The sequence below is a fragment of the Gordionus sp. m RMFG-2023 genome, chromosome 1 (assembly GCF_954871325.1).
Source record: "Gordionus sp. m RMFG-2023 chromosome 1, tfGorSpeb1-WG-v2, whole genome shotgun sequence".
NCBI classification, from domain to species: domain Eukaryota; kingdom Metazoa; phylum Nematomorpha; class Gordioida; order Chordodea; family Parachordodidae; genus Gordionus; species Gordionus sp. m RMFG-2023.
This window is the reverse complement of record NC_088775.1, coordinates 75,144,251-75,216,339: the sequence shown is the minus strand read 5'-3', so window position 1 is coordinate 75,216,339 and position 72,089 is coordinate 75,144,251. Positions and strand designations below refer to the sequence as shown.

The window sequence follows — 72,089 nt, the reverse complement described above, 5'->3', positions numbered from 1 at the left end:
TAAAACTATGAATGAATAAATTAATTTGATAGAAAATTTTAGTTAATCGAAATATATTTTATTTATCATAAGAATCCAAAGATTTTAAGCAAGATTAGGTCTCAAAATTAAAGTTACCATTTAAATCGAAAATAAAAATACAATATATAAAAATTAAATCACAAAATCATCTTATAACCTTCAAATCTGTATGTCAAAATAAAAAATAATATACAAATAAATTTTTATTTAAATATAGAAAACGAGCTTATATTTAAATGTGGCCTTCTCGCTCTTATAAAAATTCATGTTAGATAATAAAAAAAAATTGGGGAAAAAATATTTGATGTAGAGATCTGTAAAGTTAGGCCCAGCCCGTACCCGGTCTGAGTCTCGGGCCTAATATTATTTAAAATAATTGGGTTGGGGTCGGGCCGGGTCTAATATTTTTAAAAAAATTGGGCCGGATCGGGTCGAACCTTAGAAATTTTTTAAATATATCTAAATTTATCAATTTTATATTGAATTTTTTATGTAAAATGAAATTTTTGATTTAATTTAACTAAACGCTATATAACATATGTCTTTTATTTTAAGTAATTATAAAAATTATTTATTAAATTCGGGCCTGGCTGGGCCGGTAAATTTTTTAAAAATAAATTTCGGGTTCGGGCCGGACCAGCAAAACTTTTTTAAAAAATATTTCGGGCAGGGCTTGAAAAATTAGGCCCGATGCAGATTACTAATTTTATGTTTTCTGTAAAGTTATGCAAAATAGAGAGAAATAACCCAATTTTTTGATCATGAGGATAGGAACTCATTTTTAAAATTTAATATATTTCAAAAGTATTAGTTATTATCAGGGTTTCGAACCGTTTAGTATAACGGTTCGGTTCGTTCCGGTTTTTAGTTTAAAATTTTATAAAGGTTTTGTTCCATTTCGGTTTTTTAAAAAAATAATCATATCGGTTCGGTTCGGTTTATAATTTATAACGGTTCTTTTCGGTTTGTTCCGGTTTTTATAAATTTAATTTAAAAAAAAATTAATCATTAACCATGTATATATTAATTTTAGAGAAAAATCTTTTTATAATTTCTTATTTAATTTAACCATGAATGATAATCTAATAGATATTTTTATTAAACTTAGTAAATATAAATTAGACAAATCAATTCTTTTTATTTCATAAATAAGATAAACACAAACATGCGCAAATACAATGAGGAATAAAATAACACATAAATATAATAAATTTATATTATTTATTTTTAAAAAGAGAATTGGAACGGATAACTAAAATATTTTCTAATATTTCAGGATTTAATTTAGTTCTTTGCGCAGAGAGTATAAACTTAAGGCTAGAAAATGCTCTTTCTACGGATACCTGCGTAGCTGGAACTGCTAGCACAACCATAGCTAACTTATAAAGTTCTGGCATACTATTCTTTACATTTTCCCAATAATTCAAAAGATTTGCATCTTTTTCTAATCTCTCTATATTATCAAATGACCGAATTATATACTCTATTTCTACACATTTATTATAATTTTCTATGCCCTGAGAACTATTCTTATTAAGGCTTTCATGCGACATTAATAAATCTTCAAAATCATCATCTAAGTTATCTTTCGAATGTGAACACGTAGGAATAGTATCTAGATTTTCAATATTCTGATTATTTAAATTTTGGATTAAGTTCCAAGTTTTATAAAGATGTTTTTTGGCGATATCTTTTTCTTCAAATGATCAAAATACATTATATCTTGGGTCGAGATATATAGCTGAGCAAAAAACTTCATTTTTCAAATTAATCTCTCGTGGTTTGATTGTACAAACTAAAAGTTTGGCAAATGAAGTGTCTATTTTACTAGTTTGCATGATACATTTGATCCATGCTGCATAAAAATCGCCCATGGTCATTTGTTCACTTTGTATATATTTTGTCAAAATATAAGATGGATATAAAGCTTTTAATATATCACTAATTATTTTCCATTCATTCTCTGACAAACATTTTTCACGATCATTACTTTGGGCCGATATTTCTTGGCAAAAGTTTTTTAACTCTAATAATCTTTCCAACATTAAATAGATTGAATTCCATCTTGTGCAACAATCTATTAGTGGCTTTTTTAAATTTAATTTGGACAAAATAGACATTGTAGTCTGATTTCTTATTTTTTTGCAAATGTTTCTTGCTTTATTAATAATAACAATTTCATTTGAATTTTTTATGCAATCATTAATTGCTAATTGAAATGTGTGGGAGGCACATCTAATGCCCATTAACATGGATCTCGTATGAGGTACAAGATTAATACTTTCAATATTAAAAAAAGGTTCTTCATTTTCATTAACAATTATATCATCATTGTTATTTAAATTATCATTATCTAAATAATCATTAAGGATATCATCTTCATCATCTTCTTCATCATGATGTATTAACAGCTTGATTAATTTAATCATGTTAGCTGCATTGTCTGTGGTTATCGTATAAATTTGATCAATTCTTATTTCATGTTCGTTTAGAACATCTAGAATAATTTTTTTTAGATATTCTGATGTATGTCTTTCTTTTATCTCTTTCATGCATAACGTTCTTAATTTTATTTCTCCATTATCTATAAATTGAATATTGATCCCCAGTATGGACCTATCATATCGAGTTGCAATATCTAATTTTAACGATATAAGTTTTTGGTATATTTCTTTTTTTAAATTTTGCGAAAAATCAAATGCCATTTTTTTAATATTATTGCGTATATTTTCAGAATTGATGGTTAAATTACCACCCAATCCTACAATTATCGGATCTATAATATTTCTAAATGCTTTGTCATCAATTGATTTTATTGGTCTCCCATGAACTGTGATTAACTCAGTGCAGGAGCGGATTAAAGTGTCTTTATTAATATTAATTTGTATTGTATTAGTTTTGGTAAAAGCATTTTGAATTGTATTATGATTATTTGCATTTTTTGTTATTGTTTTTTTAATAGTCAAATTATCTTCTTTTTTTTTAATAATTTGAATTCCTTATCGTGGAATCTTTCTATATGTCGTTCAAGATTTGCTGCATGGTCCCCGGTTAAAACTTTACCACAGTTTTCTAGTTTACAAGTAGATTGATTTTTTACAATATCTAATTTAAAATATGATCGCACAGGATTTGACTTTTCCCGAACCATTTAATAGATACTAATATGCTATATGATGATGAATAGATTAGAATCTTTTATTATAAAAATAGAATAAATAAATTTCTTAATAGAATCAGTATAATTTTTTATTTATCTTATCTGACAAGATCTCCCCCAAAAACGTGAATTATATGCAGGCCTACCCTTCATATAATTATGCCGATTTTTTCCTCAAAGATACTAACAACAAACCTTGTACACAGATGAAACTAAATAAGTGAATGGAGCTTACTAATACCATTTTAATAAATAATTTGATTTAATAGAGAAAAGAAAGAAGCAAAAAGATAAGATATAAAATAAGAAGAAAAGAAATAGAAAAGCTGTTTAAAATTCCAAAAACAACTGTAATTAAATTAAAACTTTAATGGATACTTTATCATTTTATAATTATCCAATTGAATTTCATCTGTTTAAATTTTATTTGGTACTATAAGATTTAGAAGATTAATCAGTAAGTAGTTATTATTTCAAGAAATTATCCACTAAAGTGTAAATGTAAATAAATAAATAAATAAATAAATAATTCTCTCTCTCTCAATTTAAAGAATAGTCTTGTTTGATTTTAAGATTCTTATCTAATTAACTGGTAATTCGCCTAATCTCTATTAAATTGAGTATTGAGTATTTATTAAAGTGAAAAGAAAAAACAATAAACCTGGTGGTATTAATTGACATGTAAAAAAAATTCAATTTGAAAAGAAATAAAGAGTTTAAAAATTTCCCCAAGGAAAATTCAAATTTCAAATTTAGGTTAATAATGTTTAAATTTAATTATTTTTTAAAACCGTTTTGAACCGGTTTAAACCGGTTTAAAATATTTATAACGGTTCGGTTCGCTCTTTTTATAGTTTCTTTATAACGGTTCGGTTACGGTTACGGTTCAGAAAATTATAACGGTTCATTCCGGTTTGGCGGTTCGGTTCGGTTCGGTTCGAAACCCTGGTTATTATTAAATGAAATTTATGGTGCGGATATTCTGTGCATGATCAATTCAAAAATCAAAACAAATGTAATTTAAAACTAAAAAAAATACACATCGATTTTATTTTTATTTTATAAATTTTAGATGATTTATTCATACCCTATCCCCAAACCCTTTCCCTCCCAACGTTCTTTCTAAGGCAATAATGTTTCTTAGTCTTAACCACTTAATTTGATAAATTAAGAAAAAATTATCCCTCACTATATTTTATTAAACTGATTTCTTTGTAAACCCATGGACTTATTCAATTCTTCTTTTCCCTGTTAATTTATTAGGTTATTTTTTCCCTTCCTCCCACATCCATCTCCTAAAACCTACTTTGCCCAATCTTCTTAGCCTATAGTATACCACTTCTTATCATTATTCTAATATAGTTGAAAAATATTGCAAATTGAAAAAATTGCGAATGGTAACTATGACCCAGCATAAATATATAATCGATATTTTTGCAAAAAATAACTATGACCTGGTATGATATTTAAAAATATAATTTTTGACAATTTGATCTATATTATAACTGTATCTTAATAAATAGCGAAAAATTTGAGAATAAAATAATGTATGAAAAAATTTTCTAATTCATATAAATGTTAAAACAAAATTGTATTAAACAACCTTATAATAACAAATAATTTAAAGAAGGAATATGAAAGGTAAAACTATTATAATATAAAGTTTATTAAACAGCCTGTCACAATGAGGTGGTTGTGGTTGTGAATCAGAACCTAAAAATAAAAATAGAAAACATATATATATATAAAAAGAAATTAATAATAATTAGGAATCACGAAATCATGAAATCAATTTATCAATTTATCTCTTTATTCAAAATTATAACATTATCAAATTAACAAATTTATAAAAGTAAAAATAATAAAAAAAAATAATAAAAAATAAAAATAAAAAATAAAATACAAAAAGTTAATAATTATCAAAGATCTTTTTGTATGGTAAAAATTGGCCTTTTTATACTCTTTTCAATCTTCTTAAAACTAATATTCATAACTATTCAAATATATTATTTTTATCACGCGTTATAATAATAAATCCAAAAGAATTCTTTATGCAAATCTAACATTTACAACACCTCCCTACTTAAATTAGACCCAACATTCTGCGAATGATCTATCTTCTTTCGATCTCGACTTATTCTTCTTAATCTTTGCTGTCTTCTAAGTTCTAACGAAGGCTGACTCTTGTCTAGTATTCTTAGTTTCGAACGACCGTTTGTATCCGATTGTCGCTTGAAATTTTTGGATTCTATCTTCTGTTGCTTGTCACCCTGTGAAACGATCAGCTTTTTATCTCTGTAGGCTACTGACGAACTTGATACACGCCTGTTTTCCACTATCCACGATTGATGAACGATTATCGATGACATCCAGTTTCTTTTCCTCTCTTGTTTTTTGCTAGTCTGTCTTAATCTTTTTTACAATTTATCGTAGCTTGTTTCCTATCATTCTCTTGTAAGTTTCATATCATTCTCTTGTAATTGATTGGTTGTTGACTCTAATTCATGTAATCGTATCTATCTTTTAGACTTCCGGGTCTTCTACGACAGTTTTCCCTTGCTGAAATATCGGGCAATCACATCTAATCTTCTAAAATAATCTATTTAAATAACTTCTGAAATATTTTATCACTTTTTATATTTGTTCTCAAATATAAACTACCTAATACAATTATACTAATAAAATATATAAATATACCAACTTCATCCTAATGTCTACATTTATCTCCTCTAAACTAATTCTGCCTTTAAAAAATGGCGTAAATTATACTAAATCTTACATTTATAATACGTAACAAAAATATATATAATAAATTATAAAAATATATCAAATTCTATCACCCCTCTCCCCTTAATTAAGCCTAGACCCATATTTTCATTGAAAAATTTACTTGTACTCATCCTTTAGCTATTGATCCTATCTTCTTTTCAGCTATGTCTATACTAAATTTATATCTAAAAATCCTATTCTAAAATATATATCAAAATCTATCTTTTAAAAAAATTATTTCCTCATGTACTCTTTGACACTCAAGTCTTAAAAAAAAACTGCTGAAATATATAAATCTCTTTTCATACATACGTTGTTGAGAAATCAATGACATCTAATCATAAAAGTTTTCATACTAACGTTTATGAACAACCCTTTAACTCTAATCACTATGGTTTTCACTTCACGTCTTTGAAGAACTTATGAACTCTAATCATTATAATTTTTCGCACAACCGTTGTTGAAAACTGATATGTATATTTCTAAAGCATGTTTTTCTTTCTGTTATTATTAAAATAATGTTGCATAATTGATCTCAAATCTTATTTATGATTCAAAAAAATAAAAATCCGATCTCTAATTGAGCTCGATTGCGGCATAAATTTTCTAATGACGAAAGCCGTTTCTCTTTATGAAGATTTTTGGTTAATCTAAAACCTAATATACTACATTCACATTAATCCTTAAGGCTGTTTTATCTCTCGCAGCCCTTAAAATAAAAGTTAAACGTAAATCTTCAATAAGAATTTAATCAACTATTTCCTAACAATAAAGTTATATTCTAATCTTATTCACCGAATTTTTTAATTATTATATCTTAGCAAAAATTTATGTTTCTTTTTCTTTGTCATAATTATTTCTAGTGATCAATTAATAATAATTCTAAAATCTAAAATATCATAGTCTTTATTAGTTTCAAATTCCAATGGTTTTTAGTTTACCAATAACTTCTAAATATAAAATTCCTAATTATCACCTTTAAATAACTTTGTCTTTAATTTTAGATTTTATATTCCTACATAAACCTATTCTTATCAAAATAATTTATCTTTTTCAACCTACATTTTAAATATCATCTTGTCAAATTCATATTTTTCTTACCCCTTTTCCGTTTTGAATTTCTTTCTTTTGTATGGAGTTTGGTTGGCATTAGACTGAAAGTTGTAATGGTACTGTCGCCTCCTCTCTCCAAAATCATTGTCACAATGAGGCGATTTATCATTGTGAATCAAACCTAAATATAAAAGAAATATATATAAAAAAAAGATTAATAAAAAATAAAATAAAAAAATAAAATACAAAAAGTTAATAATTATCAAAGATCTTTTTGTATGGTAAAAATTGGCCTTTTTATACTCTTTTCAATCTTCTTAAAACTAATATTCATAACTATTCAAATATAATATTTTTATCACGCGCTATAATAATAAATCCAAAAGAATTCTTTATGCAAATTAAATATAAAGTACAACAAAATCCAAAAGAATTCTTTATGCAAATTAAATCTAACATTTACAACACAGTCTTATAATAACAAATAATTTAAAGATGGAATATGAAAGGGCAAACTACAATATAATTTTTTCATTTTGATAGCAGTCAATTTTTAACAGCGATGAGAACCCTAACTCGAAACCCGAACCCGTAACTCGAACCCTTTTAAATTTAAGTCAGATTGTTTTTTATTTATTCTCTCAATGATGATGATGATTTAATCTTATCCAAATTATGTACATTATATTTATCTATGTCAATTACATAGTTAAGGTAGGTCTTTAAAAAAAGGATCTTAAAACATATATTTTTATTAAATATATATCTTAGATACAGATACACAACTTAACAATATAAAAAATTACAAAATATAAAAAAAAATCACTAAATTCATATTCATATGCTCATTTAAAATCCCATTTAGAAATCGATGCAGCTCGTTTTTATGATTTTTTAAGGTTTAAGTAAATTGAGGCATCATTGCTCAGAGCAGCCAAAAGTCTCTGCACAACCCTGATCATACCCTCCAAAAAGGATAGAAAATAAATGACCATAATTTAAATATTTTATCTTGGTTAAATTTTAAATTAGCAGGCAGAAAAATAAGGAAGAAATCAAATTTAAAACCTAAGGTAACTGAATTACCTATTTTATTCATATTCATATGCTTAGTTACTAATCCCATTTTGAAATTGGCGAAGTTCATTTTTTAATAGATAAATTGTGGTATCATCGCCCTGAGCCACCAAAAGCTGCACGTCCCTTTTATTTTATGAATTATGAATAATAAATGAATCTATGGTGATTTATATTTTCTTCTTTTATTTATATAAGATATGCTGGCAAAGTATATATTTATACATTTTATTTTAGGTAAGACTGTAGATTAATGCTTATTCACGTGTTTTTATATCTATACTAGCAGCTAGTAGAATTTGGGGTAAATCAGAGATTTCCTCTTCATTTGGGTTATTAAAAATTTGCATAGAGGTGATTTATAATTTCTCTTATTTATATAAGATATGCTGGTACCTACACTTTCTGAGAATGGAACAGAATACCCACCTGAAAAGTACAGATCCCCTCACCACCTCCAAAAAAGTTTTTTGACACCATTTCGGCAGTACATGAGGTAGTAGAAATTATTATAATTGAGAGTAAAAGGAAGTTAACTTGTAAAAGTGGTGCCGTGACCAGGATAGTTTCGATTCCAGGGTTATTCGGTATTTTAAAGTAAAACAAAATTTTTGTTATATACATATTATATGATAAATTTTGACAATGCAATGTAATAAAAACTATACAGATAGGTGAGATTAAGGGGTGAGTTTAAGGATTTCTATACTTTTATATTTAACTTAAAAAGGTCACGATAGAAAGTATGTAATGGGTATTAGGCAAGAATATGGAAATAAGATCAGGAATTTAAGACAGTAATATTTGGTATATTATCTTATGTCTAGATGTATATGGTACATCCAATTTTGATCATTATTTGGTATGCCTTAAAACTCATTGAATGGTGTTATAGGTATTCCGTCATAGGAAGCTAGACCTCATGATCAGCAGGACAGAAAGGATCTAATATTTAAATATTTGAAATTTAGGAAAATATATATGGAAATAGATTTTTGTAATAAAGTATATATTACAATTATGCATTTTGGGTTTTTAAAGGGATGGACATGTGTGGGATCATTTATTATTAATTAATGTAAATATATTGTATTTGAATTTAGTTTCAATTAAGGTTGATATGTTATTAAGAGATCCATTGAGGGTGAGTTAATGTTGTTTATTTTGAAGTAATTAACCATTTTTATGAAATAGGGTGTAATGTGAATTACACATATGATATATTTAATTATGAATGATATATTTGAAGGAATTGAAGTATGATGAAGTCAGAATAATATCTATAATGTTAGATGTGGATAGTTATTTTGATTTAGTGACTGCATTTGATATATATATAAATTGGGTAGGAATTTATATGATATATTAGATGAGGGGAAATATTTTTTTTAAGTTATGAAGTCTTTATATTTAATATATATATTTTTTTTAAATTATAAATTTTTATAAAAAGTTATATTTTTATGGTATGCAATGATGTGAAGGGAAATTATTTTTACAGATAAGGTCAGCCCATGTTGAGGGGTATGCCTTGAGGTGAAAATATTGTTTAGTTTGCATACTGGGGAAAGTTTTTTTTTTGTGGTGTAAATTTTTTTTTGTAAATTTATGCTGCATAATACATTTTTTTAAAATCTTTTTAATAATTTTATAACACATCACATTTTACTATTTATTTATGAACATTTTTTTTTAAAGAAAGACTCAAATTATTTTATATTGTGAAGGTATATTGAAAATTGTTTACATATATACCATATAGCCCATTATATTCTCAATTTTTGTTACTTTGCATTCTACAATTTTGTGAATTTGTGTTAATTGTGATGGCAGAGTTAGGTAGGAATGGGATATTTTTCTTAGGATACTGAGTAATTCCTAGATGGAAAATATTTTATTTTCTACATATTATATATTTTTCCTCCCTATAAAATATTGAATTTATTTCTATACATATGTTTTGTAATTTTATTTACAATCTTTGTTCGGCAAAGTTTCGCAATTATTTTTAATACCTAAAGATAAATTTTTATATTCATTTTAGGAGATATTTATAAAGATGTAGCTTTGTTTTTTTTTCACATGACCGAAGGAAAATTACATGTGTTGAAATTGCATTTCACACATAGACCATGTTTTCACATTACATTATTATATGTAAAATCATTATTTCTTAATTACCAGGAATCATACCCAAGTAATGTGTATTATAGCTCATAGTTCCCAAATGTCTTAAAATGAATAAATTATTGTGTTTTGCGGATATTACATTGTCCATATTAATGTTCCATAGATTATAATACCCCAATGTACATGTCATTATTGATAATATGTGTTTCGAGATTATATATTGAAATGTATCGGAGATATTATATTATAAATCATCATAAGGGAAGACGATTCGACAAATTCCCTGAACGTCTTCAAGGCGTCTCGATACAATTTAAAAAGGTGATTCGATACAATTCAAAGGGGTGATTCGATACAAATCAAAGAGGTGATTCGATACAACACCACCACAGAGAGAGGGACGCTGGGCTTGTGAAGGGTGGGCGTGTTGTAATTGTTGAAAAAAGAAGAAATAAATTTAATATAATACATAAAATGTCAGTTATTTTTTGACAGGGGAATTAAGTTTTCCTTGGGGGAAGAAGAAGAGATGATGATCACATGTTGTTTCATTGTTAGGAAAAACCCCTAGTTGGAGATATTGGATTAATGGTAGAAGATGTCAGCGGTGGACCTTTGAGAGATGAAGAATTGGATAATTATGATTTATTATATTTTATTTTTCTTAATAGATTAGATTGTTGTTTTATTATGGATAAATATAATTTTGAATAAATGGGTTATGTTAAATATGGATCGTCGTTAATGGTCAATGGTATTTATTTAATATTATTAGAAAGAATTATTTTGGATTGCTAAGTTATATAATTTATCTAAGTTAACTTGTAAAACTTTAACCTCCAGGTCATGTGTAATAATTACACCCCTCGTTTTAGTCATAATATAAACATTTCGAAACTTGGACATCTTTTAAAAAACTTGACTTAAATTTAAATGGTAAAATTCACAGATATCCTCAATATAATCCTTAATGAATGTAATTTCATTTTCGTTGGCATAAAAAATAATGTTTGATTTAAATATTTCATCGATACTTCATTGAATCTTTCATTAAACTGCATAATGATCAAATCAAGAGCAGCATAAGCTGATTTTATAGTTAAAAATAATATTATATTTAATAATGAAATGAAAGTATATATATGCCACTCCTTTTTGGATTGCAATGTTTGAAGTCTAGAACTTTCAAATTCAAAAGGTAGATTTTCCACCATAAAATGCCTTTGAAAATACACACAAGTTCAGTGTTGTTATCTATTAGGATTAAATAATAATACAAGATAATAATTTAAATTTACTTTTCAAATGAATCAAACAATCTTTTGCCAATTGAATTTGATTTATTGCAAATCCTGTATTTGAAATGGTTTTCAATTTTGTATAAGCCAAGCATGTTATCAAAAATATTTTTACAAAACACAAAGTGATAAGACATAATCAAAATTTTCTATTCTAACAATAGCACTAGCCATGGTAGAAGTGGCAGAATCCTTAGAATCCTTTAAACTTGTCCAAACTGCCCTGAAGGTATTATAAAATAGAAAATTTTTACAATAGTTTTATACTGATATCCAGCCTCTATCAAATCTAAACATGAGATAATATTATCAAGTGGTATTCTTGATACTTAAAAATCGTTGCGATTTTGTCAGTACATCACTCCGACATGCTTTGAGCACTTCATATCTTTTAACACCATATACGTGAATCTCGTATAAGATCTCTAAAACATTTATTAGTTCATTTATCGATTGGCAAAATTGAACAATGATTAGATTTAATCGATGATAGCATTAAATAAAAGCTGTCTTTGAGATCTCAGCCCTAATCAAAGCCTGTACTTCTATGTCCACTCATGTTTGAAGCACCATCATAGCTTTGCCGAATTAAGAATTCGAGAGGTAGATTCGTGGAACTAAGTTTGAATATTATATTTATTTTAATAACAAGACCAGTCATGTTACTCTTACTAACAAAGCTATATAACCTCCTATTTCGAAACATCATATGTACCATCAACTATAATTGAAAAACAGCTGTTAAATTCATTCTTTTTTGAATTTTTTTTATAACCATATTTTTCAATGTTTTACTTATAATCCTATTATTTTTTCTTATCTTCCTTTTTTTGAATATAAAATTTGAGGACAGGTTCCGAATCTTCAAATAGTTTAAGAATGTCTTTAAAAGCTACTATTTCAAGGCTATTGTTTATATCGTTAAAATTTAGCTCGTCTTTACTAATATGATCTGTCCATTTATCATCATTTATATTATGCCGTGTGTAATTCTTATTTCAGCATTTGTATTTTTTTTGGTTAATAATTTTGGGCATATTTAGAAATTAGAAATAATTTTATAAGACAAGAAATCTTTTGATTTATAAATGGAAGTGGCAAAACAAAAATGAAATAAAAAACAACCCACATTCAAATTTTAAGAAGTAGTTGCTTCGGACCCAAAGAACATAAATATAAGAATTAGAGAAGAATATTCTTAACATTAAATATAAATACTAATAACCTCATTTTATTCATAATTAGAGTGTAGTAAACCATAACATTTTATTATAATATAATTTACGAAGATAGATATAATAAATAATTTTATTTTATATTAGCCATTCTTCACAATAGTCTAGAAAATCGATTGTCATGATAAATTCATAAACATGTGCAGTGGCTTATCTACGAGAGGCAGGAGGGGGGGGGGGTTTAAATTTATCTAAAAAAGGTGTTTAATTACCTACTAATATAATCAATATGTATTAATTATTTTTAAACAGCATTATAATTAAAATATTTTATTACTCTTTACTTAGTTGGACAATGGCTAAATGTCGGTTAATTCGGCTCAATCTTCAGGCACCTATCAAAGAAAATTTGTTAACATTAAGGCGTTTTAATTTATATTAGTTTCTTCCAATTTTGAGCTGCTATCTTTTTAAGAAAAACCCCGAGGCCAAAGTCTTTTAAAAACTTGTTAAAAATAGGCGTAAAGGGCTAAGAATATAATTAACTAGACCTAAACGAATCGATCATTCGATTCATTTTGAATAATTTGAATCAAATTGAATAGTAACAAATACGTATGGTAAAATATTCGTTTTATCCAAGTTCGTATATTTTGATTCGTTTTAATTAATCAAAATAATTATCAGTATATGCCTAAATACCAATGTTGTTAAACGGCTCGTTTAGAGCCGATTTTTAAAAACGGCTAACTCAATATGCCAGAAAAATATTGCCTAAGCCTCAAGATTTTGATAATATATATATAGACCTTTGTTCTTTCTATAAGCGGAATCTTCAGACATACGTAATATTTTTCTGGATGAAGTAGTGAGTTAGCCGTTTTTAAAATCGGCTCAAAACGAGCCCTTTAACAAGACTAATAAATACGCCACTTAGCAGCTCACAAAAAATCGATACACAATTGCAATAAGAATTATGTGACCCAAATAATAAGAATAAAGTGGGGTAATAAATCAACCAGCAGATATACATCTAGAAATATTATATATCATACTGATAGTCTCACGATCTTAAAAAAAAATTCCAAATAATATTCTTTATTCTATCTATTCTATTTATCATTAGCTCTGCCCAATCATATAAATTATATCTAAAAAAAATATCTAAACGACGCATATAGTATTTTTCTACTTAATATTAACTATTAATTTATATGTTGGCGTCAATGTAAAAATTTTCTAAAATTTACAAAATAGGTTTGCTACACTAGAATACATTTTCGGTAAAATAAGATTTTTAATTAAAAAAATGGGCTCAAAAAATGACTTAAATTTGAAAAACAACACATTCATAAAAACGCATATATAATCAAAAATGAAAATAGACATCAGCATCATTATAAATAGATTTTTTATGCATATTTTTTATTTTTTAAACATACAAGAAACAAATCGAAATTACCTAAATATTATCATTTTTATATTCAGTATTCTGTATCTGAGTCCAAAGTGGAATCCAAAATGTTGGGCTGTAAAATATAAATAAATAATGTTTTATATTAAATAAGATAATGATTTTTATATACAAAGATTAGAGATATGGAGATAAATAAGCAATCATAAATTTTACTTTGCATACAAAAATAAAGTTCGGTTGGTATTTCTAAATAAAATAATAATAAATTTTAATTTTGAAATATAAAGAAAATAATGTTACAAGTGTTGTATTCTTTTAAATAAAAATTTAAAGAAGCATCTGAATCTTTTGTTAAGAAAACGATTTTAGTTTAAAAGATACAAAAGAATCTTGTATCTTAGTTACAATTATTGGCGTGGTAAAATTTTTTAGTCTTGGCCCAGCTTTTCATAAATGGAATTTTGAAATATATCTTAAACTCAAAATATTTATTTTGTTCCTTATTTTAAATGGTATGCAATAAAATACTTAACCATAACTGATGATTAAGTTTATCTATTTAATAGATTTATTGCAATATATGATATGAAATATTTCCCTCCCTTTTTACTTGTAATATATTATTTAAAGTCTTTTTGATTCCAAAACATGGACTAAAAGTATAAGGGAACAGACTGGAGGTGACAGAAATGAATAAGTTAATGGTGCCAAATGTTAATACTGGCAAAATTAAAAAACATAAGAGTATTCATGGAGTAAAGGTGCTTCTAATCTAATCAGCATAAAACTGGTTGTAAATAGTTAGCAAGGTGGTATTGCATCATTGAAATTTTAAAGTGATGGTAGTTCAGGGTACATACATTGTTTATTTTATAATCGAATCCTTTAATATTTTAGTCATGAGGAGGGGGATCCAACTTTTAGGGAAGAGATCTAAAGGTATGAACGAGGATGGTTGTCCATTTGGAGAGATTATATTGGTAAACTAATGAATGTATTAAAAATAAGAAAGAATATATTAGTACAACTGATATAGAGTGAAATAAAATTAGTGCTGTAAACGTTATTTAAAAAAGAAACTCGTTATGTCAAAAAAAAGAAACGCGTTACCGTTAGTCGTACCTTATGAAAAAGGAACGCGCGTTACTGGCTGTTCAGAAAGTAACGTATTACTACTTGGAAAATTAAATATTATATACAAAAATTTGTATATAATAAAAATAAAATTATAAAAAATAATATTATGAGATGAGATCTTTTTATAATAATTATTTTTTTCTTATATGATATAAATAAAATTATACAAAAATAATATATTGTAGATAAAAAAATTTTTTTTTGTTTTCAACAATTGATTTTCAAAATTTTGATCTGATAAAAATTGCTCATCACATTTTAGCCGTCTAAACACACGTTCCACTGGTGCAGAGGTTGGGAGAGTTGTATTATATTTAATAAATAAAACTTTTAATTGGGGGAATTTATTAAGAATAAATGATACTCCTTATTTTGAAGAAAGAATATTCATTCAGATTTTCATAAATTTTTTTTATCTTTATCAGAAAATGATCTGGTATGTGTTTTGTTCTGCTTTTTCTTTGTCAAAATATTTTCTCAAACTGGAAATAAGTTTAAACTTTTTACTTTCATTGACCTATTATTATCCAGGGTTAATTTAATTTTAGTAGCGGGTGAATTATTGCCGATAGTGTATATTCATCTTTATAGATGTGTTCGAATCTATTTAAAATAAATATAATCAAATATAAATAATTGTAGGGGAGGCCAGGGATAGTCGGGGCAAGGGGCTTGTCGGTTCAAATAATTTTATTTTAAAACTAGTAACGATTAAAAATTGAAATTTTGTTCTAAAATAGAATTCTATAATATCCAAATTTGGGGATAAAAATAATTTATAATATTTAGCTATTTAAATTTTTATCTGTTATGACATGTTTATGACGTGAAAATTACAAAATCTCTTAATTTTATTAGGTTGTATTAAAAAATTAAAAGTTTAAACATGACAAAATGGACAATATATGAAAGTTAAATTTCTATTTTAATATTTGGGAAAGTTTAAGATATATATATAATGCTAAATATATGTTAGGATTATATTAGTAATATTACCACCATTGAGTTTAGTAGAATCGGGGCTAATGATAAATGTATGTTAGGATCATATTAGTAATATTACCACCATTGTAGTTGAATCGGGGCTTGTCGGCGCAATCAATCAATTAATTTTTATATTATAATGATACCCAAATATATAAATAAAATTCAAAATAGGAAATTTTTTACTAAAAACTACTGAAGAAGCTATAAAACTGTATTAAATTGATATCTCATTAAGAAAAGTATCATATATTAAGTTAAAATCAATATTTTATAAATGTAATATATAAAATAATAATTATATAAATTTATTAATATAATTTTTCATAATACATTTAATTTTTAATATAATATTAAATAAATATCTTTAAATTCAAAGATTTTATTTCATACTCATTAAAACATATTTTAATAAACTATAATACATTGATAAAATATAATAATTTCATATTAACAACTATATCTATAATCAATATAAAAATGTATAATTAAAGGAAGGGGAATTTAAAAAAAAAATTATATTTAGATATGGTGGCGGGGCTTTATGGATATGCAGTTGGAACGACAGATTTCGATAGACACTCTTTGTAGAAGGTAGAAGCCTTCTTCTGGATTACTTGTGGATAAACGTAACCTTTGTCCTATTGTTTTGAATAATTTTAGGGCTTGGGGTCCAAATGATCCACATGTGTATGAGATTACCGGAACGAACGAAGCATTATTAAAGTGACAATATTTATTGGTTTTTGTATTCTGCGCTGTCGTGATGGAATTGGCAGAAAAAGATTTGGCAAAACGATCCACGCATGTATAATTCCAAGCGAGAGGTAAACCTTGGTTCCAAGGGGCTAACGACATTCCATCCGGTCTGGTTTGATTATCGGAGCTAAGGCCAGTGGGTTCCAGTTAAGAGGGAATATTTATGGATTTCAGGATTCTATTGATAATTGAATTGATAGCAGAGTGTCTAGGAAGTCTGCTTTTTGAGAAACGACAGTGTAGGGGGTAGTGTCCAAGACTATCAATGTGAGTTTCACATAGGGCACATGATGTAGGATTTAGCAGCCTAAGCGAAGACCAATCTGAGTTCTTCATTGGTAAGTAGCAAGCCTAGATTAGATATAGTTTCAAACCATTCATATCCCAGGTGGCATGTGGATGGGGCTGAATATATTTGATCTGGCAAAAAGTCGTATTGTAGTCATTATGTATAATTGGGGTTGGGTTTAGGTGGAGAAAAAGAGATGGTGATTTTCTTTGAACAGCTATGAAGTGTAAGTATTCGACGCAATGCTGTATCAATGGCAAATTCCAGTCACTTTGTCTTATAGAATTTGGATATGAGCAGTTTGGGGTATTTTTGGTCCAGAGGTCTAATGCTGCTGTATGATGTGGGTCGATAGAATCCAAGTCTCCAAGTGTAAATCGAAATTTAGGGACAGAGGATAGAAAGGCTGAAATGCTCAAGTATATGGGGGATTAAATACCTATACCTCTCAGTTTTGGTGGAAGGGCAGCATGTATCCAGCAGAGTGATGAGAATCTGATGTTTAAAATACATTCAAGTGTATTTTTTAAATGGACTTTGAGATCTAATAATATTTCAGGGGAAGTGAAGATTGTTGATGAACGGAAGGTATATAAAATCTTTGGGATGAAAAAAAAATTTTTTTAAGTAAATAAAAAGTTTAAAATATTTTTCAATCTATTGAATTTGACTAGGAATTCATCTCTGAAATGAGATATAGTATTTTCCCCTCCGATGGGTGAACCTAGATGGGTAAAGTTAGCTTTGTCCACTGAAATAAAATTTTCGGAGTAGTCCGATTCAAAAGGGGAATAAAATTCACACTTATGAAGGTTTAGTGACAGTTCTGTAATATGGGCTAAGTTATTTATAATTGATGGAATTTTTATGATTTCGTTATAAGGGCCCGCTAGTGTGCCATCGTCAAGGTACCATACATTTAATTTAAGATCACAATATAGTCACTTTTATAATTAATTAAATGCCCTGAAAGAATAATGCCGGACCTAAAGGGTCTCCTTGTTGGATGCCCTGTTTAGAGAGAATGATAGAATCATTAAATTTTAAAAAGGTGGGTTGGTTGTAACATACAGCGATGTATGTTGTACAAAATCTGGGAATATTTCACAAAAAGAGGGTATAAAATGTTCCCTCCTAAGTGAATTGAAGGCATTATGTAGGTCGATTTTGAGAATGCATTGATCATGTGTATTATAGAGGATGACACGTGTCGAGTGGGATGCAGCCTCATATCCTCCAGGAACATTAAAACCAAGCTAGTTTGGTTGTAGTAGATTGGATAGGTTAGATTTTATATGGGAGCAAATTATTAGCCAGAAGAGTGACCCTATTGCAATAGGTCTGATGTCCATTGGTTTTATTTAAGGATATTAAGCGGGCTCCAAAAATGATGGACTGAATGGAATTAGGTATATTATTATGAAAGATATGATTGAGCAATGGTAAATTGTGTAATTTTGATATAGGGGTAAAGTTGGTTTAATTATATCTTGAAGATAAATGGCTCGAAAGTCATCAATGCTTCCAGAAGAATATTTTTTGAATGACATGATTGCATCCAAGATTTCTATCTCGGTTAGTGGAATAAAATTATTAGATGGTGGGTGGATGATTTGTAAAAAATCTTGAGGATGTTTAGATTGCATGCCATGAGAGTTTTATCATCATTGGGGGCCATAGTCTGGAACAAGCTATTTTGATAGCTGAATTTACATTGCACAAGTTGATTTTATTTTCAATAAGCTTGTCCTTTTTTTATTATCAGTCAAAAGCTTATTGAAAGAATGTGGAGGTTGTTTGGGAATATCAAAATAACTAGTGTCATTTGTATTTAATGTTTTTTGATGTTTTGTGTTAAGTTTGATTTAAGTTGGGAGATGTAGATATAAATATATAAGTGATAATAATTTAATACAATTATCTAAGCTTTTAATATTTTTATTTAGGGAGGTTAAAATAGCTAAAAAATTTGTGAAAATAGAATTCGAGCACCTTTTGGAATGCGAGCTATTGTGGGTGGGAGACTTTCTTTCATTTTTTCTAGCCATTCTTGTGCCTCAGCAATAGAGGTTGAATTAATGTTATTATCTGTGCATGAAGATATAGTTGTAGGGATTGTTTCTGTCTTGCAAACAAAAATCTTCTTATATATATTGTGATATATTTGTTAAGGTTGGCAGGGAGTTAGACAAAATTTAACAAAAAAATTTAAGATTTTTATTTATTAAAAATATATAAAATATTTTAACTTGAAAGTACAATAAATTTCTATGCTTATATAGTTTACAAAATCTATCAAGTAATTTATATCGAATTATTGAGTTAATTTTATAAAACGAGTCCGCGAGGTTAAAGTTAATTTAATATAAAGAATAAAAAAAAATCAATCTTTTAGTTAATAAAAATTTTCATAATGGGGCCAGGACAGGTTAGATCATCTTCATCTGAAGAAATTTGTACTAGACATAATAATATAAATTATAATATTAAAGAATAAGAATATAAAATAACATATCTTGATTGAATCGAAATTAACTAGATTAACAATCTTGAATGAAATTTTTACAGCTAAAATTAAAATGAAGAAATTTGATAGTTGATTTGACTAAAAACTCAGCTTAACAAATATTAAAAATAAATAAAAATAATTTTATAATACAATAAAATATGTTTTTTTCATATTTTTTAAGAAAAAATTTAAAGTAACGAGTGATGTATTGCTTTACCATTACTTAAAAGAAGAAACTAGTTATCGTTACTCGTTATCTCTAGAAGAAGGTAACAAATGGCCTTCCTTTTCTATAAAAAGGTAACGACGTTACTTTACAGCACTAGAAAATTATAATTGTCATTAAACAGTTCCTAAAATTATCCAAATTTTGAAAAAAATTCATTTGCCCTAGTTCTTAAGTACATGATTTTAAGGGGCCTATAAAATTTGACATTTTATCGATGAACGTTGATTTGCCTAAAGGTCTTTTTATAGAACGATTTTTCTATAATTAAATATTAATACCCATACCAAAAATAATTATTTTATTTTTGATAAATTGAAAATGTCTTAATGAATAGCACAGGTTTTACAGTCGTGGTTATTAGTTGCACATGTAGCCTTTTTTAAAATTGAGAACTCACCTTTTCAAAAAAATTAATAAAATAAAGGAACCATCTAAAATCTTTTAAAAAAATCCAAAAATAAATTTACGGGGGGTTTTCAAAAAGTTTTAGGTTATTTGAGCCCCTCTGTGCTCCCTTTTAAAGTAGAAGTGACAATTCCGTGTTCTTCATTTTTCAAAGTTGAAAAAATGTTATTTTGTGCTCTTGCGAACGAAATTTTCTGAGCAATATGATGAGGTTGTAATATCTTCCTAGCAATAATCATGGGTAAACCAAAACCTTGCAACACGCGGAGGGGCCAAGTCAAATTACAGATGCAAGGGTTTCAAATTATGGAGATGCAAACCAAGAAAATGTTTTTTTGAAAGAGAAGGGGGTGGGGAAGATTTTTTCGGTACACTGACTATAATAATGATCGGTTGTTTTTTACGGGATAAATATTTGTGAATTCTCGTTTCTTAAGGGAAAAGACTTTAAACGAGAAATAATAGAAAAAGCTCTAAGTATTTTAATATATAAAATAGACCAGAAATTTTCAAAGAGAATACGTTAAATCATATTTTAACTGAATACCAAAAGGTTAAATAAGGTCCATACTTAACTACACTTAGATAAGTGTTTGAACTTATCAACGCTAATTTTCCTGTTTCATTACTTTCTTTTGTGATATCATTATGATTTCCTTAGTCTCCAGCATAACTATTATCTCTTAGTCTAATTAACGTTGCTCCTGTTATTAGTTACTGTCATCAAGCAAGGATCAAGTTTTTTCTGAAGCTAATTAAGTGGATGTGTTCTACGGGGCATTATGTATAGTAGATCGGAGGCTACCGTATAATTCCCTATTGATATATATAAAAAAAGTAAATCTAATTGCATTTTGGAAAAAATTGGTCGTTGTTTGACAAATTGCTATATGTTGGCTTGGCAGTACATTTATACACTCGTATTTTAATATAGTATATTTATAATGTCCATATTATTTGATTCGAGAAAAAAGCTAAAATTTTAGATGTTAAATTAAAAAATACAATAATTAGACCTATTCAAAAACGAATAATAAATAATTCGTATGATTCGTTTAAATGAATCGAATATTTTTCTTCCGTATTCGTGCGAACTTTAGATTGGTATAATTATAAATAGTAGATCTTTCGATTTTCGATTCGCTTAAAAAAATCGAATACGAATAATTCATTATTCGATTGGTATTCGTTTTTGAATAGGTCGATTATGTGTCTTTTTTGATTAGATTAACACAGATAGAACAAAAGAATTCAAAATTTATATTACACGGTTACACCATATCTTATAGGATAACATTTCTAACAAGTCGAAAGGGTTTCCTTATAGTTTTTGACTATTTTTTCTATTGGTTATTTTATTCTAACTGAAAAATCTTAAAATCAATCATTTAAATTAGTGCATAACTCTTCTTTTTTTTAAAACTGGTTATGTAATGTAATATGATATATAACGTAATTTTGTTTAAAAATGTATATTGTGATTTTATTTAAAAATAATAATTGGCACATTGGAAATGGTGGGATGGTTAGTAAATCGTGAATACACATATATACAATAAATTATCATGTATTATAGATATTGAATTGATTATACAAGAACATCAAAGTATAGTTTTTATATATTTAACAGACATCGATTGTATATCATAAAAATGTCTGTCTATTTCTCAAAAATGGTGAACAATAAAATAAAATATATATGTTTTAATTAAGTTCAATTTTTTTATGATTTAAGACAATATAATTAAATTATGTATATAAAACATTGTTTTAATGATGTTTGTGCCTTTTTTAATATTGGTATATATTTGTTTAAATATAATAATTATGTGATTATTTTTAGCGATACAATTAAAAATATCTTATTACAATCGATGGTTTTAATATTATATTATTGCAACTTGTTAAAATATAAATAGTTTAAAAAAATTAAAAAGGAACTTTAACCATTATTTATATCTGAAATGCAATAAAAATAATTCCCCAACATTGTCAATTTCCTTCAAATTCTAGTATTTTGAAATTTCTCAATTTTTTTTTCAAGATTATATTTTACCACTTTTATACTTCAAAATTTCAAACTTTCTTTCAAAATTATCATGTTATTTAAAATTATCGTAGATCAACTATTATAAGCTACCTACAACGTGCTTTGTATTAGTTATATTCAATTTTACATTATATATTATTTATGTGTGAGTGGTTAAAAGTTATAATAAAAAAGTATTTAATGAATATATTTCTTTAAAGAGCAGGTATTTCTATGTAGGCTACGCTCTTGAATTCAGGTTGATAATAATCGGAAAGTTTGACTAACGAAGGCTTGATGTCAGAAATTTCGAACAATTTTTGCATCTCAAGTTTCAGACACTCGGTTTGGGATCCCAGCTTTATATATAAAAATGATAATATAATAGCTACTAAAGCCCTGCATCGAAATTTTTAGGGCCCGAGTCAATCCGACAATTTATTTATATAAGCGCTTAAATTCGACCTATTAAATTTTAAAAATCAAGGTCGGAATCCGACTTAATTCGAGAGAATGTCTATCCGAGTTCAAACCGATCCAAGTTGTCGGATGGGAATTGAATCAGTTCGGGCAGGGCTCTAATAACTACCAACAGATGAACATGGAAAATATTTAGTAAAATAAAAAAGTCCTTTCTACTTTTCCTAATCTTTCCCTTCGGCACCCTTTTCCCTGCCCTTAAAAAAATAAATATCTTACGCTATCATAATAGAGATTGAGTTTCGTGTTAGCGTCGGACAATTCCGATATCTTGGCTTCCAAGTTACCCCGGGTTGTAAGAACCGATTCCTTGTCAATCAGATAACCCGAAGGGCTATTTATCTCCAGCACAATCATGTTACTTCGACTGTCGTTGTTTTCACTTTTAACGGCGTACCTTGCGAAATATTATCGTAGCATTTTGAAATCTTTAATAGTAATTATTCTAGTCCAAATTTTAAGAATAAACGTATAAAGCCTTGTAAAAAAGGAACATTTTGTTAAAATTTTGCACGTTATTAATTAATTATGAATTATTTTCTTGGATGAGAATATTTTAAGGGAAATAGATTCATAGATTTTCTGAAAAAAAAATCATATTAAAAAATAACCATTAAGAACAAAGATCTATTTTTACCTTACCACTATTTAATAACATTTTATAAAATAGATCCCTAAATCATTTCCTATTTCCAAAGAATTTAATAAGGAAATATATTATTACTTCATACAAATATCCACGAAAAGCGTATTATTTTTGGAAACAACTTTGGTTTCCAATTCAAACCCCGTTTCTTTACCTTTGTTAACAATATTGTATGACCAAGATACCTAAACAAATATATATTATTTGTATTAAGAACATATAAGTATCATACTTTTTTTAAAGTGTAATCATCATTTAATTATTAGCTTTTATTTTTTAAAGGCATTGGTAAATAAATTTGTTTGTGTGATATAAATTTAAAGCATTTTTTTAAAAATAATAAGACTATACAATACATAAATAAAATTACTTGAATAAGCGCAGTTCCAATTCCAGAAGCTATTAAGGTTAATTCTTTCTCCAACGTGGAACCAAACTCCAAGGAGTGTTTGACAAATGTATTTTGTGGAGTCAGCCTAACTTCGTGTGATTTTGTGTCACCGGATACGGTGACGATAATATCCTGATCTTTAGTAGGCAATAATGCACCAAAGGTGGATAAAGCGTTCAGGGCAATAACGGTGTCCTACATGAGTTAAAGTCATGTTTGAAAAAAAATTAAAGATTTCGTTTTAAGGGTAGATGGCGTAGCAATCAAATTTCTTAAGTCAAATATTATAATAGTATACTAATCTAGAGAGATTTTTTTAATCCCATCTATATTATTTATATAACAATTTTAAAAATTTATTCTAAAATCCACTATTTACGAAATTCAATCCAGATTTTAATTATATGTTTCATTCTTTTAAATAGCGATTTTTAAAACTGTGATAAAAAATGATAATAATAAAGAAATGCAAAATAAATATATTGAACCTGAGTAGAAGAATAACCACCCAAAGCATTTCTATTAGAGACCAACCATCTCAAGACTGAAAGTCCCTCGTTCAATTTACCCCGACTGGCCAAAGTTAAGAGCGCATAAGCGGTCGTTTCAAAATCCAAGGATTGGGGTGAACCGTACATATCTTTCTTATCGGTGATGGCCTGATGCCAAAATGTGAAATCCCCTAAATTAATTCATTATTTAAATATCGTTTTGATAAATATATTATTAATTAGTTTGTTGTTGCTATCCATCCATTGCATTCATCTTAAAAACCATTAATTTTTATTTTATTAATAATAAAATCTTTTGAATCTTTCTAGAAAACATGAAATAAAATTAATAGTCAAACATATTTTGGATTAATCATTTTACTTTCATTCTGAGCTAAATTGAGCAATTCCTGGAAACTTTGATCGGCCGCACTATTCAAGAGTGCGGAATGGACTTCCATATCGATAGGTTCTAACGAGTCTAGTGAACCTGTTCCATTTTATGTATTTTGAAAATATCTTCTTTTAATATTATTTTATGAATATTGATATAGTTAGATGCTAACACGATTATTTGAGTGAGGATATCGAGTGATTCAAAATGATTATTCATAATATAGTAGTAATTCAAAATTTTTATAAAAACAAACTCTTTATATTAAGAAGATGTTGATATTGACATAAATAGCCATTTTAGAAAAGATAAAAAATATTTTAAAAAAAATTAAAACTTACTATTAAAACTAGTGGTAAAAGTGCTCTTATTAGAGTCGGTATTGACATCATTACTATTAGGGTTTGAGTCGGTATTGATATTACGATTGGAAGAAACGGGAGAATTAGAACGGTCTAAAATTGAATGCATTTTCTCACTAAAAGCAGAAATCATATCAGTAGCTAAGTTAGTTATGTAGGTAGTAGTGCTAATCTCGGTACTTTCCGAATTGTCAATAGTATTCGTTGATAAAGTAGGATCGGTTAACAATGAGGCTTTTGTAGTGGTTACCTCCGGTTCCGAAACCGGTCTATCATTTTGAATTCCTAACCCTGTATCCGGTTCTACAACGTATTTATTTCTATTGTGTTTATGACTAAAGAACTCGGCCCATCTTTTAGTTATGGAGCTTTTTCGGGGTTGAAATGTGGCCAGAGTCAACGAGTAAGCCGCGATTGAGAGGTCGTAAGGAAGATTGGAAATATTCAAATTTGACGAATCAACGTTTTTCACGCGATTGGCCAAATATTTTTCTGCTAATATCAACGAACGAGAAAGCCTAGATAGGGCACGTTGTTTAGAATCGACTGGGTTCATAGATGACACATTTATTGATGGGTCGGAGAAGAGAAGTGACGTTTCTTTCAAGGCGATATACACGTAAGCCGTGAGGGCTAGGCCCTTTGAAGCTCCCCCCTTTTAATTAATATTTGTTTAAAAAAACCATGTTGATATGGATTAGTTATTATATAGTTTAAAGGTTTAAACTATGGAAGAGAAAAATAAATTCTCTTTATTTAGATTTAAGAAAATATAATAATGTAATACATTCTCAAAGGTACATCAATAAATTCAAATAAATGCTAACCAAAAAATAATTTTAAATACCTGCATTGCCTTATGATGGACCTCTCCAATCTCTCTCCAGCTGCCGATATCTCTAGGTATCTCAATACTTTCCAGCCTGCTTTTATCTATAATTAACCCCTTCCCCAGGGAAACATTGGATAGAATCTGAGAGTTTAACAAAAATGTCAGGCAATCCAATATTATTTTGTCTTGGATGTAAATGACACCCAACGATTTTGCCTTAGCAAAAGATTTGAGCACAAAAGCCGTCAGCCAAACGCTGCCCTGTTTGTCGGAATTACCGAAAGCGGAAAATGAACCGTCGTACCTTTGGTAAGTCAACTGCCTTTGAAACCCTTGTTAATAAAAATTTAAGAAAGATTATTTTACAAATAAGAGTTACTTTTTTAGAGGTAGTTTAATAACCGAGTTCAATCATCTTCTAAAAATAAATCAATTCTATACAAAATTTATCTATTTTTTAAGGAAACTAATTCAGTTAAGAATCAATCTTCTATAAAAAGGAAATTGGATAGAATCCAATATTTATACAAATTCCTTCATCAATCTTATAAATACTTTCTTTAAGAAGGAAATAAGGCAGAACTCAATAATTTATGCAAGTTACTAAACTATTAATTTCTTTATAGAGTTAAAAGGAAAATGATCAATATTTAAATCGATACATCTTTAAATCAAAAAATATTTTTTTATATATTAGGTTAACTCAATATAGATTTGTTGTGGTAAGTATACTAGTTAAATGAGTTAGTTAACAAAAAATTAAAAATCAATCGAAAGGAAATTAAAGTTGTTATTAACAGCAAGAAGACTTTTAAAAATAATAATAGATATAGAAAAAAAAGAAAGAAGAAAAATATTTAAAACCTTGTTCAGTAAAGCTAACAATTTTAGATTTGAATTCGGGTGTCAAAAGCCCCTTGGTTTGAAGGTAAAAATAAATGTAGAGATTTGGAGCAAAATTCAACATATTCTGTTCACCGCAACCGTATGGAAGTCTCACCAAATTCCCAATATTGTTGAGAGAAGGGCCCATTATGTCACCTTTCATATATTATTTTTTTTTTAAATGATCACATAAAATAATTCAATTTTCATTATTTCCTTGAGCGCCCAATATTTTATTATTTAAAATAGAGATATTTTGACTAAATATCCTGATAACCAGGTCTCTTTACTATAATATAAGCATCGCGGATAAGGAGAAGTAAAACCTTGTTTAAATGATTGCTTATTTATATTTCTTTATATATTTTTTAAATATATTAATGATAAAAACCTACCTATAACAGAGACTTCCAGATGGTTAGAACCTTCGACCATGTTACCAATGTCCCAAGGAATCACAAATTTTTCGTTAAAAGTTCCAATTTTGCCATCAGAACTCCGATTTAAATTAATTAGATATGGTTTATTAAAGAACAGTGTCTCACCTTCTGCCTATAGTTTGCGTAAAAGAATAATAAAATGAAATAATTTATAGCTGATGGTGAACGATGATAGGAAAAAATATGCTCATTTATGAATGATGAGAGAACAATACAAATTTTTTTTTAAATTTTCAACGATGTGTTTGTCACCCTAGTTGACTGCTGTAAGTCGGACTCCAGCCTGACGATATCTTGACTTGTCATTGTTTTTACAAATTTAAGGAACAACACGAACAATTTTCGTGCCTAAAACTTGTATTATTTTTCTTTCCTTCCATATCTTCCCATCTTTTATTTCGAATTTATATGTAAATAAAATTAAAAATTTTTTTATACTTTGACTGGCAACAATTTTTCTATAGCATCTCCAGCCATATCTGTGAAGGCTTTGACACTGAGGGACAAAAGGCCTACTTTATTCGCCCTAATGTAAAAAACAGCCGGAAAAATGGTGTTATCGTTTATTTTCGTCATAATTTGATTAACCGAACCGGAGGGAACTAGCTGATTGGAAACTTTGTCATCAAATTGTGAGGGGTCTAAAATCTCAAAATCTGGATCTGTTTGGTTGGAAGAAGGGCCTTCCATTTTAATGGTAGCCTTTAAAAAAGTGATATAGATAAATATTAACCAGGTCAATCAATAATACTATCTATTTTGTAGGTAGTTAATGGTTTTAATACTATTGAAACGTGACTAATCAAAGAAATCATTTTGTTCCTTCCATCCCCTTATTATTCAGTTGCTTTTTTAACAAAAATAAAATAAATCTTACTAGAAAAATTTCTTCAAAATTAAAAATTTTTTATAAAAATTGAGCATGATTTTTGGAAGCTTCGTAATATACTGCATGTTTTTAAAATTCGAACTAATTCAAGTTTAAAGTCTTTTTTAATCAAATTCAGTTAGTAAATCTGATATTTTATAATATATATGTGTCCCTCTCCCAAAAAATCTAGGCTATCTCAAAAATTGTTTCTAATAGCTTATGAAAAAATATTGGCCTCCCCCAACTGAAGCTTTCTGCTTAAAGGTTCTGCTAGAGATATAAGAACAGGCATGCGGCAAAATTTTACCCTATGACAACCAAATAGACACAACTAACCCATATAATCTCACAAAAATCTTCACAACTACACTAACTAAACACCAATTAAACAAGGTTAAATGAGGCGAATACGGTCTCAGAATTTGAGCTTTATTATTGGAAATAGGTTCTATTCGAATTGGCCTCTAAAAAGTTGGATTAATTATAAGATAAATATAATCGGTAAATATTTTTCTGCCCTGAATATTTATTAGGTTATTGTAGTATTATTACATAATACCAATCATCGTTAAATTGTCTTTATTTATTACATTTAAATTAAGTTTAAAATAATATTTGATATAAAACTCCGTTCTTTATACGATATATTTATAATTGAAATTTATTATTATATTTTGTGGCTATATTATTTTATATAAAAATGACTTGATTTTACAATATATTTAATATACTTATAGTTGACAAAAAAACAATTGTATCTAAACTTATGAATAATACATGTTATATGAACCCTCGCATACCAAATGTTGATATTTGATAATATTAATAAAATCCATCCATTAAATAGCGCTATTCTGATATTTAAATCAGTTAAGAGATGTATAGGAATTTTTTTTTAAAAAATAAGTTTGTTTAAATAATTAAAATTTTCACATTTACCATGATGTCTTTGCCCATATAATTGTAGATCAACGCTTGAATTTTGACCTTTTCACCCCGGACTATTGAATATGGCAGATTTAAGGAGACAAAAAAAGGTTGGAATACCCTTAGCTTTGTAAAAATAAAAAATAAATTATAATAACAAGTTTCCCAAAATTCAATATAATTTCTTCCTTTTTTTTCTCACCCTTTACTTCTTTTCTGTAGCTATAACATATATTTAAAAGACCTCTGATGGTTTTTTTGTAATTGCTAAGCCCTTTTCGTCATTTATTGAGATAGCGGTGGCAACCCAGGTTGTTATGGTATCTGGAACTTTTTGTTTTAATTGGCCAAAACCTTGTCCACTTTATATCGTTTATTTTATTTTATTTTTCAATATAAATTTATTGATAAAATCTTTTTTCCTTTTTTTTAAACTATAATATATAAGAAAAAAATTGCATATGAAATTCCTGAAATATCTTTAAGTGGGGAAAAATAAATAAAAAATATTTATTTAGAAATGGGTAAAGTTTTTTTAAAAAAATTAGCCATTATTTCTTAAAAAAAAATTATATTGGTTTACAAAGAGCATCGCTTTTTTAAATAATAAATTTGACTATTTTGCAGGGAAGGAAATATAAATGTGGTTGTTTAAATTTAATCTTAGGAGATTGTTAACAATCCAAAAATGATATTGAATTTATTTTTTTCTTACTCGGCAATTAATTCTTCCCAAATCCAAGTTTCTGGAAAATCTTTCCGAGTCGTGATGGAGGCTTGAAAAATATATCAGTAAATAAAATAAATATTGGACAGTTCTCTATTTAAAAAAAAATAAATAAAGAAGTAATTTTTCAATTAATATCTCTTATTTATTCCAAATTCTTTCAACAGTTGAAAATTACTTTTTTAAGATTAAACATTTTTTCTCCCCTGCCGATCAAAAATTTTCACATTTCGATAGGAACATATATATTTTTATTCAGTGAAAAACGATTATAATAGAAATGATATGAATATTTTGGGGGATGGGTTCTGTTAGCAAAGTCGAGAGAATGACGTTGTATTATAATCGTAGAACGTAAAAAATAAATCGTATGGGTTGGATATTATTACTAAAGTTAACTAAAAGATTGGACAAGATAAAATCATTACTCCCAATACACTTGTGATCGATTAAACATTTTATAAATTATAATTAGAAAATAAAATTTTAAGTAAAAAAGAATAACAAATATCAATCAATGATTTTATTTTTATTTGAACTATCATTACTACTCTACTATATAGTATTTTATAGCCTTTTTTTCTTTTATTTAAAAAAACCAAATTTTAAAAATTCGGGAATAACAATAATTACCTTCGATAGGGACATTTTTCTCAAGCATGAATTGAGCCGGGGAAGCATCAAATGTTGCGGATTCTAATACAGCACTAGGTCCCGCAAAACCACGCATAAAACTCATTGGCGCAAAATTTCCTATGATTATATTATATATCATATTAAAATAATTTATCAAGGCCCATTAAAATTTGTCGTTCATTATTTCATTATATATCGCCTGTTGACGAGTTAATGTATTATATGCGCAGTTCATTCATATTCATTTTACTCAATGTATAAATTTATGTTCGTTGCATTCGTTCCATCATATATTCACTAGCTACAATGTTGACCAGATTCGATGGAAAACATTTCCATATTTTTTAATTTATTTGGAAATAAAATTATTTGACTTGCAAAAAATTGTTAAAATAACAATTTATATATTCTTATCAATTTTTACAAGTTAAATAATTTTATTTACAAACGTATTAAAAAATATGGATATGTTTTGAATTAAATCGGCACAACACTGTATTAAAAAGTGGGGAGGGGGAGAAGGATATTAAGATTAATTTTTTTTGTTCATTTGAAACGACGCATTTAAACGTTAATAATAAATATGTAAGCGAAATTAAAAGAAAAATAATGAAGCAAAGAACATAAAATAAAATAAAGAAATATGGAAGAAAAAAAGGATATGCTTCTTTCATTTTTTTTATAGAGCTGTTTAGTGGGTGTTAATTTTTATTTAGTAAAAACTTTGGCTCGATTCGGTTGTCATTATCTTAAACAGGCCAGATAAAAATAACAGGCCAGTCACTTCTTGATTAAAAAATTAAATAATATTTATAAAATTTCATAAAATGGCGAATTTTTTTTAGCGATTCTAATTCAATAATTCAAAAATATGAGCAAGATAACCCCACCTCAATAGTTAATAGGCTTCTATATTTATAGTCAAGCATCATTAGATTAAACGACTTGCTTTGTTATAAATATAATGTGTGTTATACAGCTAATATACAAGCTTTGCTAGCTTACAAACTAGACAGGGAGTATATAAACTAGCTAGAGGATTAGATATTTTACAAACTAGTTAGCTAATGTATAAACTTTCTTGAAAAATTTTGGAGTCATTTTATGATTTTTTTAAAAATGAATTTTGTTAGTTTATTGGACATAATATTTTATGATTTTTAACATTTATAACCGTTTAAATATTTTAAAATTGTTTTGTTGCTCATATTTCCATTTTTTTGTTGCTGATTTTAGATCAAATTTCCTTTTTTTGCTCATTCTTAAATTTTATTATAAAAAATTTAAATGCGACGCCACAGATAACAGCCATTGTTTTTAGATAGCTACATTAGCCAAGTTTGTATATTAACTGTAACATATATATTTTTCCTTAAAATGTATTGAATTGAGTATCTCTTATTAAACATCAAATCAATTATTTTATTTTTTATCAAATTTTTTTGATAGAGAAAACAAAACCATTATATATGCAAGATTTTTTTATAATATCAAATTAGTCGTGTTAGTCATAGGACTTGCCATAAAAAATTAGAAATGCGCCGCTCAAAATTTATATGTTTCCCTTCTGATACCGCCAAAATGGTGCTAACAAATTTTGCGTGTTATAAGTTTGAATAAAATATCAAATTATTTTTTTGAAAACATAATTACAAAACTCCGATCCCTGTCAGCCTTGTAGTAGCTAAGAGGCTTAAGAGACTGTGCCAAAGCATGTGCAAGCGTATTACTTTCAGATACTTTCATAAAGGATCTATGCGGCTTAGATGGAGTTTTTTTTTTAAAATATTTCTGACCATTATTTCCCTATTTATGACTTGGTTAATAAACCATAAAATTTAATAATTTCTTCAAGGTTTATTTTACTATTTTTTTTGGGAGTTAATTTAAACATAAAATCTAAAACAACACATTTTATATAAAAAAAATCCGACAGTGTTAACGTGCGTATTATTTTTGAAATTTATTTCTGCTTAGCCTTCGAGCTATGAGGCACCCTATTCTGGTTTGTTAAGGTTGTATATTAAATAAATATTACTTGTTATTTATATTTTTTTTGGTACCAATAAAACAAAGACGTGGTAAATCTCTATTTAAGCTTGTTTAGAGGAAGCTATATAGACGACTAAAAGAAGAAGTAACATTTCAATACAAATTTGATATTTAATTTTATTGTTTATTGTTTATCTTTTATCCACTTTATAACTTAAAAATTTTATATTTTTTATATAAATTACAAATATACTAGACTTTGGTCATTGTAAAATACATTACTTATACTTCCTTGTTCCTTCTTCTAAATAGAATATTATATTACAAAATTTAAGCTTTTAAGCAGGACCAGAAAACAAGGGTCGTTTCCGTTCCGATCCCTATCGGCGCCCTTTAAATTGAAATATTTTCAATGGTTTTTTAAACCCATAAGTTTTAATTTTTATTTTAAAAAAACACTTACGTATTTTTGTATTATTCGCTGCGAATTCGCACTAATTGTGAATGAAGGGTAAAGCAAAACATACAAAAAAAACAAGAAGCCCCTTTGAACTACATAGATTCATCTACGAAAGCCTCTGAAAGTAAAACTCCTTTCTAATAAGTTCTCCATTGATTTTAAATTTTATTAAATTAAACAAAAATAATGTATTTATATAACACACGCTTAAAGAAAAATATGCCTAAAATTTTAAAACACATCGCGAATCGCTTTAATTTGTCTAACTTTGGCAAAATTCCGGCGCTTAAATTTTAGAAGCCTTATCTTATATAGGTTATGTAAATAAATGAATGTAAAATAAATTAGTAAATAAATTAAAATATACTACGTCTCCCAAAACCGCCTAGGTTGAACCTGCGCCCTTATTATGAAAAAAGGTAATAAGAGGTTCCAATATTTTTATTTTTAGATATAAAAAATAATATAAATAAAACTTTAAAAGCCAAAACTTTTTAAAAACAGTAAATCAAGATTTTTGCAAAAATTTACCAATTAAGCTTTGGAAATCTTCGCCAAAAGCTGATCTAATCTTTCTGTCATTTTTTAGAAAAATTTGGAGGCATTGGGTAATTTTTTTTGGCGAAAAATCTTAATTTAACCGTTTTTTACAAATAGGCTAAAATGAGGTAAATAAACAACACCTAACATATCATTTTTATATCATAATAGTTTTATAAAAAAACAACACGGTTAATGACATTTATGTTTAGAAGTCCCCCCCCCCAGCAATTAAGCGTTTTGGATCCCATAAATCTTTTCTAAGTTACTCTACTTTTTAGGTTCGCATAATTTTTAAAAGTAGTTTCTAGTTTCGATTTATAAATTTGACGCGATTTCGAAGGTTCCAGAGTCTAGTTCCACACTCTGCTAAGGCAAACCAAAAAAAAATTTTAAACAATAAATAAAACTTACAAAATAAATCGCGAAACATTTTAAACTTTATATAATTACTCATTCACAGTTAGTACGAATTCGCGGTGAAATATACAAAATATGGCTGTATTTTTATATGCTTCGCCACGAATTCGCGCTAATTGTAGAGGGGTATATATTGGGGGAAAAGAATAGACTTCGGCATCAGAGAATAAGATACAAATAATATAAAAGAGAGTGCATTGAGGTTTAATTTGTGAAATTCTAGCCCAACTTTAACTTAAATATTGGTATTCGAAAATAATAATTTAATTATATTCGAGTCGGTAGAAATCAAATGTTGCAATTATATCCTCAAGATAAATAGGGCCGTTTGTCTCAATCTGGCTAAACAAAGACACAGTTAAATTGATTTGTACAACAGTGAGGAGAGGAAGCTAGACAACATTTAGTTATAAATATATAACATAACCAATTTTTAAAAAAAACATTTCCTCTTGAACCTGCCATTGCCATGTAGGAATAATAGAATTGTAGATTTTTAAATATTTTTTCTAACATTTTTTTTCAAAATGCATATTTTTGTTTTTAATTATTTCAAATGTTACCAGCTAGTAAATGTAAGTATTTTAATGCCATAAATTTTAATAGCTAATATCTTTCAATTTTAGAAAATTAAATATAATTACTCGAATATACGATATCGCTCCCAACGTAAAGTTCTGCGTCTGTCAATACAGCCAAGCCTGCACTCTGAATAAATATTTATGAATGCAATAATAGTAATGACATATAAACATCTTTAAGTTGCAAATCAATGGTAAAATTTTAAAATTCATTTGGAGCAATTTTGATAGCTAAATTGAGCATTTTTTAAATTAATACTTTATTTTTCTCAGAGACCTGCAGGCCCGGCCCTAAGCCCGGCCCGGGTACCAGGACGAGCTGTATTTTTTTAAAAAATTTATACAACATGAATTATTATATTCGTCAATTAGATATGGTTATAATGATTATATATAGTTATGATTAATATAATGTTTGGTGAAAGTTAACATTAGCTAACACTCATAGTATCTATTACATAATATAATTATAGTTTTCCTGCCATGGAATAAATACGCAAAGGATTAAATACATTATTATATAATATGTTATATTTTTTATTAATTAAAATATCAGTTTTATTTTTTTTATAAATACAATTAATATAATATATTCTCAAAATATTATTTACACAAATTTTTTATAGTACCAATTTGTAATATACTAAATATCTGTTTAGAATTTAAAAAAATAAAATATGTAGTAGTGTTGTTAAACGGCTCGTTTTGAGCCGATTTTAAAAACGGCTAACTCAGTTTTTTATCCAGAAAAATATTATGCAAGCCTAGAAGGAGCAAAGGTCTAGACATATAGTATCGAAATTTCGAGGCTTAGTCAATATTTTTCTCGCGAAAATATTAAGCTATCCGTTTTTAAAAATCGGCTCAGAACCAGCCGTTTAACAACATTAGCTAATATGCTTGCTTATTAAATGATAATACTCGCTGAAAAATATGATAAAAAAATACCAAATAGATGAATTTTTTGTATATACCAGGTCGAATATAATTTTAAAAAAATTCCGAACCGGGCCTGAAAAAATTTTTTTTTAAAAAATCCAGGCCAAGCCGGGCCGGGCCCCAAAAATTTTTTTTAAATATCCGGGCCGGGTTGAAAATTCCGGGCCGGGCCGTGCAAAATATACCTCTGCAGGTCTCATTTTTCTACGAAGGCATGGTAAATTTCATTCAATGCCCCAAACAATCAACCCATAAGTGAAATTTTTTTAATACATTATTTAAAATTTTTATCCGATATTTTATAAAATTAAACCTTGAACGTTTGATAAACGTTGCCGGAAGAAGGCCTGGGATAGCCAAACCGACCATATATAGGACGATCATATTCGGGCCCACTGTCCCACAGCGCTAATTCATTGCGTATAACGTCTTCAGTTATATCGTTACTATTGTCCAAAAGACTAACGCTTTTATCAACGGCTAATAAGGTGACGAAAGAGTTGGGCACCGTTTTAATCTTAAGGGAAGTTTCCGCGCCAGGACGTAGCGAATCGGAATTAGAACTCAAAGAGTTATTGGTACTGGAACTGCTCGGCTCGAAATTCAATTCGACCTATATTTTTTTAAATGGTTAAATTATGGAAAAAGAAATGGTGATTAAAGAATATACTTTAAAACATTGAGTATAATTATTTTTTTGATAAAAAAAATTAACAATCATTTATATAATCTTTACTTTGGGGACTTATTTATCAATTATGTTTCATAACATGAGAAGATATAAAAAACAGAATAAGGAATGTTAAATTAATAGGTTCGTAGAAGCTGAATAAGACATCAAAATAAATATCAAAAGTTTATTTTTGTTCATTAATAAAAAATTAATCAAAATTTTTTTTTATAAAACCAAAACTTCACTTTTCGCCAATCCCTCCTCACCCCCTCTTCCGAAAAAGGGAGAAACATTATAAAAATTAGGGCAGTGCCGATATTTAACGTTTTGAAAAATCTGATTGGATAGTTATTTTTATCCAATATTTAAAAGTTTTTTGTTATTTTATGATTGTAAATACAGGTATATTATATATATTTTATATAATTTCTAAATAAGATCCCATCTTAATAAGCGTTTTTTCTTCATATAATAATAAGTGTATTTTTGTTTCGTCACTCTTCAGGCTCGCATAACTTATGGTTACGGTTATATTTATTAAATAAATTTTTTATGGGAGTAAATTTTACTTATAAATTTTTCAAATCCGTTTAATATACGAATATTCGAAAGCTTAACAAGATGGTGCCATCGGCCATTAAAAAATTTGTGGATCGGCACAGCCCTAATGAAAACGAAAGAGAAAGGTGTTAAATTTATATAATATTCTACATACAAAATTTTCGGAATATTTATCCACTTTGAAAGCCAGGCTGTCAGCAATAACGTTTCCATTCTGACTAACAAGATAAGCGAGAACCTTAAAGGAAGGAACTAGTGATGGCATGACTGGAAATTTGATTTCTATGGCGGAAGATGAAGAAGATGGTTCTATGAGGACAGTTTTGAGACTGACTAGTCTTCCCCGGGCTATAAAAAGGACGGTTAAATTTGTTAAGGAGCTGGATGAAACAGCTATGAGGGTGTGAGTCGAACCGAGCTATTTTATAAAAGGAATTGGCATATAAATAACAAATAATCTGCGAACAAAATAAGTCAACAGGTTTAAAGTATTTTATTTTACCATATAGGTGAACTCTCTGTGAGATCCTAGACTATCCAAATTTCCTGTTAACGCTTTAACGAGGTTAGGTTACATTAAACAATAAGTCATGGTTAAAATAGATCAAAAATAATTTTACTATTAAGATGTTCCTATCGGCGTCGTTTTCAGCTTGTTGAGGATTTCTCAATTCCAGGAAGAGATTGGAAGGTTCTTCGAACTTGTTGGTAGATATGCTAAACTTCCTGGTTTGACCGATAAAGTTTCCCTTCAAATTATTATATTTAAAAATAAGATTTAAAATGATTTATATGCCGTTTAGCAATTTTAATAGTAAAAACAACTAATATTTGTTCCTATCTAGATTATTATAATTCTCACAATAGTAAAAAAAAAAATTAAAATTTCCGATATAATTTTCCTACCTCAAAGTTGATCCTATTTATGTCGAGATTTAAATCATTTAAAACGACACTAGCCATTCCTGTGGAATCCAATTGCAAACTCTTTTGCTTGGTTATCTCGGACGTAAACGTTTCATTATCGATTTGGTAAGGCTTGCTGTAATACATAGTCCTTTTAAATTGTATAATGTTTTCGCCTTCAGAAGAACCGCTGTTTTTAAGGTCGAGCTTTATTTGTGCAATATCTGTTTCGGTGAGAGGTTTTCCGTCAAATTTGGAGGCAATTATCTTCAAGAAAAAAATATATTGATCCGATGAAACTAAATTTATTTAAAATTTTATTCCTTTCTTCCTCTCATCGCCACTCCTACCTTCTTTTATTTTTTTAAGGTATCATTTAACCTTTAATTCGTATTCTAATCCGGGTTTGAAATAAGTGGGGCCTACGAGAGTCAATTGGTAAGGCGAGATGTAAGCCGGAAAATTTCTATTAGCGGATCTTGATTTCAGAGTAAGAGAGTCGGTAAATGTTAGAGAAAGAGAGAATGTATGACCGTATGTATAAGAGTCCGCACTTTTGAGAAGAAAAAAAAATTAAATCAAAAATATAAAAGTACTAAATTTGAAATATGGCTGGAAAATAATTGAATATTGTGTTATTTTTTTTCTATGGGTTTCAGCAACTTTTATTCCATACACTTCCATCATTTTTATTTAGATATTTTATTATTACCATTTGTATACATAACATTTACTAAATCGTAACCTACATAATTCGATTCTCTTCTTTCCGCATGGCCGAATCATCTTAATTTATTAGCAAACTAGTTTTGTACAGATCGGAATCATGTTCATTCCTCTGCTTTAAAGCCGAATCAAAATTTTATTTTTTTTTAACAAATTCGTTTTTAAACACCCAATAATTCATACAAGGGAATTAAATTTTCGGGCACTCAGATAATTATAAAGGATTACGTGTTTATAAAAGTTATTTTAAAAAAAAAAATATTAAAATTTAACTTGTAGTTTTCTTTGCCGGTGTAATCTATGCTTATTTTGAAAGTTATTCTAGTAGGGCTGCGCTCAGTTACCGGTAGGCTTAGTTCGGTTTGCTCGTATTTGACTATGCCTAATCTAGGCACGTAATCACCATAGCTGTCCTTGAGGATTATAATAGCTTTTCCAGGAACCGTACCTCCAAAAGTATATCTTAATAATTAAATTATTTATAAATATGTTTTGGTGTAAACAAATTGATTTACAAAGTTATTTCATATTATAAAGTATAGGCAAAAAAAATGCTATTAAAAACTGAGCTTCGAAGTATCCTTCGACGGTGAGTTTCTTGTTGGCTTTGTCAAAAACTACGAAGGAAGGAGCCCAAAGTTCAACGCCAAATGTCGGCAAAACGTACTCCTCGACCACGAAGGTTTTAGTGATAGATTCCCCCACTGGGGACACATCTGACGAATTTTGAGAGAGAGGAAGAACGGTTAGGGTCCATTGGCCCAGCACAGCTTTGTCAGCCAATTGAAGGTCGGAAGAAAATGTGCCTATGCAATAAATTATAATAGATTGATTAAGAAAAACAAGTGGTTAGTCAATATTATTTTTATTTTTATTTTCCATTTTCCCCCCTTTCTCATATTTAATGAAACATGCTTATTTGGAAAAAAATATAAAGGTTATGTAGGTGGTAGATTAGTTTTTTAAACTTTTCTTTCCTTTTCTTAGTCCTTGGCGTGTTTTATTTTTAAAAATGATCTTCTCTTATTTCTTTCTCTAAATATTTATTCTCTATTCAAATAGGTTTTCGCCATTATAATTGAATATAATACTTATTCTCATAGAAAATTTAGAGATGAATCCACTAAACTACTTTATTATAAAATAAGAAATTTACCTTGTTTCAAATCCTGATTCAACCATTGTTTGATTCTGTTTTCCTTGGAGTCCGTTATAAACACGGTGACTTTCCCTATGAGAGGCTTGAGAGTTGAGTCCACTTCTATTACTCTGAATCGAACTTAATATAAAAAAAATAATTGAACATATTTAAAAAATATAAGTAGTTTATTAAAATTAGGCTTCAATTCTTGAAATATACCCAAATGAAAAATACCTTTCATGTATGGGCACCTCTGCCAAGAAAGCAGTATGCGCGGAGCGCTAGCAGTATTAAAAATTTTTTAAGGGCGTCAAAAGATTTAATATTAAATTTAATTTATTTTTAAAACCAGATTTGAATGACTATTTATGCACCATATATCGGTTAGCACTGACTTTAAATGTAAAAAAAAATCAGATATTGAGAAAAAATAGAAAGAAAACAAATTCTTTACAACTACATAAATTCAACAAACCATATTATTAGACGCGTAAAAAACGCTAATTTAAATATATGAACTTGATATAAAAAATTCGAGGTCAGGGTTTGGAGCCAACATGAGAAGCAGAAAGAATGGGCTTCTAAAAATGATTTTGAAAATGAATAACAAAATATTTTACTTTGCACCATATATAAAATTTGATTGTTAATGACTCAACAAATGCCGATTCAACCAATTTTTTTTCATATTATTATAAAGGAAATCAATAATTTTTTGTCAGCTTCAACGTTAAGAAGGAAAATATTAAAATAGAATTATAAAGATAACATTATTCAAAGAATATCTGATAGGGGGAAAGTCGTGACGAAAGCCTTAAGCCATTATAATTTTGAGAAATAGAGGATTCCTTGAAATCCTAACAAAAATTGATAAAAATATAAACAAATCATTATTTGACAAAAATATTGTCGCTGTATCTGAAGGGATAAAAAAATATGAAATATTTTGATTTTATTTATACCATGAGGTATAAATTATTATATAAAAATAATTTCATCAGCAAATTAATGCAAAATTCTCAATAAAATATGACAAAAAAATATTTTACCGCAAATATTTCTAATTTTTTTGACTCGTAAAAAAAGGATGAATCATTTGAAGATTAAAGATAATTGATGTTGAAATTGATCTTAAGCCAGAATTTATAAAAACTCAATAATCCACTGAATCTATTTAATTCAAAATAAAAATTCAGAGTATAAACTTATTTTCATCTCATAGAGGCTTCCATAGATTTTCATCCGTCAATTTGAAGATTTTTCATCTTCCACAAACGCAATATTTAATATAGAAAATTAATTTCAAAAGAAACAACTCTTAAAAATTGAAGTAAATTTAACAGATACAAACACTGGCGAAAGGAACATTTTTGACACCTACTTGTGGATGAATTAGTAATTTATAAAATGGTCGTTGATTCAAATATATAACCCATTGAAATTTTATATTAAGAAGTGATCTGTACTCAAATGTTCTGATCAGAAATTATTTGAGAACATCTATGAACCAGGAGTGGTTATTTTCATTGGCGATCATTTCAATTGAAAATGAAACTATAAAAGATATAGAATTACGGAATTTAGTTTTAAAAAAATTTAAAAATGATATCAAAATTAAATTTGTATTGAAAATTGTGATTTTTGATATTTTTTGTATGGGAGGCGCCAGATTATTTTTTTGCATCAGAGCCGGCACTGCTTCCATGTAAAGGTAAAATTTGAGCTTTATTGGGATCGAAATGTAATCTGGCTCAAATTAGTTAAGAAGTTTAAATAGGGGTTCAGCTTAAGACTTATAATTATTGATAAAGAAAATTTAATATATGACTGAGCATAATTCTTCAACTATAGAAAAGGAAAAATAAAATGGGGCTAAATAAAACCTTTATCGGATGGTTTGTATTTCGACTTGTCAGTTTGAACGAATATGGACTGCATTTTCCCATTGAAAGTTAGCTCGGTTTGATTCCGAATATTTGTTAGCGGGGTTATAATTGGTCCCCTTCTAAATGGAATACTAGTTGTCACAATCTCCTTTCCAATTTGAGCATCGCCATCCTGCGCAGATTGAGCGTTTGTTAAAACTTTGAGCGCTATTTTCTTAGAACTTTCCAAGGATAGAAAAGCTGGGATCTATATTATTGTGTAATATAAAATTTTGATTATTTTAATTTAAATTCAGAGTTAAATATCGTTTTGAATACTTAATTATTAATATAAATCACTGAATATAAAAATAGAGAGTAAGGAGGACTAGGACCAAGCGGCAGGGATTTTGCTTCTATGATATAAAAAAAACTTTGTTCTGCATAATAGGCCAAACAATCATAATATAAGAGCTAGATAACAAATATACTTCACTCGATTCCGTGCCGAAGGAAGGCAAATATATCTAGAATAAAAAAAATTGTTTTGGGGCAATGTCTCCGCTCACTTAAAATTGAGCATAATGTAAGTATAAGATATGCACATTTTGACAAAATTTGAAATATTTAGCAAAGGGATTACACGTTATAGTTACTCTTTTTTAACCTGTTACCCCTCATTCACGACTAGTCCGAATTCACGGCGAACTATGAATTCAGGTTTTGCTCTATCTCCATTTAAAAACGATATATTAATATTGATTCGGATATTTATTTGAAATCGTGAGTTTAGAAAAAAATGTGCAAGGAATGATTATTTTAAAAAATAAAAAAATAAAAGAGAGGAAAATATCTGAAAATTAGATTTAAAAACCAAAAACACATTATATGCTTTGAATTTTTGTACATTGAAAAAAAGATCGAACTAACTTTGAGCTTCAGGATTTGGGCCCGGCCAGGACCAAAAAGTCCTCCTGCCCTAGCTATAACCGTGTAATTAACGCCCTCTATATATTGACTATCGACGATGTCACTCTCAAAAGGCACTATACCGCCATCAGAATCTTTTGTGGGAAGAATAACTACGAGTACCTCTAAGTTGATCGCGGGGGACCTAAGAATTTGAACACTCACGTCGTAATCAGAATCTGGCCTTATCGTATTAGAACCGGTTATTACATAAGTGCTATTTTGTAATATGAGTTTTGGTTTTTATTTTTTTTAAAAAAAGGCTAAATAAATTTCGAAAAAAGATAAAATCCGCTGCCCTCATTTTAGCCAAATTTTTAATGGAAAATTCAGGTCAGACTTTGGTGTTTACACACAATTAAGTTTCATTAAATTTAATTGAGACATTTTAAGGTCAAATTGTTCATATTAAATAATCAAACATAAGACACTATTGTTTATAGTATAGCTCGAAATTTTAGTATAGTTATAAATAAATTAAATAGTTGTTGTTTTCATTACATTTTTATAAGAAGAATCCTAGTCCATGACAATTCTCGTAAAAAATAGAAAGAATTAGATTAATCTTAATTTCATATTTGACAAAGTTATTGTTAAAAATTATAGCAATTTTTTTGTTTAAAACTAGTTTTCGCGAGCTCAAGGTTTTGTTAGAGGAATATCAAGGCAATAGTAAATCAGATATATTTTTTTAATGACCTATTTTTTCCCCCAAGCATTTTATATTAAATTAATTCAAAACAAGAAAAAAGGCGTAAATGAATATAATATTTTAATGCACCGCTAGTGCATGCTTGATAACATTTTTTAGTAATAATCTATTTATTTTTTAAATCTTTCAACTTTTTCCACCTTATTAGTTATTACACATAATTTGCATCGAAAGAAATAGCATGACCTAGTATTGTTAAATGGCTAGATTTGAGCCGATCTTTAATGGATAACTCAATATTTTAGCCAGAAAAATATTGCCTAGACCTCTAGATTTCTTAATAGATGTCCAAACCTTTATGTCATCAATGACCTAAATTTTTAAGTTTACGTTATGTATAAAATATTGAGTTAACCGTTTTTAAAAATCGACTCAAATCTAGCCGTTTAAAAAACTCTTGTATACCAAATAGAAAATTTTCTTTAAAGCAAACATAAAATATTTCTCATTTGAAATAAAAATAATGACGCTATTTAATTTTAAAAATAAAGGTTTTAAAAAGAAATAATATTAATAAACGTTATAAAAAATGTCGCAAACAAAATACATATTTATAATTTAAAAAAATATACTTTTTTGACAATATTTTGGTGTTTTCGACCGAGGTATTTTGAGGCATACTTGACATGATTAGGACGATGAAAAGAAGTAAAGAATGTTTACGATTAGAAGAAAATACACTTCCTAATGATAGATTCCCTTTTGTGCAAGGGAAGGTGTTATGACGCATTTCGCTAAACCAAAATTATTTTTTTATAATAAAACAGTGAAAATATTGAAATTAAAAAATGATTAAGAACAATTTATTAAAAAATTAAATTTTAAATATAAATTTAATTATTTTTATATAGAAAATTTGGTAACAAAAAATATGAAATAAAATTTTTTTTTATATCAAATTATTTTAAAAAATAATGTTTTTTTTTGGAAAAAAAAATAAATTTTGTACAATAGATAGAATAGTGTGTAACATAACATACAAATAGTATTATTTTTTTGTCTAAAATTAAATTATTTTAAAAAATATATAAATAAAAAAAAAATTTTTTAAAAAATGGTTTTTTGATTTTTTTAAAAGTAGTGGTTACTAGAGATCTGAAAATCACGGCCCGACCCATTTATAAAAAATTATTTAGATTCGGGCTGGGTGCCTAATATTTTTTTTTAAATTTCAGGCCGGACCGGGTATGGGTTTAAATTTTTAAATATGATATAATTACATTTCGTCAAATAAAGATATATTTAATTCTGCAAGAAACAAGGCACTATTTTTTATTTGTAAATAATTTTTTTACAATAAAAAAAAAGATTAATATTTACTTAAATTCGGGTCGGGCAGACAAATACTCTTTATTTCGGGTCGGGCTTTTTGGAACAAATAAAAAAATTCATTCGGGATCAGGCCGGGCCGGGCTTGAAAAATTAGGCCCGATACAGATCACTAACTTTTACTAAATTACCAACTTTTGAAAATACAAATAGAGTGTGCTATATGACTCAATCACCCACATTTCTTCATAAAAAAATATAATATACTATTCATAATATATTTTTTAAATAATACTGCAAAAAAACAATTTTGACGTTACTGATTCCTATAAGATGTCCTGCATCTGAACTGAAACCAGATTTGGACAATGCCTGGTTGATAATATTTCATAAGAGTTTTAAAAAAATTAAAATAAAAAGTATTCATTCATATTATAAATTATAATAATTATCATATTTTTCTATAATATAAATTAGTGAAACGCTTTAGATTAAGAAAGAATAGTCTTCATCCTTCCCTCCAAATTCGAAGATGGCAAAAAAAACAATGTCCATATCGTGAAGCATTTTAAATTTTAGAGTTACTCTGTTTGTACTCATCTTTTATATTAGGATTTGTCGAACATCATTGAAACTAGTATAATATCGGTCTAACAAGGTCGATGTGCAGCATAATTTAAAATATTGTAAATTTAAAGTAAAAATAAAAATTCATATTTCTTGTTATAAAAATTAATATTTTTTTTTTATAAATTAGTTCAAATGTCAAAATTATGATCCTTTTAAAAAAATATATATTGAAGGACTCCTTTTTTTTGAAGAAAACCGTAAACTTATGTTATACGAAATTATATGATTTTTATATATTTGTATAAATACATGAATTTTGGTTTTTTACATGAGTAAACTATAGTTATTTAAGGTCAAATGGTATTTAAAAGAAGATGGATAAAATGATAAATTACTCAAAATATCCTTCAAAATGAAGTGACCTATATGCTTGCCAGGTTTAAGTCATCACATTTTTAATTAACACATTTTAAAAAATGTTTAAATTTAGTAGAAAAAAAATCATCTTAGACATAATAATTATGTTTCCGCTTTCTTTTTGATATTGGGCCATAAGTAAATTATAATTTAATATGTTTTTCGGTAATTGAAAATTTTATCAACAAAATATTATCACATTTTCGAAGATAATTTTTCATATAGGGTTCTAGTAATTAAATATTTTATTTGGTAAATTATAATATATTTTTAATTAATTACCTGTAAATGTGATATTGTTTAAAAATTTTACCCATATTGATGAAAACAAATATATAAATAACCATATAAAATAATTTTCAAGGCGCGCATTTTCTTGATGCTTGTTTTATATTATCTCATAGGGAAACTAACTTTTCTATAATTTTAAATATTTTCTCATCGACAATGTAATACTCACTTTTGGGGTAATGCTTTGCAAATATTGCAATGAATATGAAATTTATACCATTTTGCTGCTTATAACATCTTTCGTTTTTATTAACAGCTCAAAAAGTATATAACTATAAGATTTTAAGAATTTATTTAAGATTGCAAATCCATTTTTTCAGGCAGGATTTTTTGTAAAAATTATTACTAACTTTCACAAAAAGTGCACCCCCCCCCCCCCAAACACAAATTTTTTAAAAAAATGAGAGAAAAGAAAGAAAAATATGCAGCAATCACTCAAAAGACTAAAATAAGGGGGAAAAGCATGAAAATGGGTAGAAAAACTCGTAATGATGTAAAAGGAAAGTATCACAGAAAACGATATAAGGGTCATGAAAAATGAGCAAAAGGCATGCAAAATGAAAGGTATGCAAAAATGCAAGAAAAAAAAATCCAAATACACGCAAAAACCACCGGAAACGATACAAAAGGTGTGCAATATGAGAAACATGAAGCGATAGAAAATCCAGCAAGAAAAACACGCCAAATGATAGAAAATCAACGCAAAATCATAACAAACTAATGCTAAACATGTTACAAAATGACGTCATATCAAGAAAAGAGCGTGAAAAGATAAATAATATACAAAAGGCACGCAAAAATAACGATATATGCATAAAGCTAGCTAAATATTCCAAAAGCACGCTAATAAAGCAAAAAGCTTGCCAAATGTTTAAAGCAATATTAACCTATAAAATTGTCTAAAATTTAACAAATGCTCCAAATCACCTTATAAAAATATTCCTCCCCTGGAAAAATCTCTGCAAGGTCCGTTTTCCAGCCCTAGTAAGCCATTGCGAACATATTTAGTAAACACTATTCTTTTTAAATATTTTTTAACAGCTCATTTTCTTTAATCAAGCTAGTCCGGCCCGGGTGTTTTTTTTTCCACTATCGTGCACATTTAGAGAACTTACTTTTTAGACCGGGCCAGGACAGGGCTAAAGCTTGACAACTCTGACCGTCAATTTCTGATGTTTTTATTGTTATAAACATAAATATGAAGAAATATTGCAAAATATTAATCCATTTTTTTAATCTTCTAAATTTTAGGGGAAAAAATGAAAATCTTTATCAGCAGATGGTTACATTTTTTTTATCTGAATTAAATTAAGAGTAGGTAATGATAATAATATAAAATAATTAATAATAATAGAAAAATAAGATTTTAAACTTGAAATATTTCTAAGAAATAGTTGTTATAATTTCGTCATTCAAATTTTTAAAAAAAATAATATAAAAAATTGGAAACTATGCATTTATTAGAATTTAGTTTAAACGTCAACGCGACCCGGCTGGAAATCCAGCCCCTAGGTCGGGCAGGGTAAGGAAAAAATTTTCGGGCCGCGCCAGACAAATCGTGCAAAATATCTGTAGAGCTGCACTGATCCGAAGTTTTAGAAATGTTTTTAAAGAATTAGACAAATGTATGTGTTTTCCTTCAGAAAAGGTAACTATAGACCGGTCTGGATAATTTGCTTAAAATTATTGTACAAAATAATTACTCGACCTTTAATTTAGTTATTTGTGTTATCGAAGAAATAACATTGTTTATTAGTCATATCATAACCAAACCATTGATTGAAGAACGTCAAGTCAATAACGAGTCGCGCCGACGAGTAACGTAATCTAATATAATAATAATTTATTCTACTATCCATTCCATTTCAAGGCCTAATTTTTGCGAAAAAATTTGTTAGTCTGAGGTTATTTTTCTATTTAAACTAGTTTAAAAGGTATTTTAGACGCACCATTTTATAATATAGATTTTTTTAACCAGTTATTCCGTCGATCTTTTTTAACAGCAAATTTCGTGATGTAACTGCATAAAGTAAACAAAAATTTTGAAATCAAGTGCCAAAAATAATTGCGTTATTTTCAAAGATTAAATAAACAAAAATTTGAATCAAAAATTTTATCTTATCTCCCTCCGAAGTGATTTGCTATCATTTGGCTTATTATTTTTTAAAAAAATTAACAATATATATTATATAATCCGAGGCCTCAGCAATATTGGGGGAGGGGATATTTGTGGCACCAGGAACCCGTTCAAATTAACCTGCCACCAGAGGCAAGGATTTCTACCATGGGAGAAAAGTGAGAAGGTATAGCGCAAGGGGGGCTGGTATAGTTAGCTATCGTCATTTGAATAAAATTTTGTGTGATTTGATTAAGATTTCCTTTTATGCTAATTTTAACAGGGGGTGTAGGATATGGGGTAGGGGGTAGGGGGTAGAGGTCTGTAAAGTCTGGCCCGCTTCGATCCTACGAATTTTCCAGCCATAATATTTTTAATATTAATATCTAATATTTTAATTAAGGCTTTTCTCCTAAATGACTGTCAATTTCTACAAAGGGTTTCTATATCAATCATGTTTGATATCTGTATTGTGTATTTGTAATTGGATCATATCATAAATAAATTAAATTTTTCCGATTTACTATATAATTTATAGATATAATATTTTAGTTAACAGCTCTTAAAATACAAAGAAATAGAGCATATTACAATTTTTTAATTATATCATATCAATCAAGATCAAAATATTAACTTTAAATTTTAAAAAAAAAATCAAAATTTTAATGCCCGGGCTGGCTGGCTTATTAAAGTTTCATAAAAATCATGATTTTATAAGTTATAAAATGTCATACCAGGCCTGATCCCAAAATTTTAATGCGCAAAATGTCCGGCCCATTAAACTTTGTTCCAGGTCTGGTCCACTCGAGGATCGGGGTGTAGAAGTTCTTGCCCATGAGAATTTATTTTTTGCAGTTTAAACAGTAACTCATAATAAAATGCAATAATCATATTATATAAATTAATAATTTGCAACGATTTATTAATTTATAAAGATCATGACATTACAATTAAATGGGTAAATTGACCGGATAATATGCACAGCAATTTAACAATAATTTAGCCCCCCCCCCTTGTCCTAATGTACCGTTATTAGATGAATAGTGAATACCATACTTATTTTGTAAGGTAAAGATGGAATAAGTTATAAGAGAATATCCATTATCAGAAGAATACAGTTGTCAAACATAGGCGCGTCCTTTCATATTGGGGTGGGGGGGGGCACTATTAGACGGGTTTGTTTTCTGCCATAAATTTTAATGAAGGTCTTTAGGTGCACTTAATGTAGGCCTTTGGCTTTATATTTTTATATAATATTTTTGGAGTTTCACTTATTTTTATTTTATAAAAATGCTCTTTTCCAAAAATTTTGAATTATAGGCGTTATTTTAATAAGTCACTAACTTTTTGCTAATTTTACTTTCAACTTCTTCTTTATAGTGATATATTATTTATATTTTGGAAAGAGAAGGGGTGAGGGCGTGTAGGGGGGAATTTTTTTATTAGCCTTTAATGATATTTACGAGAAGAGGCAAATTTGCGATGTGAACTATATGAAATATCAATAAAAATCATTCGAAAAATTATTATATCATTTTTAATATATTGGGTACTATTATTATTCATTAAAATTTATTAAAGTGGCCGTGATTTGCAAAAAAAATTAGCCTCGCTCGTGTTGCCAAAAAGGTTTATTTTCAAAAGCACAGGCCGGGCTTTGGCCCGGGCCTCCAAGTCTCTGAAATTAATATTAAATTCCCGCTTAAAATATATTAGTGACCTTTTTTGGGGTAATTTTTTTTTACCACTTCAAAAATATTAGAGGTTATGTATGTAAATATACACAAAAAATACTCATTATAAAATTACCCTAATATGAATATTGTAAAATAAATTAAATTAAGTTAAATTAATACGCTTGGCGGATAATAAATGATATGAATGTAAATGAATCCCAAAAATTATTAATCTAATCTCTAATAATTGAGGTGTTTTTTTAACCAACCATTAACTAAAAACTCTAGTATTCTTCTAGTCTAGTTTTTATAATAGGTTAAAAGGTAGAAATTGTTTTTACCATCCTTATTAAACGAACTACTTTACTAACACAACACCAGAGTTGTTAAAGTAGTGCGCTAACTTTTTTGGTAGCTATAGCTAATAGCGGCTACTTTTTTGTAATTATTTAATTTTTTAGCGCAGCCGCTACTTCTCTACTTTTAAAAAATATAATGAAAATTTAAATATAATATCATAATTAATTATAATTTATATGATTTATTATTTAATTTTGAAATTAAAATATAATTTCAATTTGTAATTTATATTTTCATTTGTATTATAAACCTAAATCACGTGTTAATTTAAAATGTCATCGCCTATGGATATCCAAATCGTTGAAAGTGATTCAGACAATGATATTAATGAAATGGAAGATACCAGGGAAGAAAATGTTCTTAATAGCTATAATACAAATTTCCCATTCCCTAGATTTAAAAAATTTTTTAAATAAATATATAACCAAAACTGGTTTCAAATTTATTTGTTTAAAATGTAAAAAAAATATTTGCTCAAATCAATCCACTAGCTATAACCTCAAGAAACATCTAAAGGTAAATGTCATTTTTACATTCTAATAATATTTATTTTATAAGACTGTTCATGAGTTTTAAGGAAATGGAGAAACATCTAAATAATTTTGGAATAGGGGACTCTACATCCAAAAAGACTAATTCAATTCAAACCAAATTTATTAATAATGCAAATGACAATATTTCTCAGAAATTGGCTAATAAAGTTATTGTTGATTTTATAATTTATACAGTTCAGCCAATGTCCTTAGTTGATAATCCATCATTTACCATGATGATAAAAACTATATCCCCTGGTACAACAATTTTATGCCGCCAGACACTAATGAATAAAATAGCAGATAACTTTAAAATGATGAAAGATGCTCTAATAGTAGAGTTATCAGAGATATCATATATATGTACCACGGGAGATAGTTGAACACATAACAGAAGGTAAAAACTTATTTAAATTTATAAATTGATCTGATTAAATATTTTTGAGCTTATTTGGGAATCACAGGCCATTGGCTAGACCCTAGAACTTTAAAAAGAAGATCTGTGCCATTAGCCCTTAAAATAATAATAGAATGCCAGACATACGATGTACTTGCAAATAAAATTATTGATAATCTATCTTATATTAAATAAGATTAAATACGCCCTTACCCTCAAGTGCTAGTGTCGAGAGATTATTTAATAAGGCAAAACCTATACTTTCTGATCGTTGCTCTAGACTTGGGGATGATAATATCGAAATGATTTTATTATTAAAATGCAAAAAATTACCATAAATATTTATTTTTATTACATAAATTTTTTTATAATCAAAACTAATTATATTTTAATATTTATAAATGTTGATTTTTATATATTTACTATACAATAACATTATAAGCAAAAAATAAAAAATTTGTTTGTAAATTTTTTTTATAAAAAGTAGCTTAAAAAATAGTAGCTTATAGGGAGCTACTTTTTCTGACAAATAGCGATAGCGGTGCTGCTTTTTTTAACAAATAGCGATAGCGGTAGCGCGCTACTTTTAAAAGTAGCGTTTAACAACTCTGCACAACACATTACATTTCTTTAAAAATAAATTCTAATAAAATTATCACATTTGATAATCATATATATTTTATGATTTTTAATTACTTCAAAATAATTTTAAGTGTGGGCCAGTTCAATTAATTTAGTATAGTATAATCAAATAATAATATTTTAAATTCAATATTAGCGTACTTCATTTTACGAGTAAAAAGAATAAAATTTTAAAAAAAACATACTAACATGACATGGACAAATATACTAATATAAAAATATCATATTTCAATTTTATGAGCTAAATTATATGAATATGAATGAAATCCCCCTTATTTTTGTTGTTATTTTCAAACCGACCCGAATTCTTTTATAAAAATTATTTGATGAATCCGAGAACACCAATAAGGTTTTATCTCAATTTACGTTTCCAAGATCAAAGTCTCACCATGAACATGAAATCACTCTTCGTTTGCGCTCGGTGACGTATTTAATGGACGCTTTGGGAATTGAAAATGCCCCAATAATTTTTTTTGATAGGGTTTGGATTTCGGATTTCATATTTTTTTTGTCAATTTAAAATTGACCGGATTCCGAAATGAAACCTTAAACACGTCACTGTTTGCGCTACTCCATATAAGCATTTAGCTTGCGAACTCGTCTTAACTAGTTTTATTTCTTCAAATTGCTCCCACCTAGGATAATATTTTAGAAAAGCTTTATTTATAATTTTATCATATTGCCCGTGTCCAAGCTTTTTTCAGATCGGGTTTTTTTTTAATTTTTAATCACTTCACGATCAAGGCTTGGTTTATTTTTAAGAAAATTTATACATTTTCAATCACTGAGTAAATAGTTTTCAAAAGAGATAATCGAATTATGAAAAGCTAATTTGCTAAGTAATTCTTCCAACATATTAATAATTTTAAATTTACATTTTTAAAAAATTTGTCCAGCGAAGGATATACAAAAAAGAAATTCCACCTTGCCCTGTTTGAGATTCGGGAAGTTTTTATGAATGCCTTTAAAATAGTATCATTTATTTTTCAACTAGCTCTTCACTTGCTAGTAATCTTAAAAAGCCAATAAAGTAAAGTTTATGAGTGTTATTTATATTGATTTCTATGTAAATTTATTTAACTCGCTTTGTGATATACTAATTAAATAGCGCGATCAACCAGATATAAAACAGGTGAGTTAGTAAATTATCAAACGACCACCATTGACATTTAAATATAATTTTTTTTATTTTGTTTTTGAGGAATGAAAAATCGATAGTTGTTACATAAGATCATGGTCCAACTCAATGGCGTAGACATGGGGGATGGGGGGGGGGGGGTTAAGGGGATCAAACCCCACTCAAAAAATATTAAAAAATTTATTTTAATTTACCAAATTGATAATATAAATGCCTAAAATATAAAAAACACCTATTTTTATGTTTTTAATTTATAAATAATTTTGATTATTTATATATTTTTTAAATAAATTTTAAATAATCTTGCAAAAAATTTGTTTAATTTGTCATATTCCTTTTTAGAAAAAACTACTTTGTCAATTTCATTATGAAGAAACAATTATTCCTGTTTCAACAAATATTAAGCACAGATATGCATGCCGATATTAAATATAAAGGTATCAAAGCTACAACCATACCAAGTCTCATATTTTAAAAGATGAGGATAATTTATAATGATAATTAAGAGTAAAACCTATTTTATTTCGTTTATTTAATTTTTTTATTGTTTTGTGCTTATAGAATCTTCGATCTATCTGGTTAAGATTTAAATTGCTTCTATATTTATTAAACAAACTGAAAAGAAAAAATAACATCCATAGAATTACAATATTCAATAATATCTTGAGTCGGGGGAAAGGAAACCTGAATGTATTCAGACGAAATTGATTTTTGAATTGTAATTTAAAATTCGATATTTAAGATTGTATTACCGATAGACCGATAAACTAGTGAGTACTAATAATAATGAATTACATATTGTTTTTTGCTCCTATAATTTTCCATACTACATAAAGCTAAACTTGGCGATTTTTTTTATTTTGACAAAAATATTTTCCTTTAATCTATCTACCAAATCGATTGAAGCACTTAAAAAGTATGAAATAGGTACTAATTAATGAGATGAATTTTCGAGATAATGTCCAGATGTTTGGCTAACTTTATGCTTAAGAGGTGGTATCACAGTTAGTTTTGGGGTATTCTGTTACTTTTTTAATGGCTGGCGAAATTATTTAAAGAATTATAAGATTAATAATGCAAACCATATAGTTAGAACTTCTATATTCTGGGTTCTGGCATAATGAAAATTTTAAATTTTTTTAATTTTTATCAATAATTCTTTTCCTCTTTAAACCAACTATTAGATAGAATAAAGCAATAAAATATACTAATAAAGCTCAATTAATATTTCAATTAGTGTTTCCAAAAGCTTGGCTCACTTCATGCTTAAAGCATGACAGTTTTCATTTTGTTTACAACTATTTCTTTTTGTGGTTCTCATGTTTGAGAGAGGAATTGAGTACTAGTCAGGTATTAAATATTAGCATAAGCCAGTTATATAGTTTTTATATTTTACATTTTAGCACGATATCTATTTTGGCAATTTTCTTTCTTTATATTGTATACCAAATCGATTAAATTAATATATAATTAAGCTCTAAACATTGATAAAATGTACAGAATAAATGCTCAGTCACTTTTTAATCTTTAGCCAAAATCTTGTAAACAATAATTTTTTTAAAAATTTTTTACCCCTTCTTCCCCCCCCCCTCCATATGGGAAATCCTGGCCACGCCACTCTGGTAAACTCAATGAAATTGCCATTACCACAGCAGATTTATTTAAATTTCAATTGGTCTATTTAGAATCACATGACCGTCAGGCTTGATATGTTTTATAATAAAAAGGATTAAATTTTATAACTAAACACTAAATCATATCTCTCATACCTTTAAATAACCCTAACCTTACTTCAGATATTTATTCAATTTTAAATATATTTCATCCGATCAAAAAATTTCTTTCAGTCGATCATATCTTGAGTTTAGCGATTATCATTATATAGACTAATGATAAAAAGTGTTTAAAATATAATAATGCCAATAACTTTTAATCTTAGAATACACATCATTTTAAGAATCTAAAATTAATTCATAACGGAAAAGGTCAATTTTTTGAAATGGCTCTAGACCAAATTTTTAGAAAGGATTAAATGAATAAGAAGGTTTCTAAATTTAATAAATAATAAACTAGAATTTTGTATTTCAATTTATAATTCCAAAATTATTATTTATTTTTTTATCTTTCTCTTACTCGTTCATATCGTTAACATGAATTACGGAAGGAAATGCCCTGAACAAGACCTGGGAAAAAGTAACCTGGGTAAAAAGATCCCAATTTTCAAAAAAATAATGAAAATGCTTATAAAAAGGTAAGATTTTTAAAATTATATCCTTTTTAAGCATTTTAAAAAATTTTTAAATTGAGATCTTCTTGTTCAGTGTCATTTTGTCCGACACTTTTTGTCCGTTAGTTTTAAGTGTTAGAATTTATTGTATCTACTCCTTATTTATATGATAAGCGATCTTATACAATAGAATCAAGAGCCTTAAATTGGATCGATCTTAATTATGATTTTAGAATAGGTCCGAGTTCGATTATAATTTTTGTTGAACTGTTGAAAAAACGATGTTTTTACGAAAGGGAAAAACTTTAAGGGTTAAGGAAAGGCAAAATTAATTTTAAATGTTGTGAAATACGAAAATTTTAAAATCAAGCTTCGACCCGACCAAGTCCGAAAGTATAGTCCTAATATGACCGACTCAAGTGTGGTCGGCTCGGTTCATAAAGGGCTTTGGATGTTATACATTTATGCTAACTCAAAAATTTTGGGTTTTTTTTTAAAAAAATAGATAATACCATGTTCAAAAATTTATAACACATCAAAAAGTATAGACTATTTTTTTTAAAATAATATAAAGATGTAAATTATCAAAAGCGTAAAATAACTCTTCTTTTCTCCTCTAGAAGAATATAGGAGCCTTATTTTTTCAAAATAAAAATCGTGTTATCAAGTGGAGCCAAATAGACAATTATTTATAATAACAATGAAATGGAAATATTCTTGGCAACATTTAAAATCAAAAAATTATCATTTTATAATTCTTTTAAGACTTTTATTTGCATTTTTATAAATTAAAATATTATAACAAATCGTTATTTCTAAAAAATTAAAATGTAATAGAATATTTGTAGCAAACAAAAATTAAGACGTTTAAAATTTTTCGGGAAGATAATCATAAGAAGTAAAATCAGATTAATAGAGAATATATATTTAAAAAATTGTGATTTTTAGATATGAGTTAAGACTCTAAAAAAATGTTTATAATTGGTTAGAATGTCACAAGTATAGTACTCATGCCATATTAAGAACTAATAAAAAATGAAATTGTTCAATTAATTTCTTAAATATTTATATTTTATTCGTCTTATGAGAGATCGAACACTCTTTTGTAGTTAATAACTTTAAAAAATAAAATTTGCTTTCATCTTTATTTTAATTTTCCTAAATTGACCGACTAATTTATCTTTATCGAAATAGGTTGAAACATTTTCAGTAGATTCCAAAACTTTTGGTCATAATGGAACTTAAGATGGTGAGACTTGCAGCAAGAGAAAGGTTTAATAGGCCTCCAGATGCGATGGAACTTGAATCGGTTAGTATGATATTCTCTCTCAGATTCAATCGGGACGAAGCTTGCTTTAAAATTTTTATTAGGGCTTAGCCGACTATATAAATTTTCAGACTTTAATCGAAATCGAAGCGGAAAAAAGATTAATTTGCTTTCTTCATGATTTTAAGAAAGCCAGAATTTATCACATGCCTCTAGCCCTTATCATCCCAATTTTTTTAAAGGATATTTTTTCCCCCTCATCCTATATTTTTCGGATCGGAAACGAAACTATTTTTATGTCTGATTGGACCAATTTATTTCGAGAGATATGAGCGGATCAAAGTTTGGGCAAAAAAAGTTATTAGATCGGGCCGAACTTATAAGAAGAGGTTGGATGCATGAATCTAGTTTATATTTAACTTTTTCTACGATTCATAAAATTTATTTCCGATTAGAACGAAATGTATTATTATTTCTAAAATTATATTTTTGGTTCAAAATAAGTCGAATCATAAATTAAAAAGGCCGTTAAATTTTCCCATTCACCTGAACCATCGTCAGTCAACCTATGGCATCGCAATTTGAGTCCACTTAGTATCAGTTTATGTTCATTACAAATTATTAGGCTTTTCAGTCCTTCTACATAATTTGTTTTTAAATTTTCATAGGTTAAAGTAAACCTATTTAGAAAGGTTTGATAAAAAAAAATTGGCTTTTAATAAAAAAAACAAATTATGCTAAAATTACCATCATCTATTTTGATGACCGAGCAGGCAAGTAGAAATACATTTTGATATCGATTTTTAAAATATTTATTTATATTTTATTTATTGAAAGGAAACTTATGAGTAATAATCTAATCTAATCATAATATGGCTCTAAGTGAAATTATATAATTTTAAATCATATAATCTTTGTTTGTGATAAAAAAAAACACATTTTATAAAGATTTTAGATTAAAATACATTTTTAAAAATATATTAGTTGCCAATTCTTCCTAAGGTGAAAAAAATGTTATAAGAAAAGATACTCCCTAAACTTTCAAATAAAAAATTTAATATTTAAAAGCATTTATTATGTAAATAAATAAGTATGTCGTAATAATTAAGACGCTACAGAAAATTAGATAATTAGTATAATGTAAATTTATAATTTAATTTATTCAGAATAAAAAAATCTGAAATGTTCAAAAAGTACCTGGTGACATATTGCTTGATATCAAAATAAAATAAATATTAATATTTTTAGTAAAATTATAGTCGAGTTTATCGGACAAAAAAATATAAAAAAAATAATGTCTAATATAAATAATATAATATTTATATTTTTACTTTTGACTTCAAGGTTAATCGATAAATTTATTTTTTGAAATTTTGAATGTTGAAGGATCAGCTGTGTTAAATAGGCCAGGTTCTCCTAAAAAGTGCTAGATAAAAATTACAAAACAAGTATTTTTATATAATCAAGGGTGTATAATATAGTAAGCAGTGGAGCAGGCAATATATACTTAAATAAAACATGGTGCTAAACCTGATTATCATAGTAACCTAAAAAGTAAAGCGTTACTCTTATTCGTTATTTCTTAAAACAATTTTGATAAAAAAAATCTATAACGCCATTATCTAATCTTTTGAGAGAGTAACGCTATTAATAGCAAACAGATTGCTTAAAATAGTTTTCAAAGTATCTAGATACAATTTTCTCAAAATTATTATTTTTTTATAATTATATAAGGTGTACTTAATGCTTAATAAAGGGATTCTATAGGTAAAATTCATATTTAGAAGTGAGGCAAAAAAATTATAAGTTGATGTCTCATTTATATAGAAAATATCTAATTAAATATTATAATAATAATTGTTAGATTTAAATATGTTGATTGATTGATTTTTTTATTTAATAAATTGTTATTATAGCCTTAAAATATATATTTGGTTTAAATTGTTTTTTTATAATACATATATATATATACACCTTATTTTATATTTATTTTTAGTATCATTTCTTAGTTTTAGAATAAAATAATTATAACTTAAAACCGTTTTTCTTACCATCGTTATTGTTATATAACATGGTGCCCTGGAATGATAACTCACAATGATATATAAAAATATCTCATATATATTGTGCATATCCCGATAAATATAAAAAAATAAAAAAATTTTTGGAATTATGTAATAAATTATAAAAATTATTCACACACAGCTAATGTAAATAAAGTTTTAAAATAAAAATTTGCAATTTGGATAAAAAAAAAATTAAATACATAATAGTGACAATATGTATCTTTGCTAATTTAAATATGTTTTTAAAATAAAAATCTGCATTATGGATGATAAAATTAGCATATCCTCCAAAAGGGAAGTTAAGTTCCCAAAGTTGGAGTGACCCTTAACGGACATATACTTGGAAAGACTTGACGATTATTTCTCTCAAACAATTTTATCCGACTCAGTAAAAATTGAAACATTGATGAGCAATTTATCTGATGACCTATACGATAAAATTAAGTCATTATGTAGAAAGGAAGATATCAAAGATTATAAAATTATTATTAAAAAATTAAAATTTTTATTACACATCCAGATGTTTGGATATTGACTGGGAAGTTTAATCTTGCTTCACAATGTATTAATGAATCTTTTTTGGATTGGTTTTTTAGATTGTCTAAATTATGTAGACAATGTAATTTTGTTAATGACGATCGCATTAAAGAAAAATTGAGAACATCTAGTGTAAATGACAATATAAAAAATAAATTAAATAAAAATATTAACTACACATTAGATGAAATGATTGAAATAGGAAGAAAATTAGATAGTATTTACATTAAATCAGAAAGTGACAATGTTAACCCTTCAATACTCCGGTGGGGTGTAGGAAACCCCAGGCATGCTGGAAATGATATTGCATAAAAACGGTTAATTATCATGATTTGGATTCTTCAGTAGCTTCATCAAATATATCTTAGAATCTATATTCCAAATTTCACATATTTTGGTTGAGTAGTTTTTAATATATAAGCATTTTGTGACTGCTTGGGGTTTGTGAGACCCCACCGGAGTAAATTCGTAATTTTTTTTTTAATTTTTTTTTTAAAACTTTTATAATTATAAATATATACCACTATATTATAAAATTTATTAAAACGAAATTTGAATATAGCATATTTTGAATGAGATATATGAAATTGAAGACACAAATATTTTTTCTGGTGGAGTTATTTTATGTTTATTTTCTCCAACAAACTCATTTTTTAAATTATTTCTATCATCTACTATGATTTTTGCAGATTCTGAAAGTAAATATAAACTATATAAATGTAATATTTTTTTGAGGTGATTTGGATAATATAATTAATAGTGAGGATGAAGATTTTATGTATGATAGTGATCATGATACACAATCTGAATTAGATGAAGAAGAAGATATATTAGCTGAAACAGATAATAAGCTTAAGTATTATTTAGGTAAATATAAAATCATTTATCATAGTATATTTCTCTTTAAAATTAGCTAAAAATAAGGTTACTTAATGGAAAAAGTTGTAAGTCAAAATTATAATCAATATGAAAGTTTTACAAAAGAAGTTGATATAACTGAATTCAAAGCATTATTGGGAATTCTTTATTTAGCTGGAATTTTTAAATCTAACCATCAAAATATGTCTGATTTATGGAAATCTGATGGGTTTGGAATTGATATATTTAGAGTAACAATGCCTCTTAAAAGATTCAGATTTCTAATTCATGCAATGAGATTTGATGACATATTAACAAGAGAAGAGAGAAATGTGGTAGACAAAGCAACACACATTAGATATAAATGTTTTTGTCAAATATGCAAAATAAATTTATGTTTAGAACACATTAATATTTTATGTAACAAATGTTTTGATTGTCAAATTTAACATATTTCAATGTTCAATATTTTTTTTATATTTGAATTTATCAGTGTAATTTTTTTAATATTGAAGAATAAAGATCCATGTTATGAATTATCAGGATTATATGATGGATAAGTTATTTTTTGAATTTTTAATTTCCAATTTAAAAAAAGTAAGCTTTTTTTTAGAAAATATTGGCACAAATTATAATTATCCTCACCATCTTTAATCTAAACTTAAGAAATAAAAATAAATAAATATTTTATCATGAATATAACTGGACATATATACATTTGAAATTGGGGTCTATTAAACCCCACCGGAGTACTAACGTCATTTTTTTCACCGGAGTATTGAAGGGTTAATTATGTTTTTAGTAGGGATAAAAAATTTAATAAAAATAATGACAATAATAGAAATAATGATAAGAATTTAGATATCCAAAGTATTTCTAATAGGAATGAGATTAATAGTAACTATAATAGACCTAATTATTATTCGAGGCAAAATTTTGACAGTAGGAATAGAAATCATGGTGATAACAATTTTAGTAATGTTAACGACAACAGGAATAGGAATTTTAGTAACGTTAGAAACAATAACATAATAATAGTAACTATCAAAATTACAGTTATCGGTATAACAACAGCAACAGAAACTTTCATAATAATAATCATCAATCTTATAACAACAACTATGGTAGAAACAACGCCTGGTTTAATTATAATCAGAGGAGGCAGATTCAATGTGACGATCAAAATCATAATAATTACCGATCTTACAACAACAATTCAAGTTATGAAGGAAACAACAGGTGGCATAATAATAATAACCAAAGAAAACAAATCGAATATGACGATCGTAATCGGAAGGATTTTAACCAAAGAAAACAAATCGAATATGACGATCGTAATCGGTGTAAGGATTTTAATCAAAGAAAACAAATCCAGTATGATAATCAAAACTTCTGCGATAGCAATAATTGTAATATGAACATTGAAGAAATTGGGGAAAATAAAGTTGACATTGCCAAAGATAATAATGAGAATGATTTCAATGTCAACAACCTGGCTGAAAATACAGACAAAGGTGATGACAGTGCTTTTATGACTACTTTGAAATTAAATAATTTTACTGCTACTATGCAGGTCGACACTGGATCAAAATATACCATCATATCTCATGATATGGCTAAAAAAAATTGGTATAAGAGAAATGAAGAAATCCAGTTTGCGGCTTACAGCCTACGACGGAAACTTGATTAAAATCATCGGGACAACTCAGGTTAAAGTAAGTTATGAAGGAATCACTAAATATTTACTAGCAGTAGTTGTAGAGTCGAATCTGGATCAATACCTTTAAAAATATTTTAAATAAATTCATAGGAAATGTCGATACCAATTATAAAGACGAAATCAATAAACTTATTAAAGGTTGTGAATCCAAATTGACTAGCGAACCAATTAACAAAATTAATGTCAAATTACATTTAAGATGTGACGCCCAACCTAAAATAATACCACCAAGACGTATACCGTATTCAAAGATTGATCTTGTGGGCGAAGAACTGAAAAGATGGATACACGAAAAAATTATTGAGCCTGTAAATGATGTGCGATGGGCGAGTCTTATAACCGCCATATACAAAGATGATGGGAGCATCAGGCTTTGCGCAGATATTAAAGACACTATAAACCCAGCTCTCGAAGACTTTAGATGCTCACTTCCACGTATAAATGATTTTATAGTTAAACTTTCAGAAGGAAAAAAATTTACCAAAATCGATTTCAAAAATGCTTCTACAAGTTCCGATTGATAAAAATAGAAAATTTTTGACTATATCTACACATATGGGATACTACCAATTTACCAGACTTCCTTTTGGGTTGAAAACTTCATCTGCTATATTCCAACAAATCATGGATCAGATTTTCGGTGATATGAAAGATGTCATATTTTATATTGATGACTTATTAATAACTGGAAATAACTATGAAGCACATTTAAATAACATCAAAAAGGTCTTTAATATTATCGTAAGGGTTAGTACCTAACTTTTTAAAAAATAAAGTTAGGTTCCTGGGTCACGATATAGATGACAAGGGGATTCATGCTAACCATGATAAAATTGAAGCAATAATTAAAATGCTAGAACCAAAATCAGCTGCTGAATTGTCAATATTTCTTGTAATGGCTGGTTATTATAGAAAATTTTTGAATAACTTCGCTGATATTGCTGCTCCGTTATACAAAATGGTCAACAAAGAAAGATGGGAATGGAACTTAGAACATTCCAGAAGTTTTAATAATTTAAAGAAGCTGATTAGTCTCCCGCCAGCACTGACGTATTTTAATCCGGAATTGCCTAATGGGATTGCGACTGATGCATCCAAATCTGGATTAGGGGCTGTACTATTACACACAGAGAGAGATGGCAAAGAAAAACCCATTGCTTTTGCGTCTAGAACCTTGGCAAAATCAGAAATAAATTACACCAATATTGAGCGTGAGGCTCTTGCCATAATGTTCACAATTAAAAGATTTCATGAATATTTGATTGGGACTAAATACTAGCATCACGGACCATAAACCACTAGTCCACATTTTTACTATGGGACTCAAGGACAATAGTACCATGTCCTTAAGGTTGTAAAAGTGGAATATCGCTTTAGGGGGTTACGACTTCAACATAAAGTATAAAGCAGGTAATTACAATGTTGTTCCTGAGTGCCTCTTTGCCACAAGAATGTCATGACGAAGTTGTTGAAAATATCACTATAATAAATGACTATGGGGTTTTACCTATCAATTTCAATCAAATTCGTGATGAAACTTTGAAAGATATCGAATTAAAACAAGTCATAAATGATATTAAGAACAACAGGCCTATAAAGAATGATATCTATAAAAACATTGAATTGGAATTAAGTATAATTAAGGATTGTCTTTACAAAAGCAACAAAATCATAATTCCGTCTTCTATGAGAAAAAATGTACTACAATCATTACATGATGGTCACTTGGGAGCAGGAAGAATCAAATCCTTAGCCAAAGATCACATGTGGTGGTCTGGTATAAATAATGATATAGATATGGAAGTGAAAAGTTGCGACGATTGTAACATATATCACGATAATCCTAAAAAAATACAAAAACCTTGGGTTTCGGCAACCAAGCCATTTGAAAGGATACACATAAACTATGTGGGTCCGTTCTTCACAAGAAATTGGTTGACAATAGTCGATGCTTACAGTAAGTTTCCAATCATTGTTCCTGTTAAAAATATTACGACCGATGTTACTTTAAAAGAAATTTTTAAAACTATTTCGTTATATGGAAAACCCGAAACTATAGTTACCGATAACGGCACTAACTTCACACTAGTCATTTTGAAAAATTTTGCAGTGATTATGGTATTAAACATGTGCTCACATCTGCTTATCATCAGCAATCCAATGGCCAGGTAGAGCGCATGGTAAGAACGTTCAAAACACATATGAAAAGGAATATCAAAATTGACTTAGACATTGCACTTGAGAAATTTTTATTTAATTACAGAAATACGCGTAATGACACTACAGGAGTTACACCGTCTAAGAGGATGTTCAACCATGATATTAGAGTGAAATGGGACTTATTGAGACCGTTGGAGGAGAAGGAGAATAAAATAAACGTTACTTTACCACGAAATAGAACCTTCAACACAGGAGATTTTGTTTGGTATAAAGTACAAGGGAATGACACGTGGGACAAAGGGACAGTTTATTTGAAGGAAAGCGACACTATGTTCCAAGTCTATACAGAAAAAGGTATTACAAGGAAACACCTGGTCCAATTAAGAAAGAGAGAATGCTATGACACATTTGCATACCATGACTCTCCTAAGAAGGACGGAAGTGAGGACAAAAATATTAAAACTAATGATAAAAATATTGTAATACCGACTCCTAGACCGATAGGAAGTAGACACAAACCTGTTTATCTAAAAGATTATATAACTTAGTATATTAAAACATGTAAAAATAAATTAAATACTAAAACATGAAAAAATAAATTAAAGACTAAAACGCAAAATAAAAATAAAAACGCTAAAATATCATATAAAAAATAAAAACGCTAAAAATTTATCTAACAATCTTGTTGATTTATCATCCTTTTATTATTCTAACATTAATTATTCATATATTCTGAAATCCTATTTAATAATGATAATTTTACAATTGGTGATAATAACAATTTTGTAAAATTGACAATGATAACGACGGAGCTTGACGACGAGCCAGCGTACTCAAAACGATATTAACAAACCAACGTGATAGAATCAAGCCAACGACTACAATGACTTATGAACGACTTGAACAATCAAAATGAACTACCATTTGAACGACATATTTTCTATGAGCGCTCAGATGGATTATGGGAAGGCTTTTCAGAAGAAGGGGAATGTTGATTGATTGATTTTTTTATTTAACTTAAATTGTTATTATAGCCTTAAAATATATATTTCGTTTAAATTTTATAACACATATATATATATACCTTATTTTATATTTATTTTTAGTATCATTTTTTAGTTTTAGAATAAAATAATTATAACCTAAAACCGTTTTTCTTACCATCGTTATTGTTATATAACAATAATAAATATAGAACAGAACAGTTACTAGATGAGGCTTATCGCAACACAAATCTATTTGACACATCTCTTCCCCCTTCTACCAAGCAGAAAGACTGGGTGCGCCCATGATTGTAGGTACAGTTGATTATCTTTGCACCAACTTGCAATCTGTCTACCGTTCCGATTTCTGCATTTAACATTGGTTAAGGTCTATGAATGAAATCTAATCTAGAAACCTTTGCTGGAATTCAAAAATCAGGAATCAAAATCTAAATATAGGTTTAGTAGCTATATATCTGATCAATATTATTTCTATCAAGTTATCATTACCACTCTTACCACTTTTAGTTCTCAAGCCCAAGACCTGATAAAAAGGGAAGACGAATTTCGATCATAAGAGAGCACCCAAAAGAAGAATTTTATCAAATATAATGCTGAATTGTAATTCATAATTAAATGTTTGTAAATAATGGTTGTTAGATTTTATTAACAGAACTTTCTATAAATTTCCTTCATTAAGGCATCCCCGTATATCTGTTTATTTTTAAAAAATAAGAAAATTCCTCATAAATATTGAATCTAGGAAAAAAATTCCCTGGAGAATAATTATCCGGAAAAATAATTCCCTTGGAAAGTAATCCCCCGGAAAAAAAATTCCCACAGAAAATAATTCCCCGAAAAAAATTTTCCCGGATAATAATTACCCCTTTTTTTGATCCTATAAAATATAAAATTATTTTAGAAAATTAACAAAATAGGAAAAAAAATCACCGGAAAAAAAATCTCCAAATATAATATTTAAAATTTTTGAGAAAATCAACAAAATAAAAAAAAAATCCTGTAAAATTTTTCCAAATAAAAATTTCCCTAACAAAATTCCTAACCAAATTTTTAAATTATTATAAATTAACCCTAATCAATATAATGTACATATAATGTTATGACCTTATCCCGAATCCAGGCTTGGTGAAAATTAAACAAAACAATATTTATAAAACAAATGAATTGGATACCTAGTCATTGTGATATTAAATATTATTATAAGCTAAGTAATGATAATGGCCAGCCAGATTTTTTATTTTGGCCCAGATTTATAAATTCATACCATTTTTGACCAATTTGCACTACTTTAAATAAATCAAAATGTTTTTTAAATTCAAATTCCCTTGAAGATTTGAGGAGAGAGTTAAATAAATCTAGTTCACCTTTACACATTTTCATCAACTTTTAGATATTTTTTGAAAATCAAATTTATATTTATTTTTATACAAATATTCCATAAAGTTTTTAGAAATATATTAAAAATTTTAATCAGTTGAGGCTGAAAGGCTTTCCGCGATTGCCTTCAAAAATAGTCAGCCAATTTTTCAATTGGTATAATTTTGTTATGCAATATATGAAGTCTTTTTCTGATAATTTTTAGAATATAAAATATATTGTGTTACGTCATAAATTTGATTGTCATGTTGGCAAAAATAATAGTATGACTTTTACTAACTCTTAAATAGCGCCCTTTTTGTTTACTAATGGGTTATTAAATGATATATTTATATCAGAGACCTGCAGGCCCGGCCCTAAGCCCGGCCCGGGCCGTATTTTAAATTTTTTAAATATACCCGGGCCGGGCGTAAAAATTTTTTTAAACATATCCGGGCCGGGCCGAGCCTAAAAAATTTTTTTTAAATATATCCGGGCCCTTAATATTTTTTATAAAAATTTTTACATTATGAGTTAATGGTTATAAGATTATATTATATTATAGTTATGATTAATATAATACTGGGTGATGGTTAACACTACCTAACACCCACAGATCGATCTAATTATTAATTTCCTGCAAATTTATTCAAAGTATTAATATATTTTTTTATAATTCATATCTAAATTTTTACAACATATTTTACCAAAACAATCAAATAAAGGAATATCTTAAATAAGCCCCAATATCAAGTATTATTAATATATTTTTTTATAATTCATATCTAAATTTTTAGAATATATTTTACCAAAACAATCAAATAAAGGAATATCACTTCTTGAAGTTTGTAATACCTTTCAAAGCGAAAAAGGAGAAATAAAATTGATTTTACTTAATATAAAGCATTTTTTAATTGAAAAATTTGTTTTACACAAGTATCATTTTATTTCTCTTTTTCTCTGTCCCAAATTCAAGCAATTACGTATGTAGTCAGGGACAGATGGCAAGATGACGGAAAACTATATAAAAGATTATATTAAATTACAAGAGGCTCAGAAAGTATATGAAATACCATCGACCAGTCAAATTACGACTGTTGTTAAACAAACTGAATCGTTTTATGACAAATGGGGCGATGGTAATTCTGGTAATATGTCAATACCCGATGATGAATATTATAATTACATAAATAATAGATGAAACGTTTAAGGTGGATAGTTAGAGTGGTGGGCAGCTCATCAAAGCGAATTTCCAATTTTATGGCAATTCCTCCTTCAAGTGCAAGCTGTGAGCGGAATTTTTCCACTACTGGGAGAATTCTTGAAGAAAGAAGAAGTAATCTTCAACCTGAAAAGGTAGATATGCTTCTCTTTCTTCGTGATAATTTGTGAATTTTTAATATCTTTCTTGAGTATAGGGTTTCGTCAATCATGCTGGTTTATTACTTTGCAAACTGTCAAATATTTATTGCATTTATTATATTTTTGAGTCATGAAAGTTTTTAATCCAACATTTTTCATTATTTTTTTTTACAATATTATATAATACAATTATCTTCTTTTGTTAAAAATTTATATTATAAAATAAATTATATTATATTAATATTGAGCAATTAGATTATATTTTCAAAATACTATTTATTATACATGCATTTTTTTAAATGCGATTTATTTTTATTTTATAAATTAAATAGTAAATTAAATACAATATATTATATTCTCAAAATATTTTCCATTTTTATAAATTAAATATTAGTTTTATTTTTTAATGCAATATAAAATATAGTATATGCTCAAAATATTATTACCATTTTTATGAATATTAGTTTTATTTTTATAAATGCAATATAAAATAAAGTATATGCTCAAAATATAGTTTTATAATTTTTATAAATTCAATATAATATTCTCAAAATATTAGCTTTTTACATGTATTTTTTAAATAATAAGCGATAATACTCGCTGAAAAATATGGTAAAATACCTCATAGGTGAATTTTTGTATATACCAGGTCGAATATAATTTTAAAAAATTCCGAGCCGAGCCTGAAATTTTTTTTTTAAAAAAATATCCGGGCCTAGCCGTAAAAAATTTTTTTTTAAATATACGGGCCGGGCCTTAAATTTTTAAATCCGGGCCGGGCCGTGCAAATGGTGCCTCTGCAGGTCTCTGATTTATATATAAATTCTGTGGTGAAATAGGAAATTTGCAATTCAACCTGGTCTCCTCTATTTGATAAAAATTATTTTACTGAAGTATTTAAAGCCTACTATACGAATTTAACTGCTGAATACAAAATCAATATAAAACTTGCTATATTATATTTTTTACTTCCCAATTTAAATTAAATACTGCCAAAAATAATGAAAAATGCTTACAATTTTATTCAAAAAACATCTATTTCACAGATTATCAGCGCTAATATTATATATTTTAAATCTTATAATTATTATTTTGCTTATGAATTTTTTTTAAAAATTTGGAGAAAAGAAATAATTATATTTTTATTTTATCATATCATATCAAGCACGTTGGTCATAGACCTGCCCAAAGTGAGCAAACGTGAATTACATGGAGGCCCGCCCTCCATATAATTATGCCGATTTTTTTCTCAAGGATACCAGCAAACCTTGTAACTCAGTAGTTTTATCATAAAAGAGTGGAACTACACCCTATCCGATTATAGTATTATTTAGTTATGAGTAATATAAGAGACAGGCTCGTAACCAATGGGGGGGAAAGGGGGGAAATTCCCCCTCCCCCATCCCAAATTTGACTGTTTTCATAAATTAAGCTAATAAAAATTTTACCCCCCCCCCCCCCAAATCAAAATTTTACAAATATTTGAATATCAATTTTCCAACATATTATTCAAAAATATTAATAAAATGGAAAAATATTTAGTCAAAGAGATTGAAATCAAACGATATTTTATTTTATTATTATATATAATTATTTTATTAAATTCAAAATTATTAGTGAGTTAGAATTAATAAGTATTTTTAATAATATTTTAATTATTAATATATATCTATAATTTTTTTAAATATTTTTCATTTTTACTTCCATTTTGTAGAACAGAAGAAATAGAAATACAAAAATTAAATAAGGCTGAGCATGAAAAAAAGTAATGTGTCGTCAGAAGCGATATCATTATTGAATTCAATTGATCAATCAGAGTTTATCATTGCTGCTAGTTACATCAATAAATTTTTTTTTAATTCACTACTTTGTAGAAATTTACAAAAACCAAATTTAGATTTGGTTTAGGTTATTGATTTGGCGGAAAATATATATGAACAGGTAGATACAAGAAGAATGAATGTAGATAAATATTTTCATAATATTTATCTAGACGTTGAATCGTAGGCTAAATTTTATGATATAACACTAATTAAACCTCGTCTAGCACCTAGGCCATTATTGAGATGTAAAATAAATATTGGCTCAACTGAAGAATATTATAAAATATCCATTTTCATCCCATTCTTAGAAACTTTTTTATCGCAAATAAAAGTACGGTTTTTAGATAAAAAAAACAAGTCTATAGCAATCTTCAAGTTTTATTACCCAAAGATCCTTCTTCGTTTTCTAATGCCACTATTGGTAAAATTAAATATTTAGCAAAATTTTATTCCTATGAGATTGATACTGAAATATTTAATAAATGGATTCGAATTGTGGTATAAATATTTATTACATTTAGCTCTTTTACCTGAGCATGCTATTGATGCGCTCAATCGGTGTAAAGAAACCTTGGCTCAATTTCCTAATATTTTGAAGTTATTTTATATTCTTGCATGCTTGCCTATTACAACATGTACGAATGAAAGGACATTTTCCAATTTGAGAAGGTTGAAAACATATTTACGAAGTACTGAATTTCGGCTAAATGGGTTAGCTCTGTTAAATATCCACAGAGATTTGGTTCCAACGACAAACGAAATTCTTGATGAATTGGCAACATTCCCACGAAAATTAAAAATCACATTATAATTATAGAAAATATTTTGTATAATATTGTATTTGAAGAAGTTAAAAAAAACTTGTTAATTTAATTATTTTCTAGTCAATATTTTATACATACTACTATTAGCATTTTCAATAAAAAAATTATATTCTACTTATATTGTATGTTAAGCTAAGGCTAGTTTTTAAAGCAAATTTTATAAAGAAAATGACATTATACTTTATTTCAACTTTACATTTAAAAAACTTTATTAAATATAATATACCTAACATGAAATAATAAAAAATAGGCTTGTAATATCCATAAGCACGAATTAGTAAATAATAGTTAAAAATAGAAATATAATTATTATTAAATTATGAATAATTTAATAGAATAGCTAAAATATAAGACCCGACCGAAGGCCGGTGGAAAGCTGACCGAAGGCCAGGTAAAAGGGGTTTGGGGCGAAGTCCCCAAAAAATTCCCCCCCCCCCTATAAGAAAATCCTGGATACGCCACTGAGAGAGAAGATAGAAGAAAAGATAAGAAAGGAAGGCTTCTTCCAAATACAAAATAGTTATTATTTAATTACCTAGGGTTTATTGAATTTTTATTTTTAAAAATATACTAGTATTTTAAATATTTATTAATTTTCATATTATGAGAAATATCTAGTTAAATTTTATTTTAAGTAATAATTATTTATAATTAAAATTTAAATAACCTTAATATACCTTATTACTTTATAACTGACTAAAATTGGAACTAATATCCATGAAGTATCTTACTATCTTTGCTTAAAAAATGGTTTCCTCTCAATTAGTTCTCATTTAAATAAAAGTAATATCATTTCTTAAAATTCCTTCAACAGACATTTATTATATAGAAGCTGAATAACATTTCTTAAAATACTAGTAGTTAAATAATATTGGAGAGCTTTCTTAATATAACTTAAATTATCATATTAAATATTGATTAATTATATATAAAATAATATTATTTATTAAGTGCTAACAGTTAAAGAATATTGGATGACACTTAAAATATCTATAAGGAATAATATTGGATACAGACTATTTCTTTAACCAAATTTTTTTTTTGTATTTAAGTTTACCTTAACATTCATTCGTCAGATGTTCATAGATAAGTCTTAGAATTTTTTTATAAGTTTTCCTATCAGCAGAAGCTAGCTTAATGAATAAAATGATATATGAAACAATGTTTTCACCTATTTTTTCAATTTTAAATTGTAAAATCTCTTCCATAATTTTCATCTATTTCTATAAAATATATCATGTTTTCTTTCCAAGATGTCACAAATCTATACTTTATATGCTATCTACTAAATTATAAAGTATCAAAGCTACCAACCGATTTATCAATTCTAATATTTTATTGCCCTATATGTAGCTTAGAATTAAAACAGAAATAATGCTCAAAAATATTCCATAAACAGAAAATACTGAATATAATTTTTTAGAAATATTTTTGTTATTTTAGCAGCGGGATTATTTTTGATAATTAAAAGAAAGTTATTCGGGAAATTTTTTCCCGGTTTTGTTTCCAGGGATTTATTTTCCCCTATATAATTTAAAATCTAATAAATGGGAAATTTATTTCCAGCGAAATTTTTTTCGAGGAATAATTTTCTGTCGGAATTTTTTCTCCTGTTAATTTTCCTAGGATTTTTTTTCCGGAAAATTATCTTCCAGGGTATATATTTTCTTGGGATTTGTTTTCTAGGGATTTGTTTTCTAGGGAATTATTTTCCAGGGGATTTTTTTCCTGAGAATAATTTTAGGGGATTTTTTTTCCGGGTTCTTTTTTTGAGAATTATTTTCCGCTTACCATAAATATTATTAAAAATAGATACAAAAGTTAAAGATATTATTAATGGTAGAAAAAATATACAGCCTCAAGGTACCAAAGATCAAGAAGAAGATGTCATGCAGAAAAAAGGGGTGTAAAACACTTGGGTATTTTATTTCATGCCTGGTAACTCATATCGTCCGACCCCTAATTTAAATACAATAATAACATCCCAAATAGAATCTTAATATACCTTTCTATTTTAATTTCATGATTATAAACATCTGAGATACTGTCTAAAAATTGAAGGAATAATTGTTGATGAAAAGGGAATAACATAAGACAGGACACAAATATTAAGTAGTTTAGATGCGAAGCTCTGGGCAAAGGCTATAAGTGGCTGAAATGTGATTTATTTAAGATTAAAAGTGGGCAAGATGTTGTAGAATTGGTTTATTTGTTAAGATGTAATAAATACGGACAAGTAGGTTATATGTTGAACAAGTAATTGACTTAATGATAAAAAATTTAAATGATAATGAGTTTAATAAAGATATTTCCAAGTTTTTTAATTATAAAATACTAGATAGTAATAGTGGTAGAGATAAAAATAAAGTTAGAAATTTCGGATTTAGAAAAAAATAGCTCGATAAAGAATTGATTGGTGAAGAAGTAGTCTTTTCATTGTTCAGTTTCTATATTATTACGTTTTTTTT

The 72,089-nt window shown here is 27.4% G+C and overlaps 2 protein-coding genes and 1 long non-coding RNA gene across 5 annotated transcripts; 2 read left to right on the top strand and 1 right to left on the bottom strand.

Annotated features, from left to right (window-relative positions):
• Positions 1-21,868: 21,868 nt before the first annotated feature.
• On the bottom strand, positions 21,869-57,316 carry LOC135931446 (CD109 antigen-like). Of its 3 annotated transcripts, none has more exons than XM_065468563.1 (29): positions 57,243-57,316; positions 43,581-43,742; positions 42,258-42,513; positions 41,346-41,595; positions 39,478-39,600; positions 38,887-39,127; positions 38,595-38,783; positions 37,977-38,148; positions 37,596-37,862; positions 37,310-37,438; positions 36,844-37,107; positions 35,769-36,068; positions 34,580-34,643; positions 33,343-33,378; positions 30,521-30,640; positions 29,876-29,936; positions 29,405-29,522; positions 29,173-29,286; positions 27,801-28,064; positions 27,318-27,474; positions 26,902-27,078; positions 26,053-26,369; positions 25,185-25,860; positions 24,832-24,939; positions 24,447-24,640; positions 23,938-24,153; positions 23,646-23,752; positions 23,141-23,318; positions 21,869-22,800 (listed from the first exon to the last, which is right to left on the bottom strand). In XM_065468563.1, exons 2-29 carry the CDS (start codon positions 43,736-43,738, stop codon positions 22,657-22,659), a joined length of 5,400 nt encoding a protein of 1,799 aa, XP_065324635.1. In that variant the 5' UTR covers positions 43,739-43,742; positions 57,243-57,316; the 3' UTR covers positions 21,869-22,656. The 3 variants fall into 3 exon arrangements, with proteins under 3 accessions (XP_065324635.1, XP_065324634.1, XP_065324636.1); XM_065468562.1 differs by lacking the exon at positions 57,243-57,316 and adding an exon at positions 57,109-57,219; XM_065468564.1 differs by lacking the exons at positions 33,343-33,378; positions 57,243-57,316 and having other exon boundaries at positions 43,581-43,844.
• Positions 57,317-59,165: 1,849 nt separating this feature from the next.
• Positions 59,166-59,775, top strand: LOC135922605 (uncharacterized). Its single transcript, XR_010570973.1, has 3 exons — positions 59,166-59,212; positions 59,275-59,381; positions 59,428-59,775. It is a non-coding gene; the product is annotated as an uncharacterized LOC135922605 (long non-coding RNA).
• Positions 59,776-60,350: 575 nt separating this feature from the next.
• On the top strand, positions 60,351-61,613 carry LOC135930235 (GATA zinc finger domain-containing protein 4-like). The gene is made up of 3 exons (XM_065467021.1): positions 60,351-60,385; positions 60,429-60,886; positions 61,183-61,613. Exons 1-3 carry the CDS (start codon positions 60,351-60,353, stop codon positions 61,611-61,613), a joined length of 924 nt encoding a protein of 307 aa, XP_065323093.1.
• The last annotated feature ends 10,476 nt before the right edge of the window (positions 61,614-72,089 follow it).

Coding starts and splice junctions, on each gene's coding strand:
- LOC135930235 (XM_065467021.1), top strand. CDS start 60,351: ATGTTAACGACAACAGGAATAGGAATTTTAGTAAC. Junction 60,386..60,428: donor GGAATAGGAATTTTAGTAAC/GTTAGAAACAAT, acceptor TCAAAATTACAG/TTATCGGTATAACAACAGCA. Junction 60,887..61,182: donor GGCTGAAAATACAGACAAAG/GTGATGACAGTG, acceptor ATAAATTCATAG/GAAATGTCGATACCAATTAT.
- LOC135931446 (XM_065468563.1), bottom strand. CDS start 43,738: ATGCGTCATAACACCTTCCCTTGCACAAAAGGGAATCTATCATTAGGA. Junction 29,287..29,404: donor TTACAAAAAAACCATCAGAG/GTCTTTTAAATA, acceptor ATTTTTACAAAG/CTAAGGGTATTCCAACCTTT. Junction 24,940..25,184: donor TTTTACCACTAGTTTTAATA/GTAAGTTTTAAT, acceptor AAAATGGAACAG/GTTCACTAGACTCGTTAGAA.